We start from the raw sequence: 72,089 nt of genomic DNA, 5'->3' as shown, positions 1-72,089 counted from the left end.
CATTGTGATGAGTTATTGGACTATAACGGGTCAATATACTCTTCTTGCACAAGGACCCTTTTCTGTCTGTGGCCACTACTGAGGTCAACTATCTAAAGAAGTGAGTTGAGAAGTTTAGTTTTGTACATCATTTTAAGGCCCAATCTTTAGGATCAAATACCTTGACCTGCCTTTTTTTCGGTGGAGAGTCAAGACAATTGTAAAAGAGATGTAACTAAACTTCTAGACTAGACTTTACCATGCTCAATGGACTAGAAACAGCTTCTAATATTACCCTCCCTTCATACAAATCTCAGTATACGAATATGCACATATAGATTTGCCGTTTACAAGGTGTTACATCATCTTGCACTGGCATTGAGTCTTCTGGGTGGTGGCCCTGTAAACATTCACCATCCAAATCTTAAAAAACTTCTGCCAAAACAGTAAACCTCTTTATCCCAATTGTACATGTGCCATCACACATATAGCAAAACTCCTGAACACACTTATTAATGTAGAGAAATCAGTTTTAACTATTGACCCAGATGGGTAAATGTTCACATGCAATGTAAATGTTGCCAATATTCTATCTGGATTTTCAGGCAGAAAATCAAAAGTTTATTACTGTAGCAGAAAGTCAATACTGTTTAGGCTCTCCTAGTGAAGTGGACCCTCTAAACCCCAAGTCTGAGTAGGTACGCGGTCCGTGAGCATCAGTGCAGCTAGCTACTGTCTGGGTGACATTTGGAAATGAGGACAAGACACCCTCAGTAACCTTTGGAAAAGTAGTATGGATGTAGTGAAGTCAGCAGAATGACAGGGATTGGAACTCTATATGAATACATACAATGTGGCCAAAATATTATATCATAATGTACTTATATAAAAGAGTCATTAAGCCACAGAAGTAGAGACAAAATCAGATGCACATGTATACAGGCATTTCAAGAGTTAAACTGTCATTCACTAAATTAGTCGTCTGAGGGGGCTAAAATAAGGCTGCTAGTTGCCAAGCATATGTATGCATCCATAGCTAAAAGTGCAGTTAGTCACATCCAAAATGCGCGTCGGGGCAGGGCGCATCTCCGGGACTCTGATATTGGCAGGCACAAGGTAATTTATAGGGTGGCTTTTGGTTAACTATTGGATGTGACTGTTTAACTCTTGAAATGTCTGTATAGATGTGCATCTGATTTTGTCTCTACTTCTGTGGCTTAATGACTCTTTTATATAAGTACATTATGATATAATACTTTGGCCACATTGCATGTATTCATATAGAGTTCCAGACAATCAGTGTCCCCCACGTTGCCCCTCTTTTTTCCTTGGTACTTTCCCATCCCTCCTTGTGATTTATGTATCCCTAAATAAATATTTTCTTCATTTAAAAATATTGGATAGTTGTTCGGGTTCTTTTTTTGCTGTAAATTATAACCAGAATAAAATATTTTATTAGTAATAAAGACACTGACACCTTTATTTGAAGTAAAAATAAAACGCAAAGTTATACTCACCTTTATGCCAAATCCAGTGAAGCGCAAGTCCCATGTAAAAGAATAAAAATAATAAACCACCATATTCCTCACCTGTCCAACATGAAGATAATCCTATGATGTCCATGTCTCCATTAAAAAAAAACCCAAATAATAAAAAACCACATTCCTCACCTCTCCCACGAGAAGATAATTCACAAAGTTCCGGTGCACACTGATGAAAATAGTCCTCTCTCATCAGCCGATGCCTGTGACTGGCGGTAACCTTTTACTGCCAGTCTGATATCGTGAGAACCGCAGCCTCTCTGACAGGTGGTAAAGATATCACGATCAGACCTGTATTTTCTGTGCTGCCATGCAGATGACAGCATGGTAAACAACGAATGTTTGGGCCCACCATTCATCTGAGTGGGGTCCGAGTTCTGGTTTGAGTTCGGGTACTGTTCTAGTACCCGAAACAAACTTTTTAAAATGATCGGCCAAAGACGCTGTTAGGGCTAGCGGAACGCACCAAATAATAAGACTGATAGTGTACGGTGCGTTCGTAGCCCGGGGTCCACCGTGCAGAGATGGAACCTGCTGCTGAGTAGGGTTGAGCGAAACGGGTCGAACATTTTCAAAAGTCGCCGACTTTTGGCTAAGTCGGGGTTTCATGAAACCCGATCCGACCCCTGTGCGGGGTCGGCCATGCGGTACGCGACTTTCGCGCCAAAGTCGCGTTTCAATGACGCGAAAAGCGCCATTTCTCAGCCAATGAAGGTAAACGCAGAGTGTGGGCAGCGTGATGACATAGGTCCTGGTCCCCACCATCTTAGAGAAGGGCATTGCAGTGATTGGCTTGCTGTCTGCGACGTCACAGGGGCTATAAAGAGGCGTTCCCGCCGACCGCCATCTTACTGCTGCTGATCTGAGCTTAGGGAGAGGTTGCTGCCGCTTTGTCAGAAGCAGGGATAGCGTTAGGCAGGGTCCATTAACCACAAAACCGCTTGTGCTGCAGCGATTTGCACTGTCCAACACCACCCTCGGTGTGCAGGGACAGTGGAAGTTTTTTTTTTTTTTTTTTCCCCCTCAGCGCTGTAGCTCATTGGGCTGCCCTAGAAGGCTCCCTGATAGCTGCATTGCTGTGTGTACGCCGCTGTGCAAACCAACTGCTTTTTTCAAAGCACAAATCCTCTTGTTCCTTCCTTTCTGCACAGCTATCTTTTTTGTTTGTCCACACTTTTTATTTCATTTGTGCATCAGTCCACTCCTTATTGCTGCCTGCCATACCTGGCTGAGATTACTGCAGGCAGGGAGATAGTAGCTGCCTGCCATACCTGGCTGAGATTACTGCAGGCAGGGAGATAGTAATTGTAGGACATTCCCTGTTTTTTTTTTTTTTTTTTTTTTGGTGGGAGATTAAGATTGGCAATTTGGCATTTCTGCTAGAGTGCCATCCCTGTGTGTGCCATCTCTCTCACATAGTGGGCCATAGAAAGCCTTTTCATTTTTCTGTATTTTTTTTTGTGGGGTGTATAAATTCTCCCTGATAAAAATACAGTGGGAGATTAATATTGGCCTTTGGGCTTGTGTGCCAGTCCTGAGTGTGCCATCTCTCTCACAAATAGTGGGCCATAGAAAGCCTATTTATTTATTTTTTTGGTTTTATAAATTCTCCCTGAAAAAAAGGGAGATTAATATTGGCCTCTGGGCTTGTGTGCCAGTCCTGAGCGTGCCATCTGTGCCAGCCCTGAGCGTGCCATCTCTCTCACAAATAGTGGGCCATAGAAAGCCTATTTAATTTTTTTTTTTGTTTTATAAATTTTCCCTGAAAAAAGGGAGATTAATATTGGCCTCTGGGCTTGTGTGCCAGTTGTGAGCGTGCCATCTGTGCCAGTCCTGAGCGTGCCATCTCTCTCACAAATAGTGGGCCATAGAAAGCCTATTTAAATATTTTTTTGGTTTTATAAATTCTCCCAGAAAAAAAGGGAGATTAATATTGGCCTCTGGGCTTGTGTGCCAGTCCTGAGCGTGCCATCTGTGCCAGCCAGCCCTGAGCGTGCCATCTCTCTCACAAATAGTGGGCCATAGAAAGCCTATTTAATTTTTTTTTTTGTTTTATCAATTTTCCCTGAAAAAAGGGAGATTAATATTGGCCTCTGGGCTTGTGTGCCAGTTGTGAGCGTGCCATCTGTGCCAGTCCTGAGCGTGCCATCTCTCTCACAAATAGTGGGCCATAGAAAGCCTATTTAAATATTTTTTTGGTTTTATAAATTCTCCCAGAAAAAAAGGGAGATTAATATTGGCCTCTGGGCTTCTGTGCCAGTCCTGAGCGTGCCATCTGTGCCAGTCCTGAGCGTCCCATCTCTCTCACAAATAGTGGGCCATAGAAAGCCTATTTTATTTTTTTTTTGGGTTTTAGAAATTCTCCCTGAAAAAAGGGAGATTAATATTGGCCTCTGGGCTTGTGTGCCAGTTGTGAGCGTGCCATCTGTGCCAGTCCTGAGCGTGCCATCTCTCTCACAAATAGTGGGCCATAGAAAGCCTATTTAAATATTTTTTTGGTTTTATAAATTCTCCCAGAAAAAAAGGGAGATTAATATTGGCCTCTGGGCTTCTGTGCCAGTCCTGAGCGTGCCATCTGTGCCAGTCCTGAGCGTCCCATCTCTCTCACAAATAGTGGGCCATAGAAAGCCTATTTTATTTTTTTTTTGGGTTTCAGAAATTCTCCCTGGAAAAAAAAAGGGAGATTAATATTGCCCTTTGGGCTTGTGTGCCAGTACTAAGCGTTCCATCTCTCTCTCTCTCTCAGTCAGTGGGCCATAGAACGCATATTTTTGGTTTTATTTGTTTTCTAAATTCTCCCTGAAAAAATCATTTTATTTTATTTGGTTTCTAAATTCTTCCTGATAAAATCATATTTTTTTTATTATTTTTATTTCTAAAGTCTCCCTGAAAAAAAAAAAAAAAAAACAACCAAAAAAACAGTGGGAGATTAATATTGGCCTTTCTGCTTGTGTGCCAGTCTTGACTCCTGGGTGTGCCATCTCTCTCTCTCTCTCTCTCTCTCTCTCTCTCTCTCCAATTGTGGTCCATAGAAAGCCTATATTTTTTTTCCTTGATTTGGGTTCTAAAATCTACCAGAGAAAATAACTACATCAATCATTGGTAGAAAAATATTGGCCTCTGGGTTTGTGTGCCACTCCTGACTCCTGTGTGCGTCATCTCTCAGTCAGTGGGCCATAGAACGCCTATTTTTGGTTTTATTTGTTTTCTAAATTCTCCCTGAAAAAATCATTTTATTTTATTTGGTTTCTAAATTCTTCCTGATAAAATCATATTTTTTTTATTATTTTTTTTTCTAAAGTCTCCCTGAAAAAAAAAAAAAAATACAGTGGGAGATTAATATTGGCCTTTCTGCTTGTGTGCCAGTCTTGACTCCTGGGTGCGTCATCTCTCAGTCAGTGGGCCATAGAACGCCTATTTTTGGTTTTATTTGTTTTATAAATTCTCCCTGAAAAAATCATTTTATTTTATTTGGTTTCTAAATTCTTCCTGATAAAATCATATTTTTTTTATTATTTTTTTTTCTAAAGTCTCCCTGAAAAAAAAAAAAAAAAAACAACCAAAAAAAACAGTGGGAGATTAATATTGGCCTTTCTGCTTGTGTGCCAGTCTTGACTCCTGGGTGCGTCATCTCTCAGTCAGTGGGCCATAGAACGCCTATTTTTGGTTTTATTTGTTTTATAAATTCTCCCTGAAAAAATCATTTTATTTTATTTGGTTTCTAAATTCTTCCTGATAAAATCATATTTTTTTTATTATTTTTTTTTCTAAAGTCTCCCTGAAAAAAAAAAAAAAAAAAACAACCAAAAAAAACAGTGGGAGATTAATATTGGCCTTTCTGCTTGTGTGCCAGTCTTGACTCCTGGGTGTGCCATCTCTCTCTCTCTCTCTCTCTCTCTCTCTCTCTCTCTCTCTCTCTCTCTCTCCAATTGTGGTCCATAGAAAGCCTATATTTTTTTTCCTTGATTTGGGTTCTAAAATCTACCAGAGAAAATAACTACATCAATCATTGGTAGAAAAATATTGGCCTCTGGGTTTGTGTGCCACTCCTGACTCCTGTGTGCGTCATCTCTCAGTCAGTGGGCCATAGAACGCCTATTTTTGTTTTTATTTGTTTTATAAATTCTCCCTGAAAAAATCATTTTATTTTATTTGGTTTCTAAATTCTTCCTGATAAAATCATATTTTTTTTATTATTTTTTTTTCTAAAGTCTCCCTGAAAAAAAAACAAAAAAAAAAAAACAAAAAAAAAACAGTGGGAGATTAATATTGGCCTTTCTGCTTGTGTGCCAGTCTTGACTCCTGGGTGTGCCATCTCTCTCTCTCTCTCTCTCCAATTGTGGTCCATAGAAAGCCTACATTTTTTTTCCTTGATTTGGGTTCCAAAATCTACCAGAGAAAATAACTCCATCAATCATTGGTAGAAAAATATTGGCCTCTGGGCTTGTGTGCCACTCCTGATTCCTGTGTGCGTCATCTCTCACTCAGTGGCCCATAGAAAGCATATAGTTTGTTACATTTGTTTTCTAAATTCTCCCTGCAAAAATCTATTTTTTTTTTTTTGGGGGGTTTCTAAAGTGTTCCTGAAAAAAATAAAAATAAAAAAAAAATAATAGTGTGACATTAATATTAACATTTGTGCTTCAGTGACAGTCCTGCGTGTGGGGCATCTCTCTAATTTGCAGCCACCAAAAAAAGAGTGTGTAACATTGGGCCTGATTTTCGCTGTGGTCTCACCAACCTGTAAAGGGGTAGCTAAATCATACTGAAGTTATAGCTCACCGTGTAAGTTGTGTGACTGCAACAAATAACGTTAGTTTGGTTACGTTTTTAAAACAATGAGGAAGTCTAGTGGAAGAGGTCGTGGCCGGGGGCGTTCATTGTCAGCTGGTAATGAGGGTAGTGGTAGTGGTGGAGCATCAGGTGGTCGTGGGGGAAAAAATATTGCACCTAAGTCTGGAGCTGTGGAGCCAGGTTCGTCGTCCGGCTACACAAGGCCTCGAACGCTCCCTTTTCTGGGATTAGGAAAACCGCTTTTAAAGCCGGAGCAGCAAGAGCAAGTTTTGGCTTATCTTGCTGACTCAGCCTCTAGCTCTTTTGCCTCATCTCGTGAAACTGGTAAAAGTAAAAGCAGCGCGTCGTTAGTGGATGTTCACGGTCAGGGACAAGTCACTTCCTTGTCCTCTTCAGCAAAAACAACAACAGAGAAGAATGCAGCAGGCGACACAACGGGTTACTCCATGGAGCTCTTTACACATACCGTCCCTGGCTTAGAAAGTGAAGCAGTTAACAGTCCATGCCCATTACAAATTGAATCTGACATGGAGTGCACTGACGCACAGCCACAGCCAGACTACTATGCTGGTCCTTTGACTCAGACCACAACATTGCCCTCGCAGGGTGCTGATCAAGAATCAGACCCTGATGAGACTATGTTGCCCCATCACGAACGCTATACCACCGAACGACACGGTGACACAGACGAAGTTGCGCAGGAGGTACAAGAAGAGTTATTAGATGACCCAGTTCTTGACCCCGATTGGCAGCCATTGGGGGAACAGGGTGCAGGCGGCAGCAGTTCTGAAGCAGAGGAGGAGGAGGGGCCGCAGCAGGCATCAACATCGCCACAGGTTCCATCTGCCGGGCCCGTATCTTGCCCAAAACGCGTGGCAAAGCCAAAACCTGGTGGAGGACAGCGTGGCCATCCGGTTAAAGCTCAGTCTGCAATGCCTGAAAAGGTATCCGATGCTAGAAAGAGTGCAGTCTGGCATTTTTTTAAACAACATCCAATTGATCAGCGCAAAGTCATCTGTCAAAAATGTTCTACTTCCTTAAGCAGAGGTCAGAATCTGAAAAGTCTCAATACTAGTTGCATGCATAGACATTTAACCACCATGCATTTGAAAGCTTGGACTAACTACCAAACGTCCCTTAAGGTTGTTGCACCCTCGGCCAATGAAGCTAGTCATCAACGCAACATCCCTTCCGGCAGTGTAGGACCACCATTTAGCGCACCACCTGCTGTATCTGTGCAGGTATCTTTGCCAGGCCAAAGCAGTCAGGGTCAGGGAATCACCAGTTTCGTAGTAGGAAACACTGCATCTAGGGCACCGGCGGCAACAATACCATCTCCCACCGTCTCTCAGTCTGCCATGTCCACCGGCACCCCCGCTAGTTCCACGATCTCCAGCTCTCCAGTCCAGCTCACCCTACATGAGACTATGGTTAGAAAAAGGAAATACTTAGCCTCGCATCCGCGTACACAGGGTTTGAACGCCCACATAGCTAGACTAATCTCGTTAGAGATGATGCCCTACCGGTTAGTTGAAAGCGAAGCTTTCAAAGACCTGATGGACTACGCTGTACCACGCTACGAGCTACCCAGTCGACACTTTTTTTCCAGAAAAGCCATCCCAGCCCTCCACCAGCATGTTAAAGAGCGCATCGTCCATGCACTCAGGCAATCTGTGAGCACAAAGGTGCACCTGACAACAGATGCATGGACCAGTAGGCATGGCCAGGGACGTTACGTGTCCATCACGGCACACTGGGTAAATGTGGTGGATTCAGGGTCCACAGGGGACAGCAAGTTTGGGACAGTTCTGCCTAGCCCACGGTCTAGTAAACAGTTGTCTGTAGCCGTTCGCACCCCCTCCTCCTCCTCCTCCTCGTCCTCCTGCAGAAGCAAGAGCTCGTCCACAGACCGCAGTCGCACAAACACTCCATCCGCACCTGCCACTGTTGCACACCAGGTCTCCCATTATGGGGCAGCTACTGGCATACGTCAGCAGGCTGTATTGGCTATGAAGTGTTTGGGCGACAATAGACACACCGCGGAAGTTCTGTCCGAGTTCTTGCAGCAAGAAACGCAGTCGTGGCTGGGCACTGTAGATCTTGAGGCAGGCAAGGTAGTGAGTGATAACGGAAGGAATTTCATGGCTGCCATCTCCCTTTCCCAACTGAAACACATTCCTTGCCTGGCTCACACCTTAAACCTGGTGGTGCAGTGCTTCCTGAAAAGTTATCCGGGGTTATCCGACCTGCTCCTCAAAGTGCGTGGACTTTGCGCACATATCCGCCGTTCGCCTGTACACTCCAGCCGTATGCAGACCTATCAGCGTTCTTTGAACCTTCCCCAGCATCGCCTAATCATAGACGTTGCAACAAGGTGGAACTCAACACTGCACATGCTTCAGAGACTGTGCGAACAGAGGCGGGCTGTTATGTTTTTGTGGGAGGATACACATACACGGGCAGGCAGTAGGATGGCAGACATGGAGTTGTCAGGTGTGCAGTGGTCGAAGATTCAAGACATGTGTCAAGTCCTTCAGTGTTTTGAGGAATGCACACGGCTGGTTAGTGCAGACAACGCCATAATAAGCATGAGCATCCCCCTAATGCGTCTGCTGATGCAAAGTTTGACGCACATAAAGGATCAGGCGTCTGCACCAGAGGAAGAGGAAAGCCTTGATGACAGTCAGCGATTGTCTGGTCAGGGCAGTGTACATGACGAGGTACCGGGCGAAGAGGAGGTGGAGGATGAGGAGGATGATGGGGATGAGTATATTTTTAATGAGGAAGCTTTCCCGGGGGCACGGGAAATTGGTGGCGTGGCAAGGCCGGGTTCTGGTTTTTTGAGGGACACAAGTGACGTAGATTTGCCTGCAACTGCCCCTCAACCAAGCACAACCGCAGATTTGACAACGGGAACTTTGGCCCACATGGCGGATTATGCCTTGCGTATCCTCAAAAGGGACACACGCATTACAAAAATGATGAACGATGACGATTACTGGTTGGCCTGCCTCCTTGATCCTCGCTATAAAGGCAAATTGCAAAATATTATGCCACATGAGAACTTGGAACTAATATTAGCAACAAAACAATCAACTCTTGTTGACCGTTTGCTTCTGGCATTCCCTGCACACAGCGCCCGTGATCGTTCTCACACGAGCTCCAGGGGCCAGCAGACCAGAGGTGTTAGAGGGGCAGAAATCAGAAGTGGCGTTGGACAGAGGGGTTTTCTGACCAGGTTGTGGAGTGATTTTTCTATGACCGCAGACAGGACAGGTACTGCAGCATCAATTCAAAGTGACAGGAGACAACATTTGTCCAGTATGGTTACAAACTATTTTTCATCCCTTATCGACGTTCTCCCTCAACCGTCATTCCCATTTGATTACTGGGCATCCAAATTAGACACCTGGCCAGAATTGGCAGAATATGCATTGCAGGAGCTTGCTTGCCCGGCAGCTAGTGTCCTATCAGAAAGAGTATTCAGTGCTGCAGGTTCAATACTAACAGAAAAAAGGACTCGTCTGGCTACCCAAAATGTAGATGATCTAACCTTCATTAAAATGAACCACAACTGGATTTCAAAATCTTTTGCCCCACCCTGCCCGGCTGACACCTAGCTTTCCTATGAAAAGGTCTTGCCTGTGGACTATTCTGAATGACTTTTCCAATCTCGTAATTTTCTTCACCTGATTGTCCAGCATACGACATGTTTCCACCTCACGAAATGGCCAAACTCCCCACACGGGGCCGTGCTATCGCCACTTTGCGCTTGGACCCTTGAGAGTGCTGTTTGTCTGAAGAGGTGGGTGTGGCCGCTTTTGGTCGACGGCACTGCCACTGGGTCCCTCATAGTACAATAAAGTGTCTCTGGCGGTGGTGGTGCGCACCCAACGTCAGACACACCGTTGTAATATGAGGGGCCCTGTGCCTGTACCGCCGGCCACAAGACAGTTCCCCCCCCCAGCTCAAACAGTGCTCTACCACTAGCAAAATTATCTCTCACAGCTTCACCAATGTGTAGTCTAGCCGCTGACATCCTTCAATGCCTGGCACTGACAATACCATTGTTTTGACATTTTTGTTATGTTAGGCCTTCGAAGCCTGTCTGCGGTCCCTTCTTTCTACAACTACTACACTGACCAGGCCACTGCTGGCCGTGTTACCCTGGAACCAATTTAAAAGTGCCTACAGTCAGCCCAATTTTGTTATGTTAGGCCTTCGAAGACTGTCTGCCGTCACTCCTTCCACTAGACTTCCACTGACCATACACTGCTGCCCATGTACCCCTGGAACCAATTTAAAGTGCCTACAGCCAGCCCAATTTTGTTATGTTAGGCCTTCGAAGCCTGTCTGCGGTAACTCCTTCCACTAGACTTCCACTGACCAGACCACTGCTGCCCGTGTACCCCTGGAACCAATTTAAAAGTGCCTACAGCCAGCCCAAGTTTGTTATGTTAGGCCTTGGAAGCCTGTCTGCGGTCACTCCTTCCACTAGACTTCCACTGACCAGACCACTGCTGCCCGTGTACCCCTGGAACCAATTTAAAAGTGCCTACAGCCAGCCCAAGTTTGTTATGTTAGGCCTTGGAAGCCTGTCTGCGGTCACTCCTTCCACTAGACTTCCACTGACCAGACCACTGCTGCCCGTGTACCCCTGGAACCAATTTAAAAGTGCCTACAGCCAGCCCAAGTTTGTTATGTTAGGCCTTGGAAGCCTGTCTGCGGTCACTCCTTCCACTAGACTTCCACTGACCAGACCACTGCTGCCCGTGTACCCCTGGAACCAATTTAAAAGTGCCTACAGCCAGCCCAAGTTTGTTATGTTAGGCCTTGGAAGCCTGTCTGCGGTCACTCCTTCCACTAGACTTCCACTGACCAGACCACTGCTGCCCGTGTACCCCTGGAACCAATTTAAAAGTGCCTACAGCCAGCCCAAGTTTGTTATGTTAGGCCTTGGAAGCCTGTCTGCGGTCACTCCTTCCACTAGACTTCCACTGACCAGACCACTGCTGCCCGTGTACCCCTGGAACCAATTTAAAAGTGCCTACAGCCAGCCCAAGTTTGTTATGTTAGGCCTTCTAAGCCTGTCTGCGGTCCATTCTTTCAACTACTACTACACTGACCAGGTCACTGCTGCCCGTGTACCCCTGGAACCAATTTAAAATTGCCTACAGCCAGCCCAATTTTTTTATTTTAGGCCTTCGATGCCTGTCTGCGGTCCATTCTTTCAACTACTACTACACTGACCAGGTCACTGCTGTCCGTGTACCCCTGGAACCAATTTAAAATTGCCTACAGCCATGTGTTATTATTTTAGGCCTTCGATGCCTGTCTGCGGTCACTCCTTCCACTAGGCCTCCACTGACCACACCACTGCTGTCCGTGTACCCCTGGAACCAATTTAAAATTGCCTACAGCCATGTGTTATTATTTTAGGCCTTCGATGCCTGTCTGCGGTCACTCCTTCCACTAGGCCTCCACTGACCACACCACTGCTGTCCGTGTACCCCTGGAACCAATTTAAAATTGCCTACAGCCAGCCCAATTTTTTTATTTTAGGCCTTCGATGCCTGTCTGCGGTCCATTCTTTCAACTACTACTACACTGACCAGGTCACTGCTGTCCGTGTACCCCTGGAACCAATTTAAAATTGCCTACAGCCATGTGTTATTATTTTAGGCCTTCGATGCCTGTCTGCGGTCACTCCTTCTACTAGGCCTCCACTGACCACACCACTGCTGTCCGTGTACCCCTGGAACCAATTTAAAATTGCCTACAGCCATGTGTTATTATTTTAGGCCTTCGATGCCTGTCTGCGGTCACTCCTTCCACTAGGCCTCCACTGACCACACCACTGCTGTCCGTGTACCCCTGGAACCAATTTAAAATTGCCTACAGCCAGCCCAATTTTTTTATTTTAGGCCTTCGATGCCTGTCTGCGGTCCATTCTTTCAACTACTACTACACTGACCAGGTCACTGCTGTCCGTGTACCCCTGGAACCAATTTAAAATTGCCTACAGCCATGTGTTATTATTTTAGGCCTTCGATGCCTGTCTGCGGTCACTCCTTCCACTAGGCCTCCACTGACCACACCACTGCTGTCCGTGTACCCCTGGAACCAATTTAAAATTGCCTACAGCCATGTGTTATTATTTTAGGCCTTCGATGCCTGTCTGCGGTCACTCCTTCCACTAGGCCTCCACTGACCACACCACTGCTGCCCGTGTACCCCTGGAACCAATTTTAAATTGCCTACAGCCAGCCCAATTTTTTTATTTTAGGCCTTCGATGCCTGTCTGCGGTCCATTCTTTCAACTACTACTACACTGACCAGGTCACTGCTGTCCGTGTACCCCTGGAACCAATTTAAAATTGCCTACAGCCATGTGTTATTATTTTAGGCCTTCGATGCCTGTCTGCGGTCACTCCTTCCACTAGGCCTCCACTGACCACACCACTGCTGTCCGTGTACCCCTGGAACCAATTTAAAATTGCCTACAGCCATGTGTTATTATTTTAGGCCTTCGATGCCTGTCTGCGGTCACTCCTTCCACTAGGCCTCCACTGACCACACCACTGCTGTCCGTGTACCCCTGGAACCAATTTAAAATTGCCTACAGCCAGCCCAATTTTTTTATTTTAGGCCTTCGATGCCTGTCTGCGGTCCATTTTTTCAACTACTACTACACTGACCAGGTCACTGCTGCCCGTGTACCCCTGGAACCAATTTAAAATTGCCTACAGCCATGTGTTATTATTTTAGGCCTTCGATGCCTGTCTGCGGTCACTCCTTCCACTAGGCCTCCACTGACCACACCACTGCTGTCCGTGTACCCCTGGAACCAATTTAAAATTGCCTACAGCCATGTGTTATTATTTTAGGCCTTCGATGCCTGTCTGCGGTCACTCCTTCCACTAGGCCTCCACTGACCACACCACTGCTGCCCGTGTACCCCTGGAACCAATTTAAAATTGCCTACAGCCAGCCCAATTTTTTTATTTTAGGCCTTCGATGCCTGTCTGCGGTCCATTCTTTCAACTACTACTACACTGACCAGGTCACTGCTGTCCGTGTACCCCTGGAACCAATTTAAAATTGCCTACAGCCATGTGTTATTATTTTAGGCCTTCGATGCCTGTCTGCGGTCACTCCTTCCACTAGGCCTCCACTGACCACACCACTGCTGTCCGTGTACCCCTGGAACCAATTTAAAATTGCCTACAGCCATGTGTTATTATTTTAGGCCTTCGATGCCTGTCTGCGGTCACTCCTTCCACTAGGCCTCCACTGACCACACCACTGCTGTCCGTGTACCCCTGGAACCAATTTAAAATTGCCTACAGCCAGCCCAATTTTTTTATTTTAGGCCTTCGATGCCTGTCTGCGGTCCATTCTTTCAACTACTACTACACTGACCAGGTCACTGCTGTCCGTGTACCCCTGGAACCAATTTAAAATTGCCTACAGCCATGTGTTATTATTTTAGGCCTTCGATGCCTGTCTGCGGTCACTCCTTCCACTAGGCCTCCACTGACCACACCACTGCTGTCCGTGTACCCCTGGAACCAATTTAAAATTGCCTACAGCCATGTGTTATTATTTTAGGCCTTCGATGCCTGTCTGCGGTCACTCCTTCCACTAGGCCTCCACTGACCACACCACTGCTGCCCGTGTACCCCTGGAACCAATTTAAAATTGCCTACAGCCAGCCCAATTTTTTTATTTTAGGCCTTCGATGCCTGTCTGCGGTCCATTCTTTCAACTACTACTACACTGACCAGGTCACTGCTGTCCGTGTACCCCTGGAACCAATTTAAAATTGCCTACAGCCATGTGTTATTATTTTAGGCCTTCGATGCCTGTCTGCGGTCACTCCTTCCACTAGGCCTCCACTGACCACACCACTGCTGTCCGTGTACCCCTGGAACCAATTTAAAATTGCCTACAGCCATGTGTTATTATTTTAGGCCTTCGATGCCTGTCTGCGGTCCATTCTTTCAACTACTACTACACTGACCAGGGCACTGCTGGCCGTGTACCCCTGGAACCAACATCAGAAAATATAAAAATAAGTATTTTGCTTATAAAAAAGAAAATACTGGTGAGATATCAAATGCAGACATTTTAACATTAAAAACAAACACACAACTCTAATCTGGTACAGTACTAAAAATGGCCACCAGCTACAATTACTTTCTCCTGCAAGTAGTTAACTGAAAGTTTTTTTAAATTGAAAACACACATATGGCATCCACCGAGTGTTGTCCTGTCGCGTCTTCTTTATATTATTGCCGAGAAGATGCAAAATAATGAAAATAATAAAATCATTAATTACCAAAATAATAGAGAAAGTCAACACCACATTGCAAATAAACATTCATTCCAAATAAAGAAGCAGGGCGCGTCCGAGGGTGAGTATATACCTAATAAGAATATAATCACCCTCGGACGCGCAATGCTTATTTCCAACAGCCTTCCTTCCTAAGAATCAGCCCTTCCGTCGTGTAGAGAGACGTTGTGTTACACTCCAAGGTGTTCCCCAGGTTGCCTTTCCTGAGCTTCGATCTTCCGGCTCTCGTTTAGTAGTTCTTGGAAACTACTCTGCATTAGGCCTTCAAATTGGGTATGGGGTGTAGAGAGATGGTGTGTTCCACTCCAAGGTGTTCCCCAGGTTGCCTTTCCTGAGCTTCGATCTTCCGGCTCTCGTTTAGTAGTTGTTGGAAACTACGCTGCATTAGGCCTTCAAATTGGGTATGGGGTGTAGCGAGAGGGTGTGTTACACTCCAAGGTGTTCCCCAGGTTGCCTTTCCTGAGCTTCGATCTTCCGGCTCTCGTTTAGTAGTTCTTGGAAACTACACTGCATTAGGCCTTCAAATTGGGTATGGGGTGTAGAGAGAGGGTGTGTTACACTCCAAGGTGTTCCCCAGGTTGCCTTTCCTGAGCTTCGATATTCCGGCTCTCGTTTAGTAGTTGTCGGAAACTACGCTGCATTAGGCCTACAAATTGGGTATGGGGCGTAGAGAGAGGGTGTGTTACACTCCAAGGTGTTCCCCAGGTTGCCTTTCCTGAGCTTCGATATTCCGGCTCTCGTTTAGTAGTTGTCGGAAACTACGCTGCATTAGGCCTACAAATTGGGTATGGGGTGTAGAGAGAGGGTGTGTTACACTCCAAGGTGTTCCCCAGGTTGCCTTTCCTGAGCTTCGATCTTCATGCTCTCGTTTAGTAGTTGTCGGAAACTACGCTGCATTAGGCCTACAAATTGGGTATGGGGTGTAGAGAGAGGGTTTGTTACACTCCAAGGTGTTCCCCAGGTTGCCTTTCCTGAGCTTCGATCTTCCGGCTCTCGTTTAGTAGTTGTTGGAAACTACGCTGCATTAGGCCTTCAAATTGGGTATGGGGTGTAGCGAGAGGGTGTGTTACACTCCAAGGTGTTCCCCAGGTTGCCTTTCCTGAGCTTCGATCTTCCGGCTCTCGTTTAGTAGTTCTTGGAAACTACACTGCATTAGGCCTTCAAATTGGGTATGGGGTGTAGAGAGAGGGTGTGTTACACTCTAAGGTGTTCCCCAGGTTTCCTTGCCATTGCTTCGGTCTTCCGACTCTCGTTTAGTAGTTGTAGAAAAGTACACTGCATTAGGCCATACAAAATGGGTATGGGGTGGAGAGAGATGGTGTGTTACACTCCAAGGTGTTCCCCAGGTTGCCTTTCCTGAGCTTCTATCTTCAGGCTCTCATTAAATTGTGGTTAAATGGAACAACTGCATTTGGCGTACTAGTTGGTTTGGGGCCTACTATCGGTGTCTGCCACTCCTTGCTGTTCTCCTCCACTGAACAAAGCTGTGCCGCCTGTTTACTACGGTTGCCAATTTTGAACTGCATTTCGACTACTTACTGATTTGGCCCTACTCTCTGTGTCAGCCTCTCATTCCAGTTGTCCTCCACTGCAATGCCCCCTGGTTATTCCTGTGTTACCAATTTTGAACTGCATTTAGCCCACTTTCTTCTTTGGGCCTATATCTGTGTTTCCACTTCATCGTGCCCATTGCCCAGCCAGTGATAGATGAGTCTGCTGGTACATTGACCCATAACGCAACATTCCCCGTGCACGCTACACAACAACATTGTGACCCTGCTGAAAGTCAGGTTGCTCTTCCCGCATACCATACCACCTTACACGGGGACAAAGAGGAAGGTGCAGATGAAAGTGCAGGTTCCTTCATCAGGTGGGGGGAGGAATACTAGTTGGCGACGTCACTGGCACAGGGCCTCTCATAGTACGCAAAAGTGTTGCTGCCGGTGGGAGGCGCCCCCGCCGTGCAAACACACCGCTGTACTTTGAGGGGCCCTGTGCCAGTGCCAATGCCAACGAGTGGGCCCCCCCTGCTTGCTCAGGTTCACAGCACTTGCAAAGTTGAAATACTTACCTCTCCCTGCTCCACTGCCGTGACGTGGTCCAGATTTCCTGGGCCCACTAATTACTTGAACCAGCCCTACCCCCCACAACTTTAGCCAAATGACCCCCAATTTCAAATGCCTTCCAATTATTATAAGGTAAATTACGCTTGACAAGCTTCATTAAGAAGAATGGATGGTTTTGACATTAAAATGGCCACTCTAGGTGTTTTCCTGGCCCCCACTCACTGCCGACTATGCTGCCCCATTGACTTGCATTGGGTTTCGTGTTTCGGTCGATCCCGACTTTACGTCATAATCGGCCGATTTCACTCGACCCGACTTTGGACATAGTCGGGTTTCGCAAAACCCGGCTCGACTCTAAAAAGGTCAAGGTCGCTCAACTCTACTGCTGAGTAATGATGGACTATATGGCGGTACTCATAAGTATACTCGCGTGGGTTAAACTTCACCCAACGTGAAGGAAGCGATCCTGTTGCGTCACAGGATCGCGGTACCGCACATAGAAGGCGAGCAAGCAGTCAGCGAACTTAATCCCAACTAGGATTGAAGTCCGATTAGACCACTTGCTGACACAACACCGCAACAGGGTGTGTTAGGCAACTCTTATAATTAGAGCACCGAAGTGCGAACTGTGCCGTGCTGGCAGGCACCACTAAGCACCCAGACGTGGGTCAGGAAGCGCACTACTGGCGCGTGGCGCCGCACTGGCGGTCACAGCAATAGATGCTGATACGTGTGTGACACGTTGAGTGATTTGTCGGGCGCTAGATAGCAGCCATACTCCATACGCGAACAGTCATACAATAGGGTAGGGGTATTTAATGAACGACTTGCACTCACAACAAACACACGTATTCAATTGTACACTAGCGCATGGCCGTGTGGTCATGCGCAGTTTATATAATTGCAGGACAGGAAGTGGCCACAGAAACTTTGCCCTTCCAGGGCCTGCCAAGAGGACCAATGGAATGTGCTGCAGAGCCAGAGCACATGACCCTCGATCTCCAACGGGAGATCTTGCTCTGAGCATGCTCAGTGTGCGCAAACAAGGACTTAGTCCCAGGGAAGTCCGCTCACCGCTGACCAGCACTGACTTTAATGGCAGGAGCTGAAGAAGCAGCAGTAACTCTCTGTACAGAGTGAGAGCGAGCAAGACACTGGGAGCGACGTCCCTGCTGAGCAGACTCCACTGCGGCTGGAGGAGAATGGGAGACCGCAGCGGAGACGGATCGAGATTCCCCCTGTGCAGCAGAGGAAACTCGACTCCTAACATTACCCCCCCTCCTAGGGCCTCCCCCTCCTTGGGCCTCGCTATGCTCGAAGGCAGCAATGAGCTGTGGGGCCCGAATGTTTTCAGCAGGCTCCCAAGATCTGTCCTCTGGACCATAACCCTTCCAATCCACCAAATAAAACTTTTTGCCGCGTACCACCTTGCACCCCAAAATAGCGTTCACCTCGTAATCGTCCGTAGACGAACCCGATGTCCCGGCAGATGACTCGGAAAACCGGGACATGTATACGGGTTTCAAGAGGGACACATGAAAGGTGTCGGTGATACCCAAGCGTGGAGGAAGAGCCAGGCGGTAGACCACAGGATTAACCTGTTCGAGAACCTTGAAGGGACCCAAGTAGCGAGGAGCAAACTTAGTGGACTCAACTCGCAGCCTGATGTTACGGGCGGAGAGCCACACCAAGTCGCCAGGGGCAAAAGTCGGAGCGGGGCGCCGATGAACATCGGCGGAGGACCTCATTCTCTCCTTGGAGGCCCGAATGGCATCCTGCGTGCGATCCCAAATGTCCCGTGCCTCCACAGCCCAGTCTGCCACCCTGGGATCAGCGGAAGACACAGGCATGGGCACAGGAACACGCGGATGCTGGCCGTAATTTAAGAGGAATGGAGTCTGACCGGTAGAGTCGGCTACGGCATTGTTAAGTGCAAACTCTGCCCACGGTAGCAAGGATGCCCAGTCATCCTGTCTGGCAGAAACAAAATGTCGCAGATATGTGACCAAGGTCTGGTTGGCCCTTTCTACCAACCCATTCGTCTCGGGATGATATGCCGAAGAGAGATTTAACTCAATACTGAGTAGACGACATAGCTCCCTCCAGAATCGAGACGCAAACTGGGGACCCCGGTCACTAACAATTTTGTCTGGCATACCGTGTAAGCGAAAGATATGCTTGATAAACAAGACAGCCAACGCCCGTGCAGATGGTAGCCGTGGAAGAGGCACCAAATGCACCATTTTGGAAAAATGATCGGTGATCACCCAGATAATGGTGCAATTACGAGACTTGGGTAAGCCAACCACAAAGTCCATCCCGACCATCTCCCAGGGCCTGTCAGCCACAGGCAGAGGATAAAGCAACCCAGCTGGCCGTTGCCGAGGAGTCTTGTTCCTGGCGCAAGAGACACACGCCCGAACGTACTCCGCAACATCACGAGCCATATGCGGCCACCAGTATGTCCTCGCCAGTAACTCTGATGTCCTTTTAGTACCAAAATGTCCACCCACCCTGGACGAGTGCGCCCAAGAGAGAACCTCCGGTCGCAAACTAGATGGAACAAAAGTCTTGCCCGGGGGCACAGACTCCAGCGAAACCGGGGCCATGGTTCTCAAACTCTCGGTGGGGACAATAAGCCGAGGCTCCTCCTCCTCCTCCTCCGCAGATGACACAACGGAGCGAGAGAGAGCGTCGGCCTGAATGTTCTTCTCCCCAGAAAGGAAATGGAGGGTGAAATGAAACCGGGAGAAGAACAAGGACCATCTGGCCTGGCAAGAATTCAACCGCTGAGCTGTCTGCAGATACACCAAATTTTTGTGATCTGTGAAGACTTGGAAGGGAAAACGTGCTCCCTCCAAGAGATGTCTCCACTCCGAGAAAGTCAACTTCATGGCTAGCAACTCCCTGTCCCCGATGGAATAATTCCTCTCTGCTGGTGCGAAGGTCTTGGAGAAAAAGAAGCAAGGATGCTTCCGACCTTGAGCATCCTTTTGGAAGAGGACTGCTCCAGCACCAACAGAAGAGGCATCCACCTCCATGATAAATGGCTTATCAACATCGGGGCGATGAAGAATGGGAGCGCTAGCGAAGTGTGACTTTATAGAGATAAAAGCCTTGGAGACCTCCTCAGACCACAATTTGGGATTCGCCCCCTTCTTGGTGAGGGCAACCAAGGGAGCTACCAAAGTTGAGAAATGCGGGATGAACTGGCGATAATAATTGATGAACCCCATAAAGCGCTGCACCGCTTTAAGAGAATGGGGTTCCTGCCAGTCCATCACAGCCTGTAGTTTGGCAGGATCCATAGCCAATCCCTGGGCTGAGATGATGTAGCCTAGGAAAGGTAAGGACTCCTGCTCAAACATACACTTCTCCAACTTGGCATAGAGGGAGTTTGCCCGTAGGAGGTCGAAGACTTTGCAAACATCTCTCCGGTGGGAGTCAATATCTGGAGAGTAGATGAGAATATCATCCAGATAGACTACGACCGAGGTGGAAAGCTTATCCCGGAAGATATCGTTCACAAAGTCTTGGAAAACGGCTGGGGCATTACAGAGCCCAAAGGGCATCACCAGATATTCATAGTGCCCATCCCTGGTGTTAAAAGCCGTCTTCCATTCGTCCCCCTCACGGATGCGAATCAGGTTGTAAGCACCCCGCAGATCTAATTTAGTAAATACCCTTGCTCCCCGAAGCCTATCGAACAGTTCAGATATCAAAGGCAAAGGGTATTTATTCTTAACGGTGATGGCGTTAAGACCCCTGTAGACTATGCATGGACGCAATTCCCCACTCTTCTTCTGTACGAAGAAGAACCCTGCCCCAGCAGGTGACACTGACTTCCTGATGAACCCTCTTGCCTGATTTTCCTGGATGTACTGTGACATTGCCTCCGTCTCCGGGAGAGATAGCGGATAGACTCGACCCCGGGGAGGCTCAGCACCAGGCAAGAGGTCAATAGGACAGTCATAGGGGCGATGGGGCGGAAGGGTCTCCGCCGCGTTTTTGCAGAATACGTCTGCATACGACCAATACTGCTTGGGGAGAGAGGAAAGATCTGCGGGTACCTCAGTTGTAGCTACCTGAACGCACTCCCTCTGACACCTACCCCCACAAGATTCATCCCATCCCAGAATTCTGCCTGAGGACCACTCGATATGAGGAGAGTGGTACCGTAGCCAAGGTATTCCCAACAGGACTTCATCAATTCCCTCTGGAATGACGAGCAGAGAAATAATCTCCTGATGAGATGGCGACATGGACAGAGTAAAAGGGATGGTCTGGTGAGTTATCTGTGAGGGCAGAGTCGACCCATTCACCACTCGTACCATTACAGGTTGAGCTAGCATAACCAGAGGTATTGCGTGGCGTTGGGCGAAGGCAGAAGACATAAAATTGCCCTCCGCCCCAGAATCCACGCAGAGCTCTACCGAGTGGGAGAATGAGCCTATAGTAATTGTCCCCTTAAAGGACAATTTAGAGGCAAACGTCGCCGTGTCTAGTGTACCTCCACCTACGACCACTAGACGCTGACGTTTCCTCGACCGCTGAGGACATCTGGTGGCTAAATGTCCAGACTGCTGGCAAACATGACAGACCCTGAGTGCACAAGCGGTCCGGGACTTAGGTCCCGCTTGTGACACTTCCCTGGCCTCATGTGACTCAGGAACCAGGACCGGAGATTCCAGAGGTTTGGCGAAAGTAGGAGCCAGCCGAAACCTCTGCCTACACTGGGCTCGCTCTAACCTCCGCTCGTTAAAACGGAGGTCAATTTGAGTGGAGACTGTTATTAACTCCTCCAGTGTGGCAGGAATCTCCCTACTGGCCAGAGCGTCCTTTACATGGTCAGCCAAGCCCCTCCAAAATATGGGGATAAGAGCTTTATCCGACCATTCCAGCTCAGATGCTAAAGTGCGGAATTGGACGGCAAAATGACTGACCAAGGACTCACCCTGAGTTAATGCCAGCAGTTGGAGCGCAGTGTCATGGGTGACTTGAGGTCCTAAAAAGACCTGTTTTAAAGTGCTCAAAAACAGAGGAGCACTCTGCACCACATGATCGCCACGCTCCCACAGCGGCGTAGCCCATTCCAACGCCCTGTCCGACAATAGAGAAACAATAAATCCCACCTTAGCCCGCTCTGTGGGGAAACGTGCAGCCAGAAGCTCGAGATGAATAGAGCACTGACTCACGAATCCCCTACAAAATTTGCTATTACCAGAAAATTTTTCTGGCAGCGGGAGGCGAGAAAATGTCGGAACAGGGGTGGCAATGGACAAAGTTGCTGCAGCCACGCTGGCAGCCTGTACAGCAACTGCAGTAACATCCACAGCTGAGGTTGCGCTCTCGAGAGCCGCCAACCTACCCTCCAGCTGCTGTATATACCGCAGGGATTGCTGTTTGTCCGTCATCACTAGCCAGACCCTGGTGCTAGTGTAATGTTAGGGCTAGCGGAACGCACCAAATAATAAGACTGATAGTGTACGGTGCGTTCGTAGCCCGGGGTCCACCGTGCAGAGATGGAAACTGCTGCTGAGTAATGACGGACTATATGGCGGTACTCATAAGTATACTCGCGTGGGTTAAGCTTCACCCAACGTGAAGGAAGCGATCCTGTTGCGTCACAGGATCGCGGTACCGCACATAGAAGGCGAGCAAGCAGTCAGCGAACTTAACCCCAACTAGGATTGAAGTCCGATTAGACCACTTGCTGACACAACACCGCAACAGGGTGTGTTAGGCAACTCTTATAATTAGAGCACCGAAGTGCGAACTGTGCCGTGCTGGCAGGCACCACTAAGCACCCAGACGTGGGTCAGGAAGCGCACTACTGGCGCGTGGCGCCGCACTGGCGGTCACAGCAATAGACGCTGATACGTGTGTGACACGTTCAGTGATTTGTCGGGCGCTAGATAGCAGCCATACTCCATACGCGAACAGTCATACAATAGGGTAGGGGTATTTAATGAACGACTTGCACTCACAACAAACACACGTATTCAATTGTACACTAGCGCATGGCCGTGCGGTCATGCGCAGTTTATATAATTGCAGGACAGGAAGTGGCCACAGAAACTTTGCCCTTCCAGGGCCTGCCAAGAGGACCAATGGAATGCGCTGCAGAGCCAGAGCACATGACCCTCGATCTCCAACGGGAGATCTTGCTCTGGGCATGCTCAGTGTGCGCAAACAAGGACTTAGTCCCAGGGAAGTCCGCTCGCCGCTGACCAGCACTGACTTTAATGGCAGGAGCTGAAGAAGCAGCAGTAACTCTCTGTACAGAGTGAGAGCGAGCAAGACACTGGGAGCGACGTCCCTGCTGAGCAGACTCCACTGCGGCTGGAGGAGAATGGGAGACCGCAGCGGAGACGGATCGAGATTTCCCCTGTGCAGCAGAGGAAACTCGACTCCTAACAGACGCTGGACCTGAACATCAACGAGTTCACCCATCACTATTGGAGATGAGCAAATTTGAAATTTTTGTTTGCTACATTTTCACTATAAATTTGATGTGCCGAAATTGCTCTTAAAATAACTTTTTTCTACTCTGAGATCTCTCTGGACACTAGAACGTAATAATAGAAGGGGTAAAAAAATCTAAAAGAACATTATACTAATCTGTGCTGCACTCACAATTCTATACAGTCTTCATTCTTTGGCATACACCTTACACCACGTCATGGTGTGTGTCTCCCGATGACATCATGATCAATAGAGGATGCAGACAGAAGAGGGCCCATGGATTGAATATGGGACCCTTGCAGTGTAATAGCTCATCATAATACACAATTCCATCTATCTTTGAGATGGAAGATGGTCCCCTTACCTTTTGGGTCACTGCGTGACTGCACACGTTGAACCAATAAAATGTCTGAACCTGATCATGATGCCTGGGGTGATGCACATCATGATATCTTGTCTAGCCTAGTCACGGACTAGGCTTTAAGTGATGTCTTTATGTGCATTAACTCATGAGGACATGTGCCGGAAGAAGCGAAAAGTCAAAACTGAATAGAAGTATGTAGCCGAAGGTAGGGAACCAGCCTTAGAGCAGGTAGAGTGCTGTAGTGAAGGGAAAGGTGAGTATAAGATTTACAATTTTTATAACCCCTTCCGAGCCCTAAAAAACAAAATGGTCAATTGGATTGCAAAAAAATTTAAATTCCGGAAAGCCCGATTTTTTGGGGTGAAATTCACTTAGTTTAGAATTGATTCACCATCTATTGTTTACAAAAAATACCTTGTTTTTTGGAATCAATGCAACCCCTTTAGATACCACTAGGTATTTACCACCATGGCCGAAGGTAAGGGATTGTAAGAAATAGATAAAAGTAACTTACCAAATATTTTGTTTGAAGTTTTATGAACAATGTTATGCATGTAACACAGAAACATAATATATGCATAAAGACAACCCATGCCAACTGGAGGAAGTCATGGGTAAATTATATGTACTGGAACTAAATGATTAAGTCCTTATGTCTTCGCATCAAGAATATACAATAAAAGTACAGTAATGTATAAATCACGAGCATCTATTTACCATATGTGAAAATGAGTCAAATTGATCAAAAAATGACCTAAAATATTTCGGCAACATTTATGGAAATTTAACAATCAGTTTACATAGGAACCCCAGAGAGAAGAACCAGCAAATCAAATCAGCGGGAGACTCCGCACAACAAAAAGCCTTTTGATAACAATGGTGAACGTTACATTAACTTTTACCAGGCAATTGTAGACGAATGATAGCATGCCTTGAAAATGCTTTTAGCAAAAGTTTAAAGGTCTTTAATAATTTGATGTTTCCGCCTCCTTTTTTTGAAAAATTCAATTTGTTTATGCTTAACTTTCTTGAAAATGTCCTCCAACCACAAAATGGATAATGTGACAAGCAAATAACAATTGGATGTAAGTAGCCCGATAGTTTTTTCATGATTATTGTGTGAATGCCTTTGTGAATTTTGCCCCCAAAAATTAAATCTGAGAGCTATTTCCTTTCGAGGGTACACCTTTACTCTGTGTGATGGTCTGAAGATTTTGAAGGCACAGTGGGGCGCAATTTGTACCATAGTTGAAAAGAAAATAGGATTGTTTAAAAAGGTTCAAAATCAGAGGTATAGCAAGTTAATGTGGATCTGCCCTTAGCTTTAGCATATAATTTAAAAACTTTATTAAGAAGACCCCTTAGGCCCAATTATAGGGGTCTACTTTGAAAATCATGTTAGCATAGCTGTTTGATATTGTATAATGTTTAATCCAAATTCAGCCTACCAAAACTATTAAAAGCTCCTCAGTGACCCTCCTCCCTACCGAAGCTTTATGCCGGTCAATCTAACCTGATTGTTGGCTTCACAGTGTTCATCCTCCGCCCTCATGTTTCTTAATCTCCGGCCTCATTGTCTTATTGTCAGCTCCTCAGTGTCCCTCTTCCCTCATGCTGCAGAATCTCCATTTATATACCCTGACTGAAACTTCCTCTGGGATTTTCCTTCCTAATACTGCGGAATTATAATCCCTTCTCCCTGACGAAGCTTAATGCCGGTCAATATATCATGATTGTTGGCTTCACAGTGTTCCTCCGCCCTCATGTTTTTTAATCTCTGCCCTCATTGCCTTATTGTAATTTCTTCAGGGTCTCTCTTCCCTCATGCTGTAGAATCTCCACCCACATAGCCTGATTGACACATCATCTGGGTTCTTCCTTCCTAATACTACTGAATCTCGTCCCAACTACCTGATTAACCTCTCCTCAGTGTCCCTCCTCCCTGCTGCTGAATCTCTGCCCACCTAGCCTAATTGCAAGCTGTATAGTGTTCTTGCTGCCTGATGCTGCTGAATTATAGTCCACCTTGCAGGATTAACAGCTCATCAGTGATCCTTCTCCTGGTTTTTCTGCTTATTCTTCACACACAAAGCCTTATTAACCTCTTCCAGACATGCGCCATACTAGTACTGCTTTGCAGGAACTGCGTTCCCGCAAACCGCAGTACTAGTACGGTGCTTCTAACAGCAGACCATCCAGGTACATCACCACGAGGGGCTGATCTGCCCCCCCGCGTCGGCGATCGCTGTGATTGACTGATGAACTCTCACCAGCCAATTACAGCAAAGCTGACAATAAAGTTGTAAAAAAAAAAAGCATGTGACAGGCTGTGATTGGTGCTGTGTGACGTAACACCAATCACAGCCGTCACAGTTGGTGGGGTGATTGCCACATCACTTCACCTGATTAACCCCTATGGCGCTGATTGGCTGAACAATAGCTTCTAGCCAATCAGCGCCAAAGGAGTTAATTTAAAATAGCGATCACCGCCCTGCACGCAATCTTTACCTCAGATTTGGCGTGCAGAGCGGTGATCTAAGCCCCTCTGTGTACCTTGAGATAGAGAATCCATTGGTGGCCAGTGTGATCAACCCGGCGATCTCCTGCCTCCAAATGCTGCTTCTTCTCTGAAATCTCCTGTGATCTGCCTGCTCTCTGCTGCCATATGCCTGCTGTGTGACTCATGTGATCGCAGCAGCAGCACATCCCCACCCCTTTCCCTTCCCCCATCCCAGTTCCAGTACCCCCTCCCTCCAAATGATTTTTTTGTGCACTTTTTTGCGCTTTTTTCCTGTGCGCGGCGTCCCGCGCAGAGCATTTGTGCTCTTCCTGTGTCCGGAGCGCTTTGATGAGTATCGCTGCTGATCAGAGACTGCGCCATGGGAATTTTTTTTTTTTAGCTAGTTAGTGTAGTGGACTTTGCAGTCTAAGCGACGTCCAAGTTTTTTTTAGAAAAAAATAATAGTAGTTAATACAGCATAGTTTTAGACATAGCAAGGTAGCGTAGCCAGCGTCATATCGTTAGTGATGACCGATCTTCTTTTAGAGAAAAAAAATTGTACAGCGTAGTTTTAGTGGTAGCGTGTTAGTACAGCCGGCGTCACAGCGTTAGTGATGACCAATCGTGTTTTAGAAAAAAAAAAAGTAGTTTTTTAGGTAGGGAGGTAGCTTTTTTTTTCTTGCATAAAAAGTGCATTAGGGGAGCGTACATCACATTGTTGGTGACGTCCGTTTTTCTTTTGTAAAAAAAAATTGTGTCAGATAAATTTATAGGGAGGGCATTAGTGTAGTGAACGTCTGTTTTATTTCATACAAACTTTTTGTTTAAAATCTGATTTTCCTTTACATTTTTTCTTCTACATTTTACCTCTCTACTTCTTTTTTCTCTGTTTTGTTACAATAAAGAGTACCCTATACACAAGCCCCACACATTACACGTGTAAAAGCACCACTTACACACACATCCCCGGGGTTTGGGAAAAAATAAAAATGGCCCATTCGTCAACAAGGCGCTATTCACCAGAGGAGGCCTACGCCATCCTTGTGTCCGACAGGGATTCAGCCAGTGAGGAAGATCCCACATTCCTCTATATCTCCTCATCCTCTTCATCTGGTGAGGAAGGATCCCCAACAAGGCGCCCTGGGACCCAGGCAACTCCTGCAGCAATCGATCCTGTATGGATTGCACCCCCCGAAAATTTTCAGCCCTTCTTTCCGGATTTCAGCAGCAGCTCAGGAATCCAGTTTGACACCACTGGCCTCACTGAAATTGACTTCTTCAAATTCTTTTTCAGTGAGGAAATAATAAATCTGATGGTGGCCCATACGAACCTGTATGCCCAGCAATTTTTTACCCAAAATCCCACGTCATCATACGCCAGATGGACGTATGCAGCAGAGTAAATGCAGCAGAGATGATGACATTTTGGGGAATTGTGCTGCATATGGGCATATTAAAAAAAACAGAGCTTCGTCAGTACTGGAGTACTGATATTCTCTACAGTACACCGGTATTCCGCATGGCCATGACAAGGACACGATTTGAAGGGATCCAAAGATTTTTGCATTATAGTGATAATGCGTAATGTCCTCCCCGAGACGATCCTAACTTTGATCGTCTATATAAAATTCGGCCAGTGAACACTTCAGCAGAAAATTTGCTGAGGCGTATATACCCCAGAGGGACATCGCTATTGATGAATTTCTTGTTAATTTCAAAGGGAGGCGAAACTTCCAACAATACCTGTCCAGTAAGAGGTCCAGGTACGGAATAAAGCTGTACAAACTGTGCGAGGGTATCTCAGGGTAAACCCACAGATTTAGGGTCTACGAGGGCAAGGACACCCAAATTAACCCCCCTGAATGACTGCCCCCCCTTCCCCCGTCCTGGGGGTGAGTGGGAAAATTGTGTGGGAATTGCTGCACCCACTGCTGGATAAGGGTTATCACCTCTACATTGATAACTTTTACACAAGCATCCCACTCTTCAAGGCCCTCTCTGCCAGAGGTACAGCTGCATGTGGCACCATGTGAAAAAATCAGCGAGGCCTCCCTAAGCCGCTAATTGGGCAAATGCTGAGAAAAGGGGAAAGCAGAGCCCAATGCAGCAACAACATGGTCAAGAATAAGGACAAAAGGGATGTCCTCATCGTGACCACCATACACCATGACAACAGCACCCTTGTCACTGTTCGTGGGACCACAGCACAAGTCCGAAAGCCAGATTGTATCTTGGATTACAATCGGTACATGGGGGGTGTGGATCTTTCAGATCCGGTCCTCCAACCATACAGTGCCATGCGAAAAGCCAAAGTATGGTACAAAAAATTGGCCGTGCACATTGTACTGATGGCACTGTACATTCTTTTGTGCTGTCCCGATCTGCAGGCAATACGGGGACCTTCCTTCAGTTTCCGGAGGAAGTCATAAAGGCCCTAATGTTTGGCACTCGGGGAGCTGTGGGCCCTAGTAGTTCTGAATCTGATAGTGTCCCAGAACAACATTTCCCAGGACAGCGAGGACAGGCCGATCACAAAAACGGGGCAGAGTTTGCTCCAAGAGGGGAATCCGAAAGGACACGACTTACCATTGTGAAACCTGCCCTGAGAAACCTGGCCTTTGCATTAAGGATTGTTTCAAAGCATACCACACGTCCACAAATTAATAAAATTAGTTTATACCCTTTTGACACAACACATCTATAATCTTATGTACCGAGCACATCTTACACATACCGCCACATTAAAAATTCATACACTAAAACTAAAAGCATTTTAGTTATTACTATAAAACTATGCCTCTAGATAAATTCCTTCTGAGGTGTAGTTTCCAAAATGGGGTCAATTGTGGAGGATTTCCACTGTTAAGGCACATTAGGGACTCTGCAAACGCAACATGATGTCCGCAGACAATTCCTTCAAAGTCTGCAAATTCAAAACGGCACTCCTTCCATTCTGAGCCCTGCCGTGCACACAAACAGTGGTTTTCCCCCACATATGGGGTATCGGTGTATTCAGAAGAAATTGCTCAACAATTTTAGTGGACCATTTTCTCCTTTTACACTTGTGAAAATAAAAAAATCGCTGCTAAAAGATCATTTTTGTGGAAAAAATTTGATTTTTTTTTCACGGCTCTACGTTATAAACTTCTGTGAAGCACCTGGGGGTTCATAGTGCTCACAGCTACATAAGTTCGTTAAAGGGTCTAGTTTCCAAAATGGGGTCACTTGTGGGGGTTTTCCAATGTTTAGGCACATCAGGGGCTCTTCAAATGCAACATGGCGTCCACTCTCAATTCCAGCCAATTTTGCGTTCAAAAAGTCAAAAGGCGCTCCTTCCCTTCCGAGCCCGGCTGTGCGCCCAAACAGTGGTGTTCCCCCACATATGGGGTATCGGCGTATTCTGGAGAAATTGCTCACCAACTTTAGTGGTTCATTTTCTTCTTTTACCCTTGTGAAAATAAACAAATTGTTGCAGAATGATCATTTTTGTGACTAAAAAGTTAAATGTTCATTTTTTCCTTCCACATTGCTTCAGCTCCTGTGAAGCACCCGAAGGGTTAATAATCTTCTTGAATGTGGTTTTGAGTAGATTGAGGGGTGCAGTTTTTAGAATGGTGTCATGTTTGAGTATTTTCTGTTTTATAGACCCCTCAAAATAACTTCAAGTGTGAGGTGGTCCCTAAAAAAAATGGTTTCCTAAATTTTATTGAAAAAATGAAAAATTGCAGGTTATATTTTAACCCTTATAACTTCCTGACCAAAAGATATTTTGGTTCCAAAATTGTGCTGATGTATAGTACACATGTGGGAAATGTTATTTATGAACTAATTTTTCTGACATATCTCTCTGATTTAAGGGCATAAAAATTCAAAATTCCAAAAATTGCAAAATGTTCTAAATTTTCGCCAAATTTCCATTTTTTCACAAATAAATGCAAGTTAAATCGAAGAAATTTTACCACTATCATAAAGGACAATATGTCACAAGAAAACAATCTCAGAATCACCAGGATTCGTTGAAGCGTTTCAGAGGTATGACCTCAAAGTGACAGTGGTCAGAATTGAAAAAAATGGCCTGGTCAGGAAGTTGAAATCAGGCTTCGGGGTGAAGGGGTTAAAGGGAATGTTTGCTTGCTGCACTTTTTCTTCCTAAAAAGATGATAGTGTTTGAAAGAATTAAGAAAAGTTAAATAGAATTATATTCTTCCATAGTGAGTGGATGTGAAGAATAAGACCGAACTGAGAATTTGATAAATGATGTACTTTGATGAGCTGAAGACGATATAGTAAACCCATGGGGTTGGTTGAAACTTTGCACTGTGACTTGAATGAAGAAAAATGCTTGATTTGCACTTTAAGGTTTTAAGATAGTATACCTGTTCAGGTAACCGTATGTTAGGACTGGCGGAACGCACCAAGACAGATGATAAAGGTGCGTTCGCAGTCCGGGGTCCACCGTGCAGGTGAGAACCTGCTGCTAGCAATTAGCAGACAATATGGCGGTACACTAAAGTATACACGCGTGGGTTAAACCTCACCCAGCGTGAAGAAAGCGATCCTGTTAATTCACAGGACCGCAGTACCGCACTAGTGCGCGAGCAAGTGGTCAGCGGACTTAACCCCAGAAGGGATTGGAGCCCGATTAGACCCTTGCTGGCGTAACACCGCAACTGGGTGTGTAGAGAACCTTAAGCAATCTGTGCACAAGAGTGCGAGCGATGCCGCACTAACGGACGCCACTAACCACCCAGACTCGGGTATGGAAAGCGCAAGGCAGGCGCACGGCGCCGTACTGGCAGGCACAGCTACAGGACGCTGTGATGTGTGTTAGTGCTGTAGGCTAAGTCGGGCGCTAGGTAGCAGCCATACACCTTCCGCGAACAGACATTCAATAGGGTAGGGGTTTCCAAGGACGACTTGCACTCACAACATACACACATAAGCAATTGTAAAACAATACTAGCGCATGGCCGTGCGGTCATGCGCAGTTTATATAACAGCAGCACAGGAAGTGGCCACAGCACTTTTGCCCTTCTAGGACCTGCCAAGAGGACCAATGGAATGTGCTGCAGAGCCTGAGCACATGACCCTCGATCTCCAACGGGAGACCTTACGCTGGGCATGCTCAGTACATGCAGACAAGGACTTAGTCCCAGAGAAGTCCGCTCGCTGCTGACCAGCACTGACTTTAAAGGCAGAGACTGGAGAAGCAGCACTAACTCTCAGAACAGAGTGAGAATGAGCAAGACGCTGGGACCGACGTCCTTGCTGAGCAGGCTCCACTGCGGCTGGACAAGAATGGGAGACCGCAGCGGAAGTGGCTCGAGATTCCCCCTGTGCAGAAGCGGGAACTCGACCCCTAACATTACCCCCCCTCCTAGGGCCCCCCCCTCCTTGGGCCTCGCTACGTTCGAAGGCAGCAATGAGCTGCGGGGCCCGAATGTGCTCAACAGGTTCCCAGGACCTGTCCTCGGGGCCATAACCCTTCCAGTCCACCAAATAAAATTTTTTACCACGCACCACCTTGCACCCCAAAATAGCGTTCACCTCATAATCGTCCGTAGACGAACCCGATGTCCCAGCAGATGACTCGGAAAAGCGGGACATATACACGGGTTTCAAGAGGGACACATGAAAGGTGTCGGTGATACCCAGGCGTGGCGGAAGGGCCAAACGATAGACCACAGGATTAACCTGCTCGAGGACCTTGAATGGACCCAAGTAGCGAGGAGCAAATTTAGTGGACTCAACTCGCAGCCTGATGTTACGGGCGGAGAGCCACACCAAGTCGCCAGGAGCAAAGGTCGGGGCGGGGCGCCGATGAGCATCAGCGGAGGACCTCATTCTCTCCTTAGAGGCCCGAATGGCATCCTGAGTGCGGTCCCAAATATCCCGTGCCTCCACAGCCCAGTCTGCCACCCTGGAGTCGGCGGAAGACACGGGCATAGGCACAGGTACCCGTGGATGCTGACCATAGTTGAGGAGGAATGGGGTTTGTCCAGTAGAGTCGGCAACGGCGTTGTTCAGTGCAAACTCTGCCCATGATAGCAAGGATGCCCAGTCATCCTGCCTGGCTGAAACAAAATGTCGCAGGTATGTGACCAAGGTCTGGTTGGCCCTCTCTACCAACCCATTCGTCTCGGGATGATAAGCGGAAGAGAGATTCAACTCAATACTGAGAAGACGACAGAGCTCTCTCCAGAACCGAGACGCAAACTGGGGACCCCGGTCACTGACAATTTTGTCTGGCATACCATGTAGGCGGAAGATATGTCTGATGAACAACGCTGCCAAGGCCCGTGCAGAAGGTAACCGCGGCAGCGGCACCAAATGCACCATTTTTGAGAAATGATCGGTGATGACCCAAATGATGGTACAGCCGCGAGACTTGGGCAAACCCACAACAAAGTCCATCCCGACCATCTCCCAGGGCCTATCTGCCACCGGCAAGGGATAGAGCAAACCAGCTGGCCTTTGACGCGGAGATTTATTTTTGGCGCAGGAAACACACGCCAGAACGTAATCCCTGACATCCCGGACCATATGCGGCCACCAGTACGTCCTCGCCAGTAGCTCAGATGTCCTCTTTGTCCCAAAGTGTCCACCCACCCTGGACGAATGAGCCCAAGAGAGAACCTCCGGTCGCAAATTAATGGGCACAAAAGTCTTGCCCGGAGGCACAGACTCTAGCGATACCGGCGCCACGGTTCTCAGGCTCTCGGAAGGGACAATAAGCCGAGGCTCCTCTTCCTCCTCCTCAGTTGACATAAGGGAGCGAGAGAGAGCGTCAGCACGGATATTCTTCTCCCCGGCGAGATAATGCAGGGAAAAGTGGAACCGGGAGAAGAACAGGGACCATCTGGCCTGGCGAGAATTTAGCCGCTGGGCTGTCTGCAAATAGACCAAATTTTTGTGGTCCGTGTAAACTTGGAAGGGAAACCGCGCACCTTCCAGAAGGTGTCTCCACTCCGAAAAGGCCAACTTCATTGCTAGCAACTCCCTGTCCCCGATGGAGTAGTTCCTCTCCGCTGGCGTGAAGGTCTTGGAGAAGAAGAAGCATGGATGCTTCCGACCTTGAGCATCCTTTTGGTAGAGGACTGCTCCAGCACCAACGGACGAGGCATCCACCTCCAGTAGGAATGGCTTATCCACATCGGGACGATGTAAGATGGGAGCGCTAGCAAAGTGGGACTTAATAGAAGTGAAGGCCTTGGAGACCTCTTCCGACCACAATTTGGGATTCGCTCCCTTCTTGGTGAGGGCTACCAAGGGAGCCACCAGAGTTGAGAAGTGGGGAATGAACTGGCGGTAATAGTTTATGAACCCCATAAAGCGCTGCACCGCTTTAAGAGAATGGGGCTCTTGCCAGTCCATCACAGCCTGTAGTTTGGCAGGATCCATAGCCAATCCCTGGGCGGAGATGATATAGCCCAGGAAAGGTAAGGACTCCTGCTCAAACACACACTTCTCCAACTTTGCGTAAAGAGAGTTTGCCCGTAGGAGGTCGAAGACTCTGCCAACATCTCTCCGGTGGGAGTCAATATCTGGAGAAAAGATGAGAATATCATCCAGATAGACTACAACCGAGGTGGAAAGCATATCCCGGAAGATGTCGTTGACAAAGTCTTGAAAAACGGCAGGTGCATTACAGAGCCCGAAGGGCATCACCAGATACTCATAGTGCCCATCTCTGGTGTTAAATGCCGTTTTCCACTCGTCCCCCTCACGGATGCGAATCAGGTTGTAAGCACCCCGCAGATCTAGTTTCGTAAACACTCTAGCTCCCCGAAGCCTATCGAAAAGCTCAGATATCAACGGCAAAGGGTATTTGTTCTTAACTGTGATAGCATTAAGACCCCTGTAGTCTATGCATGGACGTAGTTCTCCATTCTTCTTCTGCACGAAGAAGAACCCTGCCCCAGCAGGTGACACTGACTTCCTAATGAACCCTCTTGCCAGATTCTCTTGTATGTACTGAGACATTGCCTCCGTTTCCGGGAGAGATAATGGGTAGACTCGACCCCGGGGAGGCTCAGCACCAGGCAAGAGATCGATAGGACAGTCATAGGGGCGATGGGGCGGAAGGGTCTCCGCCGCCTTCTTGGAGAACACGTCTGCATAAGACCAATATTGCTTGGGGAGAGAGGATAGATCTGCGGGTACCTCAGTAGTAGCAACCTGAACGCACTCTCGGTGACACCTACCCCCACATGATTCACCCCATCCCAGAATTCTGCCTGAGGACCACTCGATGTGAGGAGAGTGGTACCGTAGCCAAGGTATCCCCAACAGGACCTCATCAATACCCTCAGGAATGACGAGTAGAGAAATAATCTCCTGATGGGATGGCGACAGGGACAGAGTAACAGGGATGGTCTGATGTGTTATCTGTGCGGGGAGTGTCGACCCATTCACCACTCGTACCGTTACTGGTTGGGATAGCATAACCAGGGGTATTGCGTGACGTTGGGCGAAGGCAGAAGACATAAAATTGCCCTCCGCCCCAGAATCCACGCAGAGGTCTACCGAGTGGGAGGATGAGCCAAAGGTAATTGTCCCCCTAAAGGACAATTTGGAGGCAAACGTCGCAGTGTCTAGTGCACCTCCACCTACTACCACTAGACGCTGACGTTTCCTCGACCGCTGATGACATCTGGTGGCAAGATGTCCTGACTGTTGGCAAACCTGGCAACCCTGGAGTGCACGAGCAGTCTGGGACTTAGATCCCGCTCGTGACACCACCTTAGGTTCCTGAACCTCAGGAGCCTGAACTGGAGATTCCAAAGGTTTGGCGAAGGTGGGAGCCAGCCGAAACCTCTGCCTACACTGGGCTCGCTCTAACCTCCGCTCGTGAAAACGGCGGTCAATGCGAGTAGATACTGCTATTAACTCCTCCAGTGTGGCGGGAATCTCCCTAGTGGCCAGAGCGTCCTTAACGTGGTCAGCCAGCCCCCTCCAAAATATAGGGATAAGGGCTTTATCCGACCACTCCAGCTCAGATGCCAGAGTGCGGAAATGGACGGCAAAAAGGCTGACCAAGGACGAGCCCTGAGTCAGTGCCAACAGTTGGAGCGCCGTGTCATGGGTGACACGAGGTCCAAGAAAGACCTGTTTCAGAGTGCTCAGGAATAACGGAGCACTCTGCACCACATGATCGCCACGCTCCCACAGCGGCGTAGCCCACTGCAACGCCCTGTCCGACAATAAGGAAATTATAAAGCCCACCTTAGCCCGCTCTGTAGGGAAACGAGAGGCCAGAAGCTCGAGATGTATTGAGCACTGACTCACGAAACCCCTACAGGACTTACTGTCACCAGAAAATTTCTCTGGTAGCGGGAGGCGAGATAGCGTCGGTACAGGAGCGGCAGTGGACAAGGTAGCTGCAGCCACACTTGCAGCCTGAACAGCGACAGCAGTAACATCCACAGCTGAGGTTGAACGCTCAAAAGCCGCCAACCTTCCCTCCAGCTGCTGGATGTACCGCTGTAAACGCTGATCGTCCGCCATTTTACTAGCCAGACCCTGGCGCTAGTATTCTGTTAGGACTGGCGGAACGCACCAAGACAGATGATAAAGGTGCGTTCGCAGTCCGGGGTCCACCGTGCAGGTGAGAACCTGCTGCTAGCAATTAGCAGACAATATGGCGGTACACTAAAGTATACACGCGTGGGTTAAACCTCACCCAGCGTGAAGAAAGCGATCCTGTTAATTCACAGGACCGCAGTACCGCACTAGTGCGCGAGCAAGTGGTCAGCGGACTTAACCCCAGAAGGGATTGGAGCCCGATTAGACCCTTGCTGGCGTAACACCGCAACTGGGTGTGTAGAGAACCTTAAGCAATCTGTGCACAAGAGTGCGAGCGATGCCGCACTAACGGACGCCACTAACCACCCAGACTCGGGTATGGAAAGCGCAAGGCAGGCGCACGGCGCCGTACTGGCAGGCACAGCTACAGGACGCTGTGATGTGTGTTAGTGCTGTAGGCTAAGTCGGGCGCTAGGTAGCAGCCATACACCTTCCGCGAACAGACATTCAATAGGGTAGGGGTTTCCAAGGACGACTTGCACTCACAACATACACACATAAGCAATTGTAAAACAATACTAGCGCATGGCCGTGCGGTCATGCGCAGTTTATATAACAGCAGCACAGGAAGTGGCCACAGCACTTTTGCCCTTCTAGGACCTGCCAAGAGGACCAATGGAATGTGCTGCAGAGCCTGAGCACATGACCCTCGATCTCCAACGGGAGACCTTACGCTGGGCATGCTCAGTACATGCAGACAAGGACTTAGTCCCAGAGAAGTCCGCTCGCTGCTGACCAGCACTGACTTTAAAGGCAGAGACTGGAGAAGCAGCACTAACTCTCAGAACAGAGTGAGAATGAGCAAGACGCTGGGACCGACGTCCTTGCTGAGCAGGCTCCACTGCGGCTGGACAAGAATGGGAGACCGCAGCGGAAGTGGCTCGAGATTCCCCCTGTGCAGAAGCGGGAACTCGACCCCTAACACCGTATTTCATAGTTAGTAATTGTTTTCCACTCCTATTAAAATGGGCCCATAGTTTTTGTTATGCAACGTTCAAGATTCCAGACCTCCCATAAAGGGAAGCATCAGTTCATATTAACTTGTTTTATTGCGTTCAAAATTTGCATGTCTTTTTGCTAACCTGTAACTGTTGTTTTCTTTTCCCAGTCCGGGAGTACTGGATTTAACAGGGGGAGGGAGTGCGGTGCCCCAGGGTCCTGGTTGTCGCAGTGGTATTGCTTTCCTCTCGGGGAGAGTGATCCTACGTTTGGAGGCAAAGAAGGACATTTCACACTCCAGGCAACCAGGGGGAGCTCTTGCCCCCTTTATTTATTAGGTCAGTCCCCACATAGGTAAAACTAGTTGCCTGTAGGTAAAGTTAGTTAGTTGCTGGCTGACCTCCGCTCAGGTATTTGGTCCCTGACAGGGGTGGGATCCTGTCAGAGAACGAAGGAGAAAGACACGGAGCTGTGCATGCCCTCAGAGCTGCAGCTCCTAGAAAGAGACATTGAAGGCAGAACTGTATTGCAGCGAGCGTGCAAGGAAGTCGTAGTAATGGAGTGGATACCAGAAGGGGATCAGCCCTACACAGGCTGCCTCCTTTTGAGGAGCAGAATCCCGGTAGCCGGAACACCAAAGGAGTAACGTCCTTTATGCCTTGCTCCAGAGACCGGTAGGACAGCTAATTTCACGTTACCTGTCCACCCTACACCCAGGAGGCACGGTGGCACCCCTTAGAGGCTGGGGCATGATAGAGTCCTTATAAACTGCCTCAAGCCACTAGTCATACGGGTTTGTCCTATCCTATATGGGGAACAGAGAGAGAGACATTACATCTGTGAGGACCTTATGTGAAGCCTTAGGCAGAAAGGAACTACAACACAAGTGCTAGAGGAAGGCTACTAATTTCCACCTGGACAAGGGGACTCTGAACTTGCCTCCAAACCGGCCGGACTCTGCCTGCCCTCTGATCTGGTCTGGTGCCCTGGACTGTGGATGCTGAAGTCTTCAGTAAAGGAAAAGAGACTGCACCCTTGTGTTCTCGTTCTTCTCTGCGCCTCTCACCATCCACCATCTATATACTGGGAAGCCCTGGGGACATACTTTACCTGTGGGAAGGTATACCATCTAGCTGTCATAACATCACCTCAGTGGACCCCTTAAAGCAGCGTCGGTCACCCTGACCGAATACCACAGGCGGCATCGCAAACACTTCCCCTTTAAAGACCTTTCTCTTTTACACAGACGTTCCAGGGCCACGGACCGGGACAGACACCGTGACATCCCCCTGTGAACCGCAGGACCCGGTACCGAGTACCCCATGGCCCCATGGGGGTGCGCTCCACCTATACACAGAAGCCGACCCCTCTGGGGATCTGGGCCGATCCCTCCCTGTGTCCAGGCCGAACCGTTCTTCTTCAGCTTGCTTCATGACCAGCTTAAAAGATATCATCATCGCAGATGTCCAAATAAACGTGGAAGGCCTCGCGGTTACAGTTCCCTTCCGGAGTGAAGACGTATTTGTGAAACGTTCCATCCACAAAGATGGCTGAGAGAGAAGAGGTTGGGTTAGCTGTCGACTTACTAAGGCTGAGGCTGAGGTTGGCAGCACAGACTCACCTATCACAGAGTTCACATTCTTAGAGGTGTTCCTGCCGAAGGCACAGATGCAGGCGGACTCTGCGGGCACGGTGAAACTGGCCGGACTCCACTGGGAATCCACGTACTGGCCGATCATGGGACCGACTTTACCAACTCATGCCAACCTGAATCAGGAGATTGCAACAATAAACAGTGCTCACATTCAATGCAGAACTGCAACCTATACTGTAGAGAGGTACACCTGTCCACAGGGGAGCAAAACGGTCTAGAAAACTAAAGGGACTCCTACAGCACAGAATGACTGCTCAAACCAAGCACATGCGCTCGGAGCATCCCGGCAGGCCACATATAAGTGCACCTTCCCATCTGCGTGTTTTCCCTTTATCTCCATCCCCTCTTTGATTGACAGCTCTGGCTTCATAGGGCCAGAGAAGGGAGGAGATTGATGGAAACCAAGCAGGTGGGAAGGTGTATGTATATGTTTGGTTCCACTGTGAAACACTGAGTGCCTGTGTTTGGTTTGATCAGTCATTCTGTCCTATAAAATTCCCTTTAATTTTCATGCATGATGAATCCAAATGTGCATTGGCCCTCTTAACCCCTTAGTGACCAGACCAATTTCTTTATTAATCTGACTCTGGAATGCTTCAGCATATCCCAGTGATTTTATGACCCCTTATATTTTATGATAACAGCAAATTTAGATCGATATTTTTCTAAATAAACAAAACGTATCAGAAATTTGACAAATAGATAAGCCTGATACATACGCAGAACGACGGGTCAGCTTCGTGTCCTTCAGAGCAAAGATGTGCACTGTTCCTTTATCCCTGGAACTGCACTGAAACGATCTGTCGTGGCTGAAGTTAATACTGGAGATAATAATAGGACGACAATACGGGATTTCTATTGTTGCGGCCCCCATACCCATCCCGTGTCCCATACAAGAAGCATTAGATATTTTGCACCAACCAGGCCGAGTCTATGACCATCACAAGTGCCGAGAATCATGATATTTCTCACTTGTGCAGCTTAGGACGGATCACGTACCAGTAGAGAGTGGCCGGGTCGGTACCACGCCATAGTTCCACCAGTTGCTCCCTGGTCTGAGTGCCGAAGAGCCGTATTAAGGTGCTTTTCAGTGAGGCTGAAGCCACCAGCGTCCCCTGCTGATTGACCGCTAGGCAGCCCAGTTCACTTTGGTGGGCGTTTATGGTGAATGGGGCGGACGAGCTGCTGGGTTTGGCGTTACACAGATCCTGAAAGCAGAGGAATGGCCGATTATTGAGAAAAGTCGGGGGCCGACTGAAACGCAAAACCCAATGCAAGTCAATGGGGAATCAAAGTCGGCAGTGAGTGGAGGACAGGAAAACACCTACAGTGCCCATTTTAATGCCAAAAACATCAATTCTTATTACTGAAGCTTGTCAATCTTAATTTACGTTATAATAATAGTTAGGCATTGAAAAGTGGGGGTCATTTGGCTAAAGTTGTGGGGGGTAGAGCTGGCTCAAGATTTTTGTGGGCCCAGGAAACGCGGAATACGTCACGGCGGTGGAGCAGGGAGAGGTAAGTTTTTCAACTTTGCAAGTGCTGTGATCCTGAGCAAGCGGGGGGGGGGCCCACTCGTTGACATTAGCACTGGCACAGGGCCCCTCATAGTACAGCGGTGTGTTTGACGGCGGGTGGTGCCTCCCACCAGCAGAGACACTTTTGCGTACTATGAGAGGCCCTTTGCCAGTGACGTCGCCAACGAGTATGCCCCCCCACCTGATGAAGGAATCTGCACTTTCATCTGCACTTTCCTCTTTGTCCCTGTGTAAGGTGGTATAGTATGTGGGAAGGGGAACCTGACTTTCAGCAGGGTCAGATTCAGGCTGTGTAGAGTGCAAGGGGAATGTAGTGGTCTGGGTCAATGTACCAGCAGACTCATCTAGCAGTGGCTGGGCAATGGGCAGGATGAGGAAGAAACACAGATATAGGGCCAAAAAATAAAGTAGGCTAAATGCAGTTCAAAATTGGTAAAAGGACTTAACAGGCGGCATAGCTTTGTGCAGTGGAGGACAACTGTAATGAGCGTCAGACACAGTTAGTAGGCCCAAATATTAAAGTAGGCTAAATGCAGTTCAAAACTGGTAAAAGGACTTAACAGGCGGCATAGCTTTATTCAGTGGAGTACGACTGTAATGAGTGGAGCAGACACAGTTTGTAGGCCCACAATACAAAAGTAGGCTAAAAGCAGTTCAAAATTGGAAACAGGACTTTTTTTAGGCGGCATAGCTTTGTTCAGTGGAGGATGACTGTAATGAGTGGCGCAGACACAGTTTGTAGGCCCACAATACAAAAGTAGGCTAAATGCAGTTCAAAACTGGTAAAAGGACTTAACAGGCGGCATAGCTTTGTGCAGTGGAGGACAACTGTAATGAGTGGCGCAGACACAGTTTGTAGGCCCACAATAAAAAAGTAGGCTAAATGCAGTTCAAAACTGGTAAAAGGACTTAACAGGAGGCATAGCTTTGTGCAGTGGAGGACAACTGTAATGAGCGGCAGACACAGTTAGTAGGCCCAAATATTAAAGTAGGCTAAATGCAGTTCAAAATTACTAACAGGACTAAACTGGCGGCATTGCTTTGCTGAGCAGAGGACAACTGTAATGAGAGGCTGACAGAGTTAGTAGGCCCAAATAAGTAAGTAGGCTAAATGCAGTTCAAAATTACTAACAGGACTAAACTGGCGGCATTGCTTTGTTCAGCGGAGGACAATTGTTATGACAGGCTGACACAGTTAGTAGTCCAAAAAAAGTAAGTAGGCTAAATGCATTTCAAAATTGCTAACAGGACTAAAAAGGCGGCATTGCTTTGTTCAGCGGAGGACAACTGTTATGACAGGCTGACACAGTTAGAAGTCCAAAAAAAGTAAGTAGGCTAAATGCATTTCAAAACTGCTAACAGGACTAAAAAGGTGGCATTGCTTTGTGCAGCGGAGGACAACTGTAATGAGAGGCTGACAGCGTTAGTAGGCCCAAATAAGTAAGTAGGCTAAATGCCTCCAACTCATAAATATTTCACGGATCCGTACATTCCTAAACCAAGAATCTGCAAAAACCCTAGTCCATGCCCTCATCATCTCCAGCCTTGACTACCGTAACCTCCTGCTCTGTGGCCTCCCCTCTAACACTCTTGCACCCCTCCAATCTATTCTAAACTCTCCTGCCTGACTAATCCACCTGTCCCCCCGCTATTCCCCGGCCTCTCCCCTCTGTCAATCCCTGCACTGGCTCCCCATCACCCAGAGACTCCAGTACAAAACCCTGACCATGACATACAAAGTCATCCACAACCTGTCTCCTCCATACATCTGTGACCTCGTCTCCCGGTACTCTCTTGCACGCAACCTCCGATCCTCACAAGACCTCCTTCTCTACTCCCCTCATATCTCCTCTTCCCACAATCGCTAGATTTCTCTTGCACATCACCCCTACTCTGGAACTCTCTACCACAACATATCAGACTCTCGCCTACCATCGAAACCTTCAAAAAGAACCTGAAGACCCACCTCTTCCGACAAGCCTAGAACCTGCAGTAACCACCGATTGACCAAACCGCTGCACGGCCAGCTCTACCCTCACCTACTGTATCCTCACCCATCCCTTGTAGATTGTGAGCCCTCGTGGGCAGGGTCCTCTCTCCTCCTGTACCAGTTGTGACTTGTATTGTTCAAGATTATTGTACTTGTTTTTATTATGTATACCCCTCCTTACATGTAAAGCGCCATGGAATAAATGGCGCTATAACAATAAATAATAATAATAATAATAATGCAGTTCAAAATTACTAACAGGACTAAACTGGCGGCATTGCTTTGTTCAGCGGAGGACAACTGTAATGAGTGGCGCAGACACAGTTAGTAGGCCCAAATAATAAAGTGTGCTAAATGTCTGCCACAAAATTGTTCATAAAAAAACAGGTGGCATAGCTAGGTACAGGGGTGGCCTACTCTGCTGAGTAGCAGACAGTGGTAGTAGGCGCAAAGTATAAACTGGTCTAAATGGAGGCCAGGGCCCCTGTATATTTAAACTATCATCTATCATTTCAACAAATTTGTAATGGCAGTGCCATTAAAGGATTTAACAGCACAGACTACGCAGTGGTGGAGCAGGGAGAGGTAAGTATTGCAAGTGGTAGAGCACTGTTCGAGCTGGGGGGGAATACTCTCTCGTGGGCGCCGGTACTGGCACAGGGCCCCTCATATTACGACTGTGTGTCTGATGTTAGTTGTGCACCACCACCGTCAGAGACACTTTATTGCACCATGAGGGACCCTGTGCCAGTGCCGTCGCCCAAGAGTGGGCACACCCACCTGTCCAGGAAAATGGCACTCGCACAGGTGCTTGCGCCAAGTGGTGACCACGGCCCTGTGGCCCTCCAGTCAGCCCATTTAGGGAGGTATAAAAAGGGCCTATGATGGACATTCAGCAGCTTCAAATGGAGGAATTGGAGCAGTCAGTAAGAGGAGGCCAAAAGCAAGACATTTTTCAGGCAAGCTATGTGTCAGCAGGGGAAGGTGGGGCAAAATAATTTGAAATCCATGATTGGTTCATTTTAATGAAGGTTAGATCATCAACATTTCGGGGAGCCAGACGTGTCCTTTTTTTGGTCAGTATTGAACCAGCAGCACTGAATACTCTTTCTGATAGCACACTAGTGCAGCGCCCCAGAGACCTGGTCGTTGCAGTATGGCACTCTGCCGCTAAGGAGAGTGGCGGTACGTCTGATGGCACTAAGGAGTTCTCCTGACCAGGTATCACCAGAACACATTACACTTCACACTCCGGCCACTAGGGGGAGAAAAAGGCTTTATTTATTGGGCCACTCCTCACATTGGTAAAACTAGGGGCTGGGGAGGAAGTTAGTCAGAAGCTGACTGGATTGGAACCAGGCAACATCCCGTGGCAGGGGGTGTTGCAGGGAGAAGGCACAGGGGGGTCCCTGTCAGGCGTGGGAACCTGGCAGGTGCCTAGCGAACAGAACAGAATGTAATGGAACCGCGCCTGCACACCCTGCGGCGGTATCCAGGAGAGAGACACGAAGGGAAGGATATTGTGGAACAGTGTAAACGAGATCAGCACAAAGGAGAGCCAGTAAGAGTCGTGCCAAGAGAGAGAGAGGCAACATCTTACTGAGGCGCGTAGTCGGTGGCCGGAACACCGCAGGAGTAACTGACTTCAAGCCTTACTTCAATCTCCGCCGGGCAGTCAATTATAGGTTGACTGTCTACCTTAAATTTCCTAAGAAGACATAGGGGGCAACATTGGGAGAGGGGCGTCTCTAGGGTCCCGGAAGACCTCCAAGCCTTCCCGTCATACAGGCGCGTCCTAGCCAAACCATACTGGGGGACGAGAAACTAGTAACATCTGGAACTGAAGGGAGAGAGGGCTGTAGAGAACGAATGAATGAGAACAGCAGTTGTGAGGACTATTCCGAATGCTCAGCAGGGTAGGACTACAACACACAGGCGCTAGTGGTAGGCAACGATTTCCATCTGCGAAGGAAACTCTGGATGTGCCCATCGGACCGGCCGGTCTCTGATAGCCCTGTTAAACGTGCTCTGGATTGAGGATCCTGAAGTCTTCAGTAAAGAGGTAAAGAGACTGCAACCCTGTGTCCTCGTTATTGCCTGCACCTCACACCATCACCATCCACCTTACTGGGAAGCCCTGGGGACATACTTCACCTGTGGGAAGGTATACCATCCAGCTGCCATTCCATCACCTCAGCGGACCCCATAGCAGCGTCGGTCACCCTGACCGAACACCACAGGTGGCGTCACGAACCCCTGACAGACTGTACCACCACCTTTATTGGACGCCCCTTAGCAGGGTCGCGGACCGGGTCTAGCCACCGTGACAACCTCAGAACCGAACCAGAGAGGCCCGGTACCGACACGTGTGGCCCTGTGTCTGGGGGCGATCCAACTTGGCATCACGAACAGGATCGTACTTAAGCCTGAGGAATTGGGTCATGTGTGCCTTGGAACTGTGATTGAAACGTGTTGGACTGTGATTTATTGCAAGGACTGTGTATTGCTATCTCAAGATTCCCACCAAAACTGCCGCCATTATACCGTCACGAGGAGCGCAGGAGAAGAAGAAGGGCGTGGAAGTGGGCGTGAGTAAGCTGGAGAGCGCGAAAGATAATGGCCGCCCAGTCTAAATATTTCTGTGCCTTGAGGACGTGTCCGTCAGCGGCCGAGATCCGCCTCCTGATCCTCAGTGGAGGGCGGAGACAAAGAAAACAAAACCGCCCACGAATGAGAGAGCAGGAAAAGGACAAGGAGGGAGAAGAAGTGAGTCACGTGGAGGACGCCATGGCGAGCCGACCGGGATCGGAGCGTGGGGTCGGAGCCGAGGACTCCCCAGCTACCCAGAGAGATACCGCGGCCAGGCGTCACCTGTGAGCCCCGACTTCCTGTAGGCCGGAGTGGACGAGCTCGGCGATCGACTCCAGCAGACGCAGTTGAGCACTGAGGCCGGGCGGAAGGAGACCGTCACCGGAGGCCTCACCAGACGTCTGTCGGCGGCCTCATCTGGTCCGCAGCAAGAAAGAAGTTCCAGCGCTCCGAAGCCAGAAAGCAAGGTCCTGCCGGAAAGCGAGCTACTGCAAACAGAGATGGCAACGCCGCAGCGCAAGGCCCCGCAGTCGGCGGTCCGGAGCCTGCCGTCGGCAGAGTCGGCCGACCCAGAGGATACCGTGGTGGCAAGTAAGAACGCCGACCCTGCCCCAGTGACAGAAGACCTACTGATAGGCTCCGCAGCAGCGCCACCTACTGCCATGACTAAGATTAACTCTGAACTGACAAATCCTGATACTACTACCACAGTGGGCATTAGGGTTGAGCGAAACGGGTCGAACATTTTCAAAAGTCGCCGACTTTTGGCTAAGTCGGGGTTTCATGAAACCCGATCCGACCCCTGTGCGGGGTCGGCCATGCGGTACGCGACTTTCGCGCCAAAGTCGCGTTTCAATGACGCGAAAAGCGCCATTTCTCAGCCAATGAAGGTAAACGCAGAGTGTGGGCAGCGTGATGACATAGGTCCTGGTCCCCACCATCTTAGAGAAGGGCATTGCAGTGATTGGCTTGCTGTCTGCGACGTCACAGGGGCTATAAAGAGGCGTTCCCGCCGACCGCCATCTTACTGCTGCTGATCTGAGCTTAGGGAGAGGTTGCTGCCGCTTTGTCAGAAGCAGGGATAGCGTTAGGCAGGGTCCATTAACCACAAAACCGCTTGTGCTGCAGCGATTTGCACTGTCCAACACCACCCTCGGTGTGCAGGGACAGTGGAAGTTTTTTTTTTTTTTTTTTTCCCCTCAGCGCTGTAGCTCATTGGGCTGCCCTAGAAGGCTCCCTGATAGCTGCATTGCTGTGTGTACGCCGCTGTGCAAACCAACTGCTTTTTTCAAAGCACAAATCCTCTTGTTCCTTCCTTTCTGCACAGCTATCTTTTTTGTTTGTCCACACTTTTTATTTCATTTGTGCATCAGTCCACTCCTTATTGCTGCCTGCCATACCTGGCTGAGATTACTGCAGGCAGGGAGATAGTAGCTGCCTGCCATACCTGGCTGAGATTACTGCAGGCAGGGAGATAGTAATTGTAGGACATTCCCTGTTTTTTTTTTTTTTGGTGGGAGATTAAGATTGGCAATTTGGCATTTCTGCTAGAGTGCCATCCCTGTGTGTGCCATCTCTCTCACATAGTGGGCCATAGAAAGCCTTTTCATTTTTCTGTATTTTTTTTTGTGGGGTGTATAAATTCTCCCTGATAAAAATACAGTGGGAGATTAATATTGGCCTTTGGGCTTGTGTGCCAGTCCTGAGTGTGCCATCTCTCTCACAAATAGTGGGCCATAGAAAGCCTATTTATTTTTTTTTTTGGTTTTATAAATTCTCCCTGAAAAAAAGGGAGATTAATATTGGCCTCTGGGCTTGTGTGCCAGTCCTGAGCGTGCCATCTGTGCCAGCCCTGAGCGTGCCATCTCTCTCACAAATAGTGGGCCATAGAAAGCCTATTTAATTTTTTTTTTTGTTTTATAAATTTTCCCTGAAAAAAGGGAGATTAATATTGGCCTCTGGGCTTGTGTGCCAGTTGTGAGCGTGCCATCTGTGCCAGTCCTGAGCGTGCCATCTCTCTCACAAATAGTGGGCCATAGAAAGCCTATTTAAATATTTTTTTGGTTTTATAAATTCTCCCAGAAAAAAAGGGAGATTAATATTGGCCTCTGGGCTTGTGTGCCAGTCCTGAGCGTGCCATCTGTGCCAGCCAGCCCTGAGCGTGCCATCTCTCTCACAAATAGTGGGCCATAGAAAGCCTATTTAATTTTTTTTTTTGTTTTATCAATTTTCCCTGAAAAAAGGGAGATTAATATTGGCCTCTGGGCTTGTGTGCCAGTTGTGAGCGTGCCATCTGTGCCAGTCCTGAGCGTGCCATCTCTCTCACAAATAGTGGGCCATAGAAAGCCTATTTAAATATTTTTTTGGTTTTATAAATTCTCCCAGAAAAAAAGGGAGATTAATATTGGCCTCTGGGCTTCTGTGCCAGTCCTGAGCGTGCCATCTGTGCCAGTCCTGAGCGTCCCATCTCTCTCACAAATAGTGGGCCATAGAAAGCCTATTTTATTTTTTTTTTGGGTTTTAGAAATTCTCCCTGAAAAAAGGGAGATTAATATTGGCCTCTGGGCTTGTGTGCCAGTTGTGAGCGTGCCATCTGTGCCAGTCCTGAGCGTGCCATCTCTCTCACAAATAGTGGGCCATAGAAAGCCTATTTAAATATTTTTTTGGTTTTATAAATTCTCCCAGAAAAAAAGGGAGATTAATATTGGCCTCTGGGCTTCTGTGCCAGTCCTGAGCGTGCCATCTGTGCCAGTCCTGAGCGTCCCATCTCTCTCACAAATAGTGGGCCATAGAAAGCCTATTTTATTTTTTTTTTGGGTTTCAGAAATTCTCCCTGGAAAAAAAAAGGGAGATTAATATTGCTCTTTGGGTTTGTGTGCCAGTACTAAGCGTTCCATCTCTCTCTCTCTCTCAGTCAGTGGGCCATAGAACGCATATTTTTGGTTTTATTTGTTTTCTAAATTCTCCCTGAAAAAATCATTTTATTTTATTTGGTTTCTAAATTCTTCCTGATAAAATCATATTTTTTTTATTATTTTTATTTCTAAAGTCTCCCTGAAAAAAAAAAAAAAAAAACAACCAAAAAAACAGTGGGAGATTAATATTGGCCTTTCTGCTTGTGTGCCAGTCTTGACTCCTGGGTGTGCCATCTCTCTCTCTCTCTCTCTCTCTCTCTCTCTCTCTCTCTCCAATTGTGGTCCATAGAAAGCCTATATTTTTTTTCCTTGATTTGGGTTCTAAAATCTACCAGAGAAAATAACTACATCAATCATTGGTAGAAAAATATTGGCCTCTGGGTTTGTGTGCCACTCCTGACTCCTGTGTGCGTCATCTCTCAGTCAGTGGGCCATAGAACGCCTATTTTTGGTTTTATTTGTTTTCTAAATTCTCCCTGAAAAAATCATTTTATTTTATTTGGTTTCTAAATTCTTCCTGATAAAATCATATTTTTTTTATTATTTTTTTTTCTAAAGTCTCCCTGAAAAAAAAAAAAAAAAACAGTGGGAGATTAATATTGGCCTTTCTGCTTGTGTGCCAGTCTTGACTCCTGGGTGCGTCATCTCTCAGTCAGTGGGCCATAGAACGCCTATTTTTGGTTTTATTTGTTTTATAAATTCTCCCTGAAAAAATCATTTTATTTTATTTGGTTTCTAAATTCTTCCTGATAAAATCATATTTTTTTTATTATTTTTTTTTCTAAAGTCTCCCTGAAAAAAAAAAAAAAAAAACAACCAAAAAAAACAGTGGGAGATTAATATTGGCCTTTCTGCTTGTGTGCCAGTCTTGACTCCTGGGTGCGTCATCTCTCAGTCAGTGGGCCATAGAACGCCTATTTTTGGTTTTATTTGTTTTATAAATTCTCCCTGAAAAAATCATTTTATTTTATTTGGTTTCTAAATTCTTCCTGATAAAATCATATTTTTTTTATTATTTTTTTTTCTAAAGTCTCCCTGAAAAAAAAAAAAAAAAAACAACCAAAAAAAACAGTGGGAGATTAATATTGGCCTTTCTGCTTGTGTGCCAGTCTTGACTCCTGGGTGCGTCATCTCTCAGTCAGTGGGCCATAGAACGCCTATTTTTGGTTTTATTTGTTTTATAAATTCTCCCTGAAAAAATCATTTTATTTTATTTGGTTTCTAAATTCTTCCTGATAAAATCATATTTTTTTTATTATTTTTTTTTCTAAAGTCTCCCTGAAAAAAAAAAAAAAAAAAACAACCAAAAAAAACAGTGGGAGATTAATATTGGCCTTTCTGCTTGTGTGCCAGTCTTGACTCCTGGGTGTGCCATCTCTCTCTCTCTCTCTCTCTCTCTCTCTCTCTCTCTCTCTCTCCAATTGTGGTCCATAGAAAGCCTATATTTTTTTTCCTTGATTTGGGTTCTAAAATCTACCAGAGAAAATAACTACATCAATCATTGGTAGAAAAATATTGGCCTCTGGGTTTGTGTGCCACTCCTGACTCCTGTGTGCGTCATCTCTCAGTCAGTGGGCCATAGAACGCCTATTTTTGTTTTTATTTGTTTTATAAATTCTCCCTGAAAAAATCATTTTATTTTATTTGGTTTCTAAATTCTTCCTGATAAAATCATATTTTTTTTATTATTTTTTTTTCTAAAGTCTCCCTGAAAAAAAAACAAAAAAACAAAAACAAAAAAAAAACAGTGGGAGATTAATATTGGCCTTTCTGCTTGTGTGCCAGTCTTGACTCCTGGGTGTGCCATCTCTCTCTCTCTCTCTCTCCAATTGTGGTCCATAGAAAGCCTACATTTTTTTTCCTTGATTTGGGTTCCAAAATCTACCAGAGAAAATAACTCCATCAATCATTGGTAGAAAAATATTGGCCTCTGGGCTTGTGTGCCACTCCTGATTCCTGTGTGCGTCATCTCTCACTCAGTGGCCCATAGAAAGCATATAGTTTGTTACATTTGTTTTCTAAATTCTCCCTGCAAAAATCTATTTTTTTTTTTTTGGGGGGTTTCTAAAGTGTTCCTGAAAAAAATAAAAATAAAAAAAAAATAATAGTGTGACATTAATATTAACATTTGTGCTTCAGTGACAGTCCTGCGTGTGGGGCATCTCTCTAATTTGCAGCCACCAAAAAAAGAGTGTGTAACATTGGGCCTGATTTTCGCTGTGGTCTCACCAACCTGTAAAGGGGTAGCTAAATCATACTGAAGTTATAGCTCACCGTGTAAGTTGTGTGACTGCAACAAATAACGTTAGTTTGGTTACGTTTTTAAAACAATGAGGAAGTCTAGTGGAAGAGGTCGTGGCCGGGGGCGTTCATTGTCAGCTGGTAATGAGGGTAGTGGTAGTGGTGGAGCATCAGGTGGTCGTGGGGGAAAAAATATTGCACCTAAGTCTGGAGCTGTGGAGCCAGGTTCGTCGTCCGGCTACACAAGGCCTCGAACGCTCCCTTTTCTGGGATTAGGAAAACCGCTTTTAAAGCCGGAGCAGCAAGAGCAAGTTTTGGCTTATCTTGCTGACTCAGCCTCTAGCTCTTTTGCCTCATCTCGTGAAACTGGTAAAAGTAAAAGCAGCGCGTCGTTAGTGGATGTTCACGGTCAGGGACAAGTCACTTCCTTGTCCTCTTCAGCAAAAACAACAACAGAGAAGAATGCAGCAGGCGACACAACGGGTTACTCCATGGAGCTCTTTACACATACCGTCCCTGGCTTAGAAAGTGAAGCAGTTAACAGTCCATGCCCATTACAAATTGAATCTGACATGGAGTGCACTGACGCACAGCCACAGCCAGACTACTATGCTGGTCCTTTGACTCAGACCACAACATTGCCCTCGCAGGGTGCTGATCAAGAATCAGACCCTGATGAGACTATGTTGCCCCATCACGAACGCTATACCACCGAACGACACGGTGACACAGACGAAGTTGCGCAGGAGGTACAAGAAGAGTTATTAGATGACCCAGTTCTTGACCCCGATTGGCAGCCATTGGGGGAACAGGGTGCAGGCGGCAGCAGTTCTGAAGCAGAGGAGGAGGAGGGGCCGCAGCAGGCATCAACATCGCCACAGGTTCCATCTGCCGGGCCCGTATCTTGCCCAAAACGCGTGGCAAAGCCAAAACCTGGTGGAGGACAGCGTGGCCATCCGGTTAAAGCTCAGTCTGCAATGCCTGAAAAGGTATCCGATGCTAGAAAGAGTGCAGTCTGGCATTTTTTTAAACAACATCCAATTGATCAGCGCAAAGTCATCTGTCAAAAATGTTCTACTTCCTTAAGCAGAGGTCAGAATCTGAAAAGTCTCAATACTAGTTGCATGCATAGACATTTAACCACCATGCATTTGAAAGCTTGGACTAACTACCAAACGTCCCTTAAGGTTGTTGCACCCTCGGCCAATGAAGCTAGTCATCAACGCAACATCCCTTCCGGCAGTGTAGGACCACCATTTAGCGCACCACCTGCTGTATCTGTGCAGGTATCTTTGCCAGGCCAAAGCAGTCAGGGTCAGGGAATCACCAGTTTCGTAGTAGGAAACACTGCATCTAGGGCACCGGCGGCAACAATACCATCTCCCACCGTCTCTCAGTCTGCCATGTCCACCGGCACCCCCGCTAGTTCCACGATCTCCAGCTCTCCAGTCCAGCTCACCCTACATGAGACTATGGTTAGAAAAAGGAAATACTTAGCCTCGCATCCGCGTACACAGGGTTTGAACGCCCACATAGCTAGACTAATCTCGTTAGAGATGATGCCCTACCGGTTAGTTGAAAGCGAAGCTTTCAAAGACCTGATGGACTACGCTGTACCACGCTACGAGCTACCCAGTCGACACTTTTTTTCCAGAAAAGCCATCCCAGCCCTCCACCAGCATGTTAAAGAGCGCATCGTCCATGCACTCAGGCAATCTGTGAGCACAAAGGTGCACCTGACAACAGATGCATGGACCAGTAGGCATGGCCAGGGACGTTACGTGTCCATCACGGCACACTGGGTAAATGTGGTGGATTCAGGGTCCACAGGGGACAGCAAGTTTGGGACAGTTCTGCCTAGCCCACGGTCTAGTAAACAGTTGTCTGTAGCCGTTCGCACCCCCTCCTCCTCCTCCTCCTCGTCCTCCTGCAGAAGCAAGAGCTCGTCCACAGACCGCAGTCGCACAAACACTCCATCCGCACCTGCCACTGTTGCACACCAGGTCTCCCATTACGGGGCAGCTACTGGCATACGTCAGCAGGCTGTATTGGCTATGAAGTGTTTGGGCGACAATAGACACACCGCGGAAGTTCTGTCCGAGTTCTTGCAGCAAGAAACGCAGTCGTGGCTGGGCACTGTAGATCTTGAGGCAGGCAAGGTAGTGAGTGATAACGGAAGGAATTTCATGGCTGCCATCTCCCTTTCCCAACTGAAACACATTCCTTGCCTGGCTCACACCTTAAACCTGGTGGTGCAGTGCTTCCTGAAAAGTTATCCGGGGTTATCCGACCTGCTCCTCAAAGTGCGTGGACTTTGCGCACATATCCGCCGTTCGCCTGTACACTCCAGCCGTATGCAGACCTATCAGCGTTCTTTGAACCTTCCCCAGCATCGCCTAATCATAGACGTTGCAACAAGGTGGAACTCAACACTGCACATGCTTCAGAGACTGTGCGAACAGAGGCGGGCTGTTATGTTTTTGTGGGAGGATACACATACACGGGCAGGCAGTAGGATGGCAGACATGGAGTTGTCAGGTGTGCAGTGGTCGAAGATTCAAGACATGTGTCAAGTCCTTCAGTGTTTTGAGGAATGCACACGGCTGGTTAGTGCAGACAACGCCATAATAAGCATGAGCATCCCCCTAATGCGTCTGCTGATGCAAAGTTTGACGCACATAAAGGATCAGGCGTCTGCACCAGAGGAAGAGGAAAGCCTTGATGACAGTCAGCGATTGTCTGGTCAGGGCAGTGTACATGACGAGGTACCGGGCGAAGAGGAGGTGGAGGATGAGGAGGATGATGGGGATGAGTATATTTTTAATGAGGAAGCTTTCCCGGGGGCACGGGAAATTGGTGGCGTGGCAAGGCCGGGTTCTGGTTTTTTGAGGGACACAAGTGACGTAGATTTGCCTGCAACTGCCCCTCAACCAAGCACAACCGCAGATTTGACAACGGGAACTTTGGCCCACATGGCGGATTATGCCTTGCGTATCCTCAAAAGGGACACACGCATTACAAAAATGATGAACGATGACGATTACTGGTTGGCCTGCCTCCTTGATCCTCGCTATAAAGGCAAATTGCAAAATATTATGCCACATGAGAACTTGGAACTAATATTAGCAACAAAACAATCAACTCTTGTTGACCGTTTGCTTCTGGCATTCCCTGCACACAGCGCCCGTGATCGTTCTCACACGAGCTCCAGGGGCCAGCAGACCAGAGGTGTTAGAGGGGCAGAAATCAGAAGTGGCGTTGGACAGAGGGGTTTTCTGACCAGGTTGTGGAGTGATTTTTCTATGACCGCAGACAGGACAGGTACTGCAGCATCAATTCAAAGTGACAGGAGACAACATTTGTCCAGTATGGTTACAAACTATTTTTCATCCCTTATCGACGTTCTCCCTCAACCGTCATTCCCATTTGATTACTGGGCATCCAAATTAGACACCTGGCCAGAATTGGCAGAATATGCATTGCAGGAGCTTGCTTGCCCGGCAGCTAGTGTCCTATCAGAAAGAGTATTCAGTGCTGCAGGTTCAATACTAACAGAAAAAAGGACTCGTCTGGCTACCCAAAATGTAGATGATCTAACCTTCATTAAAATGAACCACAACTGGATTTCAAAATCTTTTGCCCCACCCTGCCCGGCTGACACCTAGCTTTCCTATGAAAAGGTCTTGCCTGTGGACTATTCTGAATGACTTTTCCAATCTCGTAATTTTCTTCACCTGATTGTCCAGCATACGACATGTTTCCACCTCACGAAATGGCCAAACTCCCCACACGGGGCCGTGCTATCGCCACTTTGCGCTTGGACCCTTGAGAGTGCTGTTTGTCTGAAGAGGTGGGTGTGGCCGCTTTTGGTCGACGGCACTGCCACTGGGTCCCTCATAGTACAATAAAGTGTCTCTGGCGGTGGTGGTGCGCACCCAACGTCAGACACACCGTTGTAATATGAGGGGCCCTGTGCCTGTACCGCCGGCCACAAGACAGTTCCCCCCCCCAGCTCAAACAGTGCTCTACCACTAGCAAAATTATCTCTCACAGCTTCACCAATGTGTAGTCTAGCCGCTGACATCCTTCAATGCCTGGCACTGACAATACCATTGTTTTGACATTTTTGTTATGTTAGGCCTTCGAAGCCTGTCTGCGGTCCCTTCTTTCTACAACTACTACACTGACCAGGCCACTGCTGGCCGTGTTACCCTGGAACCAATTTAAAAGTGCCTACAGTCAGCCCAATTTTGTTATGTTAGGCCTTCGAAGACTGTCTGCCGTCACTCCTTCCACTAGACTTCCACTGACCATACACTGCTGCCCATGTACCCCTGGAACCAATTTAAAGTGCCTACAGCCAGCCCAATTTTGTTATGTTAGGCCTTCGAAGCCTGTCTGCGGTCACTCCTTCCACTAGACTTCCACTGACCAGACCACTGCTGCCCGTGTACCCCTGGAACCAATTTAAAAGTGCCTACAGCCAGCCCAAGTTTGTTATGTTAGGCCTTGGAAGCCTGTCTGCGGTCACTCCTTCCACTAGACTTCCACTGACCAGACCACTGCTGCCCGTGTACCCCTGGAACCAATTTAAAAGTGCCTACAGCCAGCCCAAGTTTGTTATGTTAGGCCTTGGAAGCCTGTCTGCGGTCACTCCTTCCACTAGACTTCCACTGACCAGACCACTGCTGCCCGTGTACCCCTGGAACCAATTTAAAAGTGCCTACAGCCAGCCCAAGTTTGTTATGTTAGGCCTTGGAAGCCTGTCTGCGGTCACTCCTTCCACTAGACTTCCACTGACCAGACCACTGCTGCCCGTGTACCCCTGGAACCAATTTAAAAGTGCCTACAGCCAGCCCAAGTTTGTTATGTTAGGCCTTGGAAGCCTGTCTGCGGTCACTCCTTCCACTAGACTTCCACTGACCAGAGCACTGCTGCCCGTGTACCCCTGGAACCAATTTAAAAGTGCCTACAGCCAGCCCAAGTTTGTTATGTTAGGCCTTGGAAGCCTGTCTGCGGTCACTCCTTCCACTAGACTTCCACTGACCAGACCACTGCTGCCCGTGTACCCCTGGAACCAATTTAAAAGTGCCTACAGCCAGCCCAAGTTTGTTATGTTAGGCCTTCTAAGCCTGTCTGCGGTCCATTCTTTCAACTACTACTACACTGACCAGGTCACTGCTGCCCGTGTACCCCTGGAACCAATTTAAAATTGCCTACAGCCAGCCCAATTTTTTTATTTTAGGCCTTCGATGCCTGTCTGCGGTCCATTCTTTCAACTACTACTACACTGACCAGGTCACTGCTGTCCGTGTACCCCTGGAACCAATTTAAAATTGCCTACAGCCATGTGTTATTATTTTAGGCCTTCGATGCCTGTCTGCGGTCACTCCTTCCACTAGGCCTCCACTGACCACACCACTGCTGTCCGTGTACCCCTGGAACCAATTTAAAATTGCCTACAGCCATGTGTTATTATTTTAGGCCTTCGATGCCTGTCTGCGGTCACTCCTTCCACTAGGCCTCCACTGACCACACCACTGCTGTCCGTGTACCCCTGGAACCAATTTAAAATTGCCTACAGCCAGCCCAATTTTTTTATTTTAGGCCTTCGATGCCTGTCTGCGGTCCATTCTTTCAACTACTACTACACTGACCAGGTCACTGCTGTCCGTGTACCCCTGGAACCAATTTAAAATTGCCTACAGCCATGTGTTATTATTTTAGGCCTTCGATGCCTGTCTGCGGTCACTCCTTCCACTAGGCCTCCACTGACCACACCACTGCTGTCCGTGTACCCCTGGAACCAATTTAAAATTGCCTACAGCCATGTGTTATTATTTTAGGCCTTCGATGCCTGTCTGCGGTCACTCCTTCCACTAGGCCTCCACTGACCACACCACTGCTGTCCGTGTACCCCTGGAACCAATTTAAAATTGCCTACAGCCAGCCCAATTTTTTTATTTTAGGCCTTCGATGCCTGTCTGCGGTCCATTCTTTCAACTACTACTACACTGACCAGGTCACTGCTGTCCGTGTACCCCTGGAACCAATTTAAAATTGCCTACAGCCATGTGTTATTATTTTAGGCCTTCGATGCCTGTCTGCGGTCACTCCTTCCACTAGGCCTCCACTGACCACACCACTGCTGTCCGTGTACCCCTGGAACCAATTTAAAATTGCCTACAGCCATGTGTTATTATTTTAGGCCTTCGATGCCTGTCTGCGGTCACTCCTTCCACTAGGCCTCCACTGACCACACCACTGCTGCCCGTGTACCCCTGGAACCAATTTAAAATTGCCTACAGCCAGCCCAATTTTTTTATTTTAGGCCTTCGATGCCTGTCTGCGGTCCATTCTTTCAACTACTACTACACTGACCAGGTCACTGCTGTCCGTGTACCCCTGGAACCAATTTAAAATTGCCTACAGCCATGTGTTATTATTTTAGGCCTTCGATGCCTGTCTGCGGTCACTCCTTCCACTAGGCCTCCACTGACCACACCACTGCTGTCCGTGTACCCCTGGAACCAATTTAAAATTGCCTACAGCCATGTGTTATTATTTTAGGCCTTCGATGCCTGTCTGCGGTCACTCCTTCCACTAGGCCTCCACTGACCACACCACTGCTGTCCGTGTACCCCTGGAACCAATTTAAAATTGCCTACAGCCAGCCCAATTTTTTTATTTTAGGCCTTCGATGCCTGTCTGCGGTCCATTCTTTCAACTACTACTACACTGACCAGGTCACTGCTGTCCGTGTACCCCTGTAACCAATTTAAAATTGCCTACAGCCATGTGTTATTATTTTAGGCATTCGATGCCTGTCTGCGGTCCATTTTTTCAACTACTACTACACTGACCAGGTCACTGCTGCCCGTGTACCCCTGGAACCAATTTAAAATTGCCTACAGCCATGTGTTATTATTTTAGGCCTTCGATGCCTGTCTGCGGTCACTCCTTCCACTAGGCCTCCACTGACCACACCACTGCTGCCCGTGTACCCCTGGAACCAATTTAAAATTGCCTACAGCCAGCCCAATTTTTTTATTTTAGGCCTTCGATGCCTGTCTGCGGTCCATTCTTTCAACTACTACTACACTGACCAGGTCACTGCTGCCCGTGTACCCCTGGAACCAATTTAAAATTGCCTACAGCCATGTGTTATTATTTTAGGCCTTCGATGCCTGTCTGCGGTCACTCCTTCCACTAGGCCTCCACTGACCACACCACTGCTGTCCGTGTACCCCTGGAACCAATTTAAAATTGCCTACAGCCATGTGTTATTATTTTAGGCCTTCGATGCCTGTCTGCGGTCCATTCTTTCAACTACTACTACACTGACCAGGGCACTGCTGGCCGTGTACCCCTGGAACCAACATCAGAAAATATAAAAATAAGTATTTTGCTTATAAAAAAGAAAATACTGGTGAGATATCAAATGCAGACATTTTAACATTAAAAACAAACACACAACTCTAATCTGGTACAGTACTAAAAATGGCCACCAGCTACAATTACTTTCTCCTGCAAGTAGTTAACTGAAAGTTTTTTTAAATTGAAAACACACATATGGCATCCACCGAGTGTTGTCCTGTCGCGTCTTCTTTATATTATTGCCGAGAAGATGCAAAATAATGAAAATAATAAAATCATTAATTACCAAAATAATAGAGAAAGTCAACACCACATTGCAAATAAACATTCATTCCAAATAAAGAAGCAGGGCGCGTCCGAGGGTGAGTATATACCTAATAAGAATATAATCACCCTCGGACGCGCAATGCTTATTTCCAACAGCCTTCCTTCCTAAGAATCAGCCCTTCCGTCGTGTAGAGAGACGTTGTGTTACACTCCAAGGTGTTCCCCAGGTTGCCTTTCCTGAGCTTCGATCTTCCGGCTCTCGTTTAGTAGTTCTTGGAAACTACTCTGCATTAGGCCTTCAAATTGGGTATGGGGTGTAGAGAGATGGTGTGTTCCACTCCAAGGTGTTCCCCAGGTTGCCTTTCCTGAGCTTCGATCTTCCGGCTCTCGTTTAGTAGTTGTTGGAAACTACGCTGCATTAGGCCTTCAAATTGGGTATGGGGTGTAGCGAGAGGGTGTGTTACACTCCAAGGTGTTCCCCAGGTTGCCTTTCCTGAGCTTCGATCTTCCGGCTCTCGTTTAGTAGTTCTTGGAAACTACACTGCATTAGGCCTTCAAATTGGGTATGGGGTGTAGAGAGAGGGTGTGTTACACTCCAAGGTGTTCCCCAGGTTGCCTTTCCTGAGCTTCGATATTCCGGCTCTCGTTTAGTAGTTGTCGGAAACTACGCTGCATTAGGCCTACAAATTGGGTATGGGGCGTAGAGAGAGGGTGTGTTACACTCCAAGGTGTTCCCCAGGTTGCCTTTCCTGAGCTTCGATATTCCGGCTCTCGTTTAGTAGTTGTCGGAAACTACGCTGCATTAGGCCTACAAATTGGGTATGGGGTGTAGAGAGAGGGTGTGTTACACTCCAAGGTGTTCCCCAGGTTGCCTTTCCTGAGCTTCGATCTTCATGCTCTCGTTTAGTAGTTGTCGGAAACTACGCTGCATTAGGCCTACAAATTGGGTATGGGGTGTAGAGAGAGGGTTTGTTACACTCCAAGGTGTTCCCCAGGTTGCCTTTCCTGAGCTTCGATCTTCCGGCTCTCGTTTAGTAGTTGTTGGAAACTACGCTGCATTAGGCCTTCAAATTGGGTATGGGGTGTAGCGAGAGGGTGTGTTACACTCCAAGGTGTTCCCCAGGTTGCCTTTCCTGAGCTTCGATCTTCCGGCTCTCGTTTAGTAGTTCTTGGAAACTACACTGCATTAGGCCTTCAAATTGGGTATGGGGTGTAGAGAGAGGGTGTGTTACACTCTAAGGTGTTCCCCAGGTTTCCTTGCCATTGCTTCGGTCTTCCGACTCTCGTTTAGTAGTTGTAGAAAAGTACACTGCATTAGGCCATACAAAATGGGTATGGGGTGGAGAGAGATGGTGTGTTACACTCCAAGGTGTTCCCCAGGTTGCCTTTCCTGAGCTTCTATCTTCAGGCTCTCATTAAATTGTGGTTAAATGGAACAACTGCATTTGGCGTACTAGTTGGTTTGGGGCCTACTATCGGTGTCTGCCACTCCTTGCTGTTCTCCTCCACTGAACAAAGCTGTGCCGCCTGTTTACTACGGTTGCCAATTTTGAACTGCATTTCGACTACTTACTGATTTGGCCCTACTCTCTGTGTCAGCCTCTCATTCCAGTTGTCCTCCACTGCAATGCCCCCTGGTTATTCCTGTGTTACCAATTTTGAACTGCATTTAGCCCACTTTCTTCTTTGGGCCTATATCTGTGTTTCCACTTCATCGTGCCCATTGCCCAGCCAGTGATAGATGAGTCTGCTGGTACATTGACCCATAACGCAACATTCCCCGTGCACGCTACACAACAACATTGTGACCCTGCTGAAAGTCAGGTTGCTCTTCCCGCATACCATACCACCTTACACGGGGACAAAGAGGAAGGTGCAGATGAAAGTGCAGGTTCCTTCATCAGGTGGGGGGAGGAATACTAGTTGGCGACGTCACTGGCACAGGGCCTCTCATAGTACGCAAAAGTGTTGCTGCCGGTGGGAGGCGCCCCCGCCGTGCAAACACACCGCTGTACTTTGAGGGGCCCTGTGCCAGTGCCAATGCCAACGAGTGGGCCCCCCCTGCTTGCTCAGGTTCACAGCACTTGCAAAGTTGAAATACTTACCTCTCCCTGCTCCACTGCCGTGACGTGGTCCAGATTTCCTGGGCCCACTAATTACTTGAACCAGCCCTACCCCCCACAACTTTAGCCAAATGACCCCCAATTTCAAATGCCTTCCAATTATTATAAGGTAAATTACGCTTGACAAGCTTCATTAAGAAGAATGGATGGTTTTGACATTAAAATGGCCACTCTAGGTGTTTTCCTGGCCCCCACTCACTGCCGACTATGCTGCCCCATTGACTTGCATTGGGTTTCGTGTTTCGGTCGATCCCGACTTTACGTCATAATCGGCCGATTTCACTCGACCCGACTTTGGACATAGTCGGGTTTCGCAAAACCCGGCTCGACTCTAAAAAGGTCAAGGTCGCTCAACTCTAGTGGGCATTATTGCCGCTACTGAATCTACTACGAAAATTGACACTCGAACCCAGATTATACCTGAAGAACCGATTAGTGACATTGATACTGCATCGGATGAGAAAAGAGATATGCAAAGCCATAAGACCCACATCTGGAGTGAGGGAGCCCCTTATGTGGCACCTGGTAGCCGCCAGTATTCAGCTGGGCTACTCCGATCGGTGCTACCCCCTGACTTACAGTAACAAACCTCGAAACCCCAACGGATGTAAATAGTTAACTGTTTTTGCTGCTGCTTTAAACCCAGGGTTATTTCTTTAAGGGGTCCCTTTGTTTACCCAGGATCCCTATTGTTCTTTTTCTACTTTTTCACAGAGTTATTATTGTTCCAAAGACTGCCGGATCATGAACAGTGAATGAATCCAAAACTGTTTTGTATATAGTTTGCACCTTCTTAAAGGTGCCCCCTACTGGTTTTACAAGTGAAAGAAGACTTTGCGAAGATAATGCTTCTGGACTTGACGCAGAAGGTCTTGCTTTCAGTGGACTTGCAGGCAGAGAGAATCTGCACTACTTCTAGAGACTTATGTCCCTTTTAAAGGGAATGTTTACATGATTGCCTTAATAAAAGTTGAAATGTTAATAATGTTAAACATTTAGAAAGTTTGATAATGTTGACAGAGACTGAGGACAGGAAAGCTTGAAAGTGAACCCGTAGGGGTTAGAGAGAGAGTCCTCCTGAGAGATGTAGAAAGATGGTCGGCACAATGACAGTAGGCCCAGCCAAGGAGCTAGGCGGTCTGCATTGGTGAAGTTGGAACGGAAAGAAAGTTGAATTGTTGCTATAGTATGTTATAGTAGGTCTTTAGTGGGTTCAGCTTATACGCCCTTAAAGGAAAAGTTAAATCAGAGTTTGCACTTAGTAGAATACCAGGCTGGGTACTGAGAGTTACCGTATTTATAGTTAAAATGTTATTTAAAAATAATCCTGTTTTTTGCTTGTAACGTTCAAGTGTCCTTACCTCCCATAAAGGGAAGCACCTTTTCTATTTACTTGTTCTAAGCATTTCAAAAATTTTGTATGTCTTTTGCTGTATTATATTGTTGTTCTTCTTCCCAGTCCAGGAGTACTGAATTTAACCGGGGGGGGGGAGGTTGTGCAGCGCCCCAGAGACCTGGTCGTTGCAGTATGGCACTCTGCCGCTAAGGAGCGTGGCGGTACGTCTGATGGCACTAAGGAGTTCTCCTGACCAGGTATCACCAGAACACATTACACTTCACACTCCGGCCACTTGGGGGAGAAAAAGGCTTTATTTATTGGGCCACTCCTCACATTGGTAAAACTAAGGGCTGGGGAGGAATTTAGTCAGAAGCTGACTGGGTTGGAACCAGGCAACATCCCATGGCAGGGGTGTTGCGGGGAGAAGGCACAGGGGGGTCCCTGTCAGGCGTGGGAACCTGGCAGGTGCCTAGCGAACAGAACAGAACCGCGCCTGCACACCCTGCGGCGGTATCCAGGAGAGAGACACGAAGGGAAGGATATTGTGGAACAGTGTAAACGAGATCAGCACAAAGGAGAGCCAGTAAGAGTCTTGCCGAGAGAGAGAGAGGCAACATCTTACTGAGGCGCGTAGTCGGTGGCCGGAACACCGCAGGAGTAACTGACTTCAAGCCTTACTTCAAACTCCGCTGGGCAGTCAATTATAGGTTGGCTGTCTACCTTAAATTTCCTAAGAAGACATAGGGGGCAACATTGGGAGAGGGGCATCTCTAGGGTCCCGGAAGACCTCCAAGCCTTCCCGTTATACGGGTGCGTCCTAGCCAAACCATACTTGGGGACGAGAAACTAGTAACATCTGGAACTGAAGAGAGAGAGAGCTGTAGAGAACGAACGAACGAGAACAGCAGTTGTGAGGACTATTCTGAATGCTCAGCAGGGTAGGACTACAACACACAGGTGCTAATGGTAGGCAACGATTTCCATCTGCGAAGGAAACTCTGGATGTGCCCATCGGACCGGCCGGTCTCTGATAGCCCTGTTAAACGTGCTCTGGATTGAGGATCCTGAAGTCTTCAGTAAAGAGGTAAAGAGACTGCAACCCTGTGTCCTCGTTATTGCCTGCACCTCACACCATCACCATCCACCTTACTGGGAAGCCCTGGGGACATACTTCACCTGTGGGAAGTTACACCATCCAGCTGCTATTTCATCACCCCAGCTATTTCATCACAGCAGCGTCGGTCACCCTGACCGAACACCACAGGTGGCGTCACGAACCCCTGACAGACTCCACCACCTTCATTGGACGCCCCTTAGCAGGGTCGCGGACCGGGTCTAGCCACCGTGACAGCCTCAGCACCGAACCAGAGAGGCCCGGTACCGAGAACCCGTGGCCCTGTGTCTGGGGGCGATCCACTAGCAGCTGGGCAAGCGAGCTCCTGTAATGCATATTCTGCCAATTCAGGCCTGGTGTCTATTTTAGATGCCCAGTAATCAAAGGGGAATGACCTGTGAGGGAGAACATCGATAAGGGAGGAAAAATAGTTCGTAACAATACTGGACAAATGCTGTGTCCTGTCACTTTGAATTGATGCAGCAGTACCTGTCGCGTCTGCTGTCATTGCAAAATCACTCCACAACTTGGTCATAAAACCCCTCTGTCCAACGCCACTTCTGATTTGTGCACCTCTAACACCTCTGCCATGTTGCCCCCTACAGCTCGTTTCAAAACCATCACCGCCGCTGTTTGCTGGGAATGCCTGAATCAAACGGTCTATAAGAGTTGCTTGTTTGGTAGCCAATATTTGCTCAAGGTTCTCGTGTGGCATGATATTTTGTAATTTTCCTTTATATCGTGGATCCAGGAGGAAGGCCAACCAGTAATCATCATCGCTCATCAGTTTGATAATGCGGGGGTCCCTTTTTAGGATACGTAAGGCATACTCAGCCATGTGGGCCAATGTTCCAGGTGTCAATTCACTGCTTGTGCTGGGTTGTGAAGCACTTTCTTGCAAATCAACATCACTTGTGTCCCGCAAAAACCCTGTACCTGACCTTGCAATGCCACCAGTTTCTATTGCCCCCTGAGGTGCATCCCCCTCCCATAAATATTCATACCCACCATCCTCCTCCTTCTCCTCTTCATCCGCCACCTTGTCCAAGAGAGTTCCCTGAGCAGACAATGGCTGACTGTCATCAAGGCTTCCCTCCTCCTTGGCTGCAGATGCCTGCTCCTTAATGTGCGTCAAACTTGCATCAGCAGACGCATTAGTGGGATGCTGATGCTTATGATGGCGTCGTCTGCACTAACCTACCGTGTGCATTTCTCAAAACACTGAAGGACTTAACAGAGGTCTTGTAGCTTCGACCACTGCACACCAGACAACTCCATGTCTGCCATCCAAGTGCCCGCCCGTGTACGTGAATCCTCCCACAAATAAATTATAGCATGTCTCTGTTCACACAGCCTCTGAAGCATGTGCAGTGTGGAGTTCTACCTTGTTGCAACATCGATTATTAGGCGGTGCTGGGGAAGATTCAGCGATTGCTGATGTTTCTGCATATGGCTGGAGTGTACGGGCGACCGGCAGATGTGCGAGCAAAGTCTTTGCACCTTCAGGAGCAGGACTGGTAACCCCAGATAATTTTTCAGGAAGCACTGCACCACCAGGTTCAAGGTGTGAGCCAGGTATGTAGTTCATTTCAGAAAGGGCTATGGCAGCCATAAAATTCCTTCCGTTATCACTGACTACCTTGCCTGCCTCAAGATGTACACTGCCCAACCATGACTGAGTTTCTTGCTGCAAGTACTTGGCCAGTACTTCCGCGGTGTGTCTGTTGTCGCCCAAACACTTCATTTCTAACACAGTCTGCTGACGCTTATCACAAGCTGTTCCATAATGTGACACCTCGTGTGCAACACTGGCAGCTGCGGATGGAGTGGTCGTGCGACTGCGCTCTGTGGATGAGCTTTCGCTTCGGGAGGAGGAGGAGGAGGAGGGGTGGCGAACGCCTACAGCCAACTGTTTCCTAGACCGTTGGCTAGGCAGAACTGTCCCACTATGGCTGTCTCCTGTGGACCCTGCATCCACCACATTAACCCAGTGCACCGTGATGGACACGTAACGTCCCTGGCCATGCCTACTGGTCCATGCATCTGTTGTGAGGTGCACCTTTCCACTGACTGATTGCCTCAGTGCATGGACAATGCGTTCTTTAACATGCTTGTGGGATCGCTTTTCTCGCAAAGAAGTGTCGACTGGGTAGGTCATAGCGTGGTGCTGCGTAGGCCATCAGGTCTTTGAAAGCTTCGCTTTCAACCAACCGGTAGGGCATCATCTCTAACGAGATTAATCTTGCAATGTGGGCGTTCAAACCCTGTGTACGCGGATGAGAGGATGAGTACTTTCTTTTCCTAACGAGAGTCTCTTGTAGGGTGAGCTGGACTGGAGAGCTGCATATTGTGGGACTAGCGGTGGTGCTGGACATGGCGGATTGAGAGAGGGTTGGTGATGGTATTCTTGATGTTGTTTCCTACCAAGAACCTTGTGATTCCCTGACAGCTTTGGCCTTGTGACAATACCTCCACATTTGCTTCTGGTGGTGTCCTAACCGGTGGGCTTACAGTGAGGGAAGCAATGTAGTGTTGCTGCTGACTACCTTCATTCTGAGCAGGTGCACCAATGGTACGGGACGTTTGGTAGTTAGTCCAGGCTTGCAAGTGCATTCTGGTTAAATGTCTAAGCATGCACGTTGCATTTAAATTTTGGAGATTCTTCCTTCTGCTAAAGGTCTTTGAGCATTTCTTACAGATAACTTTGCACTGATCATTCGGATCTTGGTTAAAACATTGCCACACTACACTCTTCCTACTATAGAATACCTTTTCAGGCATTGCACGCTGTGCTACTTTCACAGGATGGCCACGCTGTGCTAATACTGTTTTTGTTTTTGACAAACGTTTTTGGCCAGATACGGGCCTACCAGATGAAAGCTGTTGCGATGTAGATGGCTGCTGCGGATCATCCTCCTCCGCTTCTGAGCAACTGGCAGCGGCACCCTTTTCCCCCAATGGCTGCCAATCTGGGTCAACAACTGGGTCATCTATCACCTCCTCTTCAATGTCATGTGCACCTTCCTCTGTGTCACCGTGTAAGGTGCTATAGCGTTCGGGACGGGGCACCATAGTCTCATCAGGGTCAGATTCTGGCTCTGTACACTGCAAGGGCAATGTAGTAATCTGAGTCAATGGAACAGCATAATAATCTAGCTGTGGCTGTGTATCAGTGCACTCCATGTCCGATTCATCTTGTAATGGGCAGTTAACAATTTCCCTTTCTAACCCAGGCACGGTATGTGTAAATAGCTCCATGGAGTAACCTGTAGTGTCGCCTGACGCATCCTTCACTTTTGGTTTGGGTGAAGGACACAAGGAAGCGACTTGTTCCTGACCAGGAGCATCCACTGATGACTCGCTGCTTTTATATTTGGAACTTTCTGAAGAGGAGGCGAAAGAGCTAGAGGCTGATTCAGCAAGGAAAGCCAAAACTTTTTCCTGCTGCTCCGGCTTTAAAAGCTTTTTTCCTTCGAGGCCTTGACAATTTGAATCTCCCTTTTTTTTGGGGGGAGACTGTACTGAAACTCAGGCCCAGTGTACAACACTACACAATGCAAGTGGCAGAACGTGGCTGGCTGATGTACGCCAAACTAACAGAACTAACGTAGATCCACTTTGTGACAATTTGAATCTCCCTTTTTTTTTGGGGGGGGAGACTGCAACAAAACTCAGGCCCAGTGTACAACACTACACAATGTAAGTGGCAGATCCACTTTGTGACAATTTGAATCTCCCTTTTTTGGGGGGGACACTGCAGCAAAACTCGGGCCCTTGTACAACACTACACAATGTAAGTGGCAGAACGTGGCTGGCTGATATATGCCAAACTAACAGAACTGACGTAGATCCACTTTGTGACAATTTGAATCTCCCTTTTTTTGGGGGGAGACTGCACCGAAACTCAGGCCCAGTGTACAACACTACACAATGTAAGTGGCAGACCGTGGCTGGCTGATATACGCCAAACTAACAGAACTGACGTAGATCCACTTTGTGACAATTTGAATCTCCCTTTTTTTGGGGGGAGACTGCACCGAAACTCAGGCCCAGTGTACAACACTACACAATGTAAGTGGCAGACCGTGGCTGGCTGATATACGCCAAACTAACAGAACTGACGTAGATCCACTTTGTGACAATTTGAATCTCCCTTTTTTGGGGGGGAGACTGAACCGAAACTCAGGCCCTGTGTATAACACAACACAATGTAAGTGGCAGAACGTGGCTGGCTGATATATGCCAAACTAACAGAACTGACTTAGATCCACTTTATTACAATTTGAATCTCCCTTTTTTTTTTGGGGGGGGGGAGACTGCACAAAAACTCAGGCCCAGTTTATAACACTACACAATGTAAGTGGCAGAAAGTGGCTGGAAGATATATGGAAAAAATGCAAAGACTGTAGTACAATTTCAATCTCCCTACAATGAGGACAAGTTTGGCAGCAATAAAAAGGACTGCTGCACACAAAAGTGTGGACAAATAAACAAGATAACTGTGCAGAAAGGAGCAACAGGATTTTTGATTTTAAAAAAGCAGTTGGTTTGCACAGCAGCATGCAAACAGCAATGCAGATATCAGGGAGCCTTATAAGGCAGCCTAATAAGCTACGGAGCTGATGTACTAAAATATAGCCTCCACTGTCCCTGCAAACAAATGGTGGTGTTGGACAGTGGAAATCGCTACAGCACAAGCAGTTTGGGGGTTAATCTTCCCTCCCTAACTATATCCCTTCTTCTGATGAACCTGCAGCAACCTCTCCCTATGCTAAGATCGGCAGAAGTAAGATGGCGGTCGGCGTGCACGCCCCTTTATAGCCCCTGTGACGCCGCAGAAAGCTAGCCAATCACTGCCATGCCCTTCTCTAAGATGGTGGGGACCGAGACCTATGTCATTACGCTGCCCACACTCTGCGTCCTCCTTCATTGGCTAAAAAATGGTGCTGACCGCATCATACGAAACGCGACTTTGGCGCGAAGATCGCCGACCTCATGGCCGATCCCACACTAGGATCGGGTCGAGTTTCATGAAACCCGACTTTCCCGAAAGTCGGCGATTTTTTAATTTGTCCGATCCGTTTCACTCAACCCTATTATACAGAGCTCGTGAATATGGAGGTCTACATGGAAGCAGTTCTGCTAGTCCTCCAGGGATAATCCCCTGCTGATAGAACTGAGCAGCTGCCATACAGAGAACCTCAGACACTTTATCTACACAATGTCCTCACGTTTAGGGTTGTCTCTTGTATCAAATTCAAAGAGCTTAGTTGGGTTGTATGGGAAGGAGTAGACGTAAATTCGGTTTTTCACTATGATGACAATCCTGTAAAGTGGAACGTTGTTAGATTTAAACTTCTGAAGAAATTCTGTACATGTCGGCCTTAGTATATTGTAACATTTCTTTAGTTTTAGATTGGAGGAAAAAAAATAAAAGCTTCCAAGCCCCCTACATCCACGATATACCATATATACAGCACCGCTCGCTCAGGGGTCATACACTGTGATCATCTCCCCTTAGGCCAAACCCAAATGTCCATGAAGCACTGTCTAAATACTGAGCGTGCTGTCTGGACTGGCCATGGGTGTGTCAACCCAAACTCAGTCATCTATATAGTCCAAATATAAGAAAAAGATGAGGGCACTCACCGGTCTTCATGAAATGGAAAACTTTATTGGCAAAACATCCAGATAAAATTCATGGCCGGGGACGACGGAGCCGAAGCTCGTGTGAGCAGGGGAGGACAAAGACGACGGCCGTTTCGCGCTGTGCTTGTGCTTCTACGGGTCAGTTAGTGCAAGGGCAAGACAGCGGAAATATAGTGCCGGCCATGACACCTCCCTCCACCACCAAATCCCTCCCACAAAACAAAAATACACTCAATATAAAAAGCACAATCTAAAATACCTTAATGCAATATGCATTTCTAACAATTCACGAATATAGGCCGAAACAAAGAAACAAATTAATGAACTCATACGAACAGTGCATGTACACATAAATACAAGAGCAATATGTACCATTTACTTCACAGACGGCAACTCGCTACATGTGCCCAGAACTACCTAAATTAACCCCTTGGTCAGAGAAAAATCGAGAGATCTATCCTGTCGTTAAAACCCAGAGGCCCCATCACATTACCGCGCATGATCCATCTTGCCTCGGCTCTGAGGAGCAAATTATCCAAATTCCCTCCTCTAGCCGGCAGAGTGACCCTCTCAATCCCCGCAAAGGTAAGACATTCTCCACTCCCCTCATGTCTCTCTCTCACATGAGCGATCAGGCGCGGCACCCCCTTTCCTACTACCACCGACCTGCAATGCTCCCGGAAACGGACATACAGCGGCCGTATAGTCTTCCCTATGTAGTAATACCTACAAGGACAAAAGGCCACGTAAACTACGTGGTCCGTCCTGCAAGTAATAAAATCATTTACTACATGTGTCAGTGCTCCTATCCTAAGAACCCGGTCTGTTGCGTGTTGCTTACAAAATGCACAGTGTCCGCACTTGAAATTACCGTGCGGTACCGCAGTACTTAACCAGTTCTGATTAGGTTTAGTTAACCGATTTCTTACTAGTCTGTCCCTTAATCTGACTCATCTTTTATTGGCTATCAAGGGACCTCTGGCTACTACACTCGCCAATTCCTTGTCCTGTCCCAAAATGTGCCAATTTCTTCTTATGGCCAACCTGATCTGTCGATCCATATTACTGTATGAGGAGCACCCGAGGTCAGAAATATCATGGCTGTTTTAACCGCTGCTAAGCACCTTGTATGAGGTAGCAGTCTGGTCACAACCTCTGTACTAGAGACTGTGCCGCCCTGCTTGTATTATCAGTCATCCATATGCCTTTGAGGTTGTGTAGTTGGGTAAAGAGACCCTGCGGGCCACTACAGGGAGAACCCCGTGGGCCACGACAGGGAGAACCTCTGCGGGCCACGACAGGGAGACCCTGTGGGCCACGACAGGGAGAACCCCGTGGGCCACGACAGGGAGAACACTGAGGCCACGACAGGGAGACCCTGCGGGCCAAGACAGGGAGAACCCCACAGGCCACGACAGGGAGAACCCCGTGGGCCATTACAGGGAGAACCCTGAGGCAATGACAGGGAGACCCCCGAGGCCACGACAGGGAGAACCCCGTGGGCCATGACAGGGAGAACCCTGAGGCAATGACAGGGAGACCCCCGAGGTCACGACAGGGAGAACCCCGCGGGCCATAACAGGGAGAGCCCAGTGGGCCATGACAGGGATACCCTGCGGGCCACAACAGGGAGAACCCCGCGGGCCATGACAAGGAGAACCCCGAGGCCACGACAGGGAGACCCTGCGGGCGGTGTAAGCTCAGACAGTGATTTGCAGCTGTCTAAATTTGGCCCAGAGGCGGCCATGTCAGTACCACAGTCCACATAGAGGTGAGTCACCCCCATACAGTTAGGTGCCTGGACTCACTTTTCGGCGCGCAGTCGCACGCTGAGCACGGGTTTGGAGAATGTGAACTACAGCACCAGTTTGTATTTTCCATCCCGTGAGTTGTCCCAGATCATCACTGACAGGAAAAAAAGGAAACCTAAGAATCCACCCCGAGCCGGGAACACGAGGAGTAAGAAGTAATTACCTGAGATATCGGAGAATTTGGGGTTACTCCCGCCGCCCACCAGTGCCAGCAGATTGCATCTCCACCTGTCCGACGCTGCCCACCTGCTCCATGTCTGAGCGGGAGGAACACAACGCTGGTCACGTGACATTAGGATCCCATTAACCCTTCCCCTCCAGCCTTACCCAGGTGTCCTTTCTCCATCAGAGGCTCAATGTTAAAGATTCGCACCCCATCTCCATCGCACAACAGAAGCAGCCTGAGCCATACAGGAGAGAACAAGAATTAACGTTGTCCAATGTCAGGATGATGTGACCACTGCAGCCAATCACATGGCATGTCAGTAACGAGCAGTGAGACAATGACAAGTATTCTCAGCTGTTGGTAAAGATTAAAGGGGGCGACACAATCTCTCTAACGTCCAGTGAGAAGATGGAAGGATCTGATCACCTGCATTATGGGGAATAGAGGCAGCGTCACCATTTATGTGACCGATCATGTGATCACTGGGGCCCCCTACTTACCTGTCACCACAGGGGGCTCATTCTGCTGTGAACTGGGCTACTATGGGAGCACAGAGGCAGCAGGAGACCCCATAACTAGAGCAATGCCTGAATGTTCAGGGATCTGATCGTATCTGACCCTGTGGGAAGTGGTCGGGCACTTTCTCACCACAGCTCAATAACATGTTGCTTGCAGTAAAGGGTGGGCACAGGATTTGTACCAATTTCCTATGAGATTGCTGCTGCCTCCTCTATATAACGCTGTTGTCTACCTGCCCTTTAATATGCTTTTACTCGCACACAACTCCCTTTAAGAGGGAGAAACAACACTTGAAAGTTGTCAGTGGCCTCCATCTTTAGAGGCTTCTCACCGCGCCCCCTAGTGATCACAGCTTGCAATCCGTGATGTCACAGCTATACACACTCACTCTGGTCCTTGTTAAACCGCAGCCCACTGACGCCGCGCTGCTGAGCCATGGCCGGCCCGGGCCACCCGCTGTGAGGAGACAGAGGTTACACGGTGACAGCGCCCCCCACAGAGCTGAGCCCGGCTGCCTCCTGCCTGTGTCTGTGCGGACTGACCGCCTCTGTCTTTACAGCGGCTCTTCAGTGTTTACACGTTAGAAAGTCAACGCAGGGCGGAAGTGACGTTACGAAGCCAGCAGGTCTGCACCATCATTAGTGAGGGCAAATGACAGAGGAGATGGAATGTCAGTGCAGCGCCCCAGAGTTCTGGTTGCTGCAGTAATGTCGCTCTTCCACCAGGGGGAGTGATGTTACGTCTGATGGCACCGAACGAGTCCACCCTGCCAGGTATCACAAGACTCACAGCACACTTCACACTCCAGTCACCAGGGGGAGCTAAGGGTTCTATCTACTAGGCCACTCCTCACATAAGGGTAAAACTGGTGGGTTGGATAGGAAGTGAGGCAGAAGCTGGGAGCAGGAAGGAGTGAGAGGGAAGGAGCTGCCTGGGCTCGGCCCAGGAGACACCTGTCAAGCAGACAGAGGAGAAGGAAAGGACATTGGAGACTCAGCAAGATAGAAAGACACGGAGCTGCGCCTGCACTACATTGCGGCAGTATCCCTGGAAAGGACACAAAGCGAAGTGTGTTCGTAGGAAGTGAGACACGAAGTCACGGCAAAGAAGTATAGAAAACCAGAAGGAGTTCTGTCTGCCTCTTTCTGGAGCGAGGACCGGTAGCCGGAACACCGAGGGAGTAATAGACTCTATGCTTTACTTCAGAGACTGGCAGGGCAGTCAATTCCAAGTTGGCTGTCCGACCTAAGAACCAAAGCAGACAAGGTGGCAACGTGGAGGAGGGGCGACACTAGGGTCCCTATAAAATAGCCTCAGGCTACCACCGTCATACGGGTTTGTCCTATCCATTTGGGGGACAGAGAGAAGAGAAACATCTACAAAAGTTGTGAGGACCTCACCGAGTTGCTCAGCAGGGGGGTACTACAACGCCCGAGCGCTAGTAGGTAGGCTACTGACTTCCACCTGGACAAAGGGGGCTATGGAAGTGTCATCGGACCGGCTGGACCCTGCGTACCCTGTAATCCTGTATTCTGGACTGCAGATGCAAAAGCCTTCAGTAAAGGTAAAGAGACTGCACCCTTTGTGTCCTCGTTATTAACTGCGCCTCACATCATCACCATCTACACTACTGGGAAGCCCTGGGGAAACACTTCACCTGTGGGAAGGTATTCCATCTAGCTGCCATAACATCACCCCAGTGGACCCCTAAGCAGCGTCGGTCACCCTGACCGAATACCACAGGTGGCGTCACAAACTCTGCCTTTTAAGTGGGCGCCCCTCATAGGGCCACGGTCCGGGTCGGGCCAACGTGACATCCTCGCTGAAGGAACCGAAGGACCCGGTACCAAGTACCCCATTGCCCTTACGTGGGGGCGCCGCAGAGGCACATAGTTATCAGTGGTCTACCTGGTAGTGGTGTGGGGGGCTCTGGAGACACATAGTGATCAGTGGTCTGCCTGGTAGTGGTGTGGGGGGCACTGGAGGTACATAATTATGAGTGGTCTATCTGATAGTGGTGTGGGGCTGTGGAGACACATAGTGATCACTGGTCTGCCTGGTAGTGGTGTGGGGGCTTTGGAAGCAAACAGTGATCATTGGTCTGCCTGGTAGTGGTGTGGGGGGCTCTGGAGGCACATAGTGATCATTGCTCTGCCCGGTAGTGTTGTGGGAGGCTCTGGAGGCATATAGTGATCAGTGGTCTGCCTG

At 48.0% G+C, this 72,089-nt stretch overlaps 1 pseudogene; it reads right to left on the bottom strand.

Moving 5' to 3' along the window:
- Positions 1-38,029: 38,029 nt before the first annotated feature.
- LOC138648635 (WD repeat domain phosphoinositide-interacting protein 4-like) lies at positions 38,030-70,318 on the bottom strand (annotated as a pseudogene).
- Positions 70,319-72,089: the final 1,771 nt, after the last annotated feature.

Source organism: Ranitomeya imitator, chromosome 9, assembly GCF_032444005.1.
Source record: "Ranitomeya imitator isolate aRanImi1 chromosome 9, aRanImi1.pri, whole genome shotgun sequence".
Classification (NCBI taxonomy): domain Eukaryota; kingdom Metazoa; phylum Chordata; class Amphibia; order Anura; family Dendrobatidae; genus Ranitomeya; species Ranitomeya imitator.
Note: the sequence above shows the minus strand (reverse complement) of the source record. Positions and strands in the feature narration are given on the sequence as shown.